Genomic DNA, 72,089 nt, shown 5'->3' on the forward strand with positions numbered 1-72,089 from the left:
GGCTGGTATGTTAGACATCGTCCTTATTTATATTATTATTTTTTATTATATGTTATTTTTAATTGGATTGCTATCGTATATTTTATTTAACTTGAATATCAAAACTAATTTTGTTGTCTGCTTATTTTCAGTGGTCTATACAGTTGAATTCCAAAAGCGTGGTTTGCCGCACGCTCATATTTTGTTGTTCATGCATCAGGGAGACAAATACCCTGTTGCTTCAGATATTGATAAGATTATTTGTGCTGAGTTGCCTGATAAATCTGAAGATCCAGAACTATATCAAGCAGTAAGCGAGTACATGATGCACGGTCCATGTGGCTCAGCAAATACAAATGCTCCGTGTATGATTGACAAGCAATGCAGTAAGCATTTTCCCAAGAGGTTTAATGAGCAACTAAGGTAGATGATGAAGGATATCCAGTGTACAGACGAAGAGATAATGGATCTACAGTTGAGAAGAGTGGGGTTCACCTTGATAATCGGTATGTTTTCCTATAATGCTGAATTGCTTCGTAAATATCAAGGACACATAAACGTTGAATGGTGTAACAATCTAGATCAATTAAATATTTGTTCAAATATATAAACAAGGGATATGATAGGGTTACGGCTGCGGCTTATCAAGATAAACAGAAAGAAGGTGAAGCTAAAGAAATAGATGAAATAAAGATGTACTATGATTGCCGATATATTTCGGCGTGTGAAGCAATTTGGAGGATTTTTGGATTCAACATACATTATCGAACCCCTGCTGTTGAAAGATTAAGTTTTCATCTACCGGGAGAACAAACCGTTTTGTTTAACGACCATGCGGATGTGGAATCCGTACTAGACAGACCTCATATTGACAATACGAAATTCCTATCTTGGATGCAATGTAACCAAAAATATGAAGAAGCTAGGGAGCTTACTTATGTGGAGTTCCCTACAAAATTTGTTTGGAAACAGGCACAGAGAGAGTGGACACCAAGATCTAGAGGTGTCACAATAGGACGAATCTACCATGTCTCACCAGGATCTGGAGAGAAGTTCTACCTTAGAACTTTATTAAATTTTGTAAAAGGCGCGACATGCTACGAAGACATTAGAACGGTTGATGGTGTAGTGTATCCTACATTCAAGGAAGCTTGCTATGCAAGGGGTTTACTTGATGATGACAAGGAATATGTCGATGCAATAACAGAAGCAAGTTTTAGAGAATCAGGGTATTATCTAAGACATTTGTTCTCTATGTTACTATTATCTGGTAGCATGTCGAAGCCGGAGGAAGTTTGGCATAAGACATGGCAGTTATTATCTGATGACATACTTTACAAGCAGCGTTGTCTTCAAAAAAATAAAGGTAAATAACTACGAAAAATTTTTTAGTCAAAAACCATACTTTTTAGCAATTTGCATTCTTAATATAGGTTACTTTTTGTTTTATATGTTTCACAGACCTGCATTTAACCGATGATCAAATCGAATCTTTTGCATTGGCTGAGATTGAAACCATGCTCCAAAGTAATGGTAGCAGCTTGCGTAGATTCAGTGAAATGCCGTTTCCTGATGAACTAATCATGTTTGAAGGACAAAACAAGCTTATAGCAGATGAGCTTTCATATGACATTGAGGAAATGACCGTGGAACACGACAAATTGTATAAAGGTTTAACTGATGAGCAGTCGATGATTTATCGAGAAGTATTGGATGCTGTCTCGAGTGAAGAAGGAGGTCTATTTTTCGTTTACGGCTATGGAGGGACGGGTAAAACATATGTTTGGAAAACATTATGTGCTGCAATAAGAAAGAAGGGCGAAATTGTATTGCCAGTAGCTTCGAGTGGAATTGCTTCTCTCCTCCTTCCACGTGGAAGAACAGCTCATTCTAGATTTGGTATCCCTTTGAATGTAAATGAAAATTCTACTTGCGCCGGAATTCGCCCTGGGTCGGAGTTAGCTGATCTTCTCATTAAGACAAAACTTATCATTTGGGATGAAGCTCCGATGATGCATAAGTATTGTTTTGAAGCACTTGATAGAAGTTTGAGGGACATAATGAGGTCTGTTGATAGGGATAACTTGCATCGACCATTTGGAGGTAAAGTGGTAGTATTCGGTGGTGATCTCAGGCAGATATTACCAGTTGTACCAAAGGGAAGTAGGCAGGATATCGTGTTCGCCACCGTTAATTCGTCTTACTTATGGGATTCGTGTAAGGTCCTTAGACTTACTCGCAATATGAGATTACAATCAGTTCCTCAAATCTTCTGTTGATGAATTGCGAGAATTCTCAGAGTGGATACTAAGCGTTGGAGATGGAAATGCTGGCGGTCCTAATGATGGTGAAGCCGTCATCGAGATTGCAAAAGATATCCTTATAGATCCCGGGGCCGATCCGATTTTAGCAATTGTTGAAAGCACGTATCCAGACCTACAGGAACATATTTGGGAAGCTAAATATTTCCAAGAAAGAGCTATTTTGGCCCAACAAATGAGATAGTGGAGATGTAAATGATAATGTTCTATCTACTATTCCAGGAGAAGAGAAAGTCTATTTGAGTTCGGATGCTATAAGCAAAGAGGAAGGAAATTTGGAGTCCACGAAATATACTCCACTGAATTCCTCAATACAATTAAATGCTCTGGTCTCCCAAATCATAGCATACGATTAAAGGTTGGTGCGCCCTTATGCTTCTACGTAATATTGATCAAACATCTGGATTATGTAATGGCACGAGGTTAGTCGTCAATCATTTAGGTAATCGTGTTATTGAAGCTACTGTTATTTCCGGAAGTAATGTGGGTGCAAAAGTTTTTACCCAAGAATGACATTGACGCCGTCGGACTCCACCAAGTTTCCTATCAGATTTCAGAGACGTCAATTTCCTTTAATGGTTTGTTTTGCTATGACTATAAATAAAAGTCAAGGACAATCTTTGTCTCATGTAGGCCTGTATCTCCCGAGACCTGTTTTTAGCCACGCCAATTTTATGTTGCTGTTTCCAGAGTTACGAGCAAAAAAGGTCTGAAGATACTTCCTTTTGGACAAAGAACACGGAGTGCGTACAAGTACAACAAACGTAGTTTACAAGGAAGTGTTTTCAAACATATAGATTGCGTTAAAAAATCATTTCTGTAAATAACATTTGATGCCTTCATATATGATTAGTTAAATATGTTTCTTATTTTGATTCTTTTTATTGATCATTAGTTATGCTATCAAGCAATTAATACTCCCGTGCATCATGCACGGGTCCTAAAACTAGTAATCTTATTATACTACTTCCGTATAAGGCTTAACGCAATCTTCATTCTCATTTATAGGAATTAGGATAGAGATTTTAACAAGGCATCATTCACTATTTTCAAGGGAAATATTAGCATATACTTTATAATTATTTCTTCCTTACAACAGTAATTGCCTTGCAAGATGAATTTTACCGTTATTTTTTAAAACAGTTTTTTCACCAGGTATCCATGTGGTTTTTCAAAATTCATGGGGTACCTCTAATTTTTTTTTAATGCACCAGATACCCTTATTATTTCAGTAAAATGCACGAAATGCCCTTAATGACTAACGGTGTCAAGTTTCCGTTAGTCATTAGGGTTAATTAATCCTTGTAACCCTAATTAAACCCTAATTAACTAACTAAACCCTAACCTTTAACCCTACCCTAACCCCATAACTTGAAACCCTAACCCCACAACGACCACCCAACGACCACCACCTCCCTTCCCTCCCCCCCTTGATTTCCCCAATCCACCGCCACCCCCAACCCCAACCCCACCCCACCCCCGGCAGCATCCCCCCTCCCCTAGCAGCAACCACCACCAGATTCTTGATTTCAAAAACTGATTTAAAAAATCAATTTTGAAAACATTTTCGAAATCAATTTCGAAAATCAATTTCGAAAACATTTTCGAAAATCAATTTCGAAAACATTTTCAAAATCAAGAACCATTTTCGATAAGGTTTTCGAAAACCTTTTGCGAAATCAATTTGCGAAAACCTTTTGAAATCAAGAAAATCAATGAAGAAAAAGGAGATAGAAATTAAGAATAACATCCACAGGGGTGGGGGAAATCGACGAAAATCGACGAGAGCGGGGGAGGGGAGGGGGCTGCGAGGGATGGGGGAGGGTGGCTGCCGCGGGGGTGGGGGAGGGGAGGGGTGGGGGAAGGGCTGCTGCTGCGATGGGAGGGTAGAGGAGGGGAGGGGTGTTGTAGGTGGTGGTGGGTGGGTGGGGTAAGGGAGGGGTACTGGTGGGTTATAAGTTAGGGTTTAGTTAGTTAATTAGGGTTAATTAGAGTTTAATTAGGGTTAGCGGGATGAGTTAGGGTTAACGACTAACGAAAACTTAACTTCGTTAGTCATTAAGGGCATTTCGTACATTTGTTTGAAACAGTAAGGGTACCTGATGCATAAAAAAAAATTAGGGGTACCCCATGAATTTTGAAAAACCACAGGGGTACCTGGTGAAAAAACACTTTTTAAAAATTGGTAAATTAAAGGATCTTACTAGATTAGCACCTCGCGTAAGTATAACAAGTCAGGTTTGCTAGTCAGACTCCTTGGAGGGAGGGGGATGGTAAGTGAAATCTCACCCCAAATAACCCATAGTGGAATTTGATCCTATGACCTTGAAGTCACGAGTTAGGCCAAATATTGACCACTAGATAAGCCTTGCTTGGTGATTGTTACACCCTTTTTATACACACCATGCATGTTATGGTAAGTATTGTGTTGGTGTCCACGGTGTTGAAAAGATTTATTGCTATAAATACAACTATCTAATGGTTATTTTCCCATAATGGAGTGGGAAAAGAGAGAGCCAATAATTCTATTTTCAAACTTAAGATTTTGATTTAAAGTGTGAGCATTAAATTGCCAAATAAGTTTGTCAAATCGGGGTCAAAAAATTTCAAGTTCGGGTTATTTTCAAATTATGTAACTTTCAGATTGGGTTGATGAGCACTGATTCGCAATCTAGAGTACTCTTATGGTTAACCCAATGGGTTAAAGGAAATTAAAATACCCATTTTAATTTATTTTCTTTTTGAGAGGAAAAGTCGCGAGGGGAATTAAATTAAGTCAATCTCACCCAAAGCACAAATGCTTTTAAGAAACACAAGTTTAGAGTTACAAGCACAATTCCAACGACCTAACAGGTGGGCAATAACGTTACCCGCTCGCTTTACATGAGATAAAAAGAAAGAATTTAAATCCCCAACCTACATAACACATCATGAATCACACGAGTTAGGGAGCGAGACCCACATCACCCTTCCTCACTCCATAAATCACTAGCACAACATCACCTTCGAGAACAAGGTATACAAAACTGAGCCTATGAGCCAAGTCCAAAGCAAAACGCGCAACAACTTCAGTAGTAGTTGGGTCCCATCTTGCTGCCACATGCTTCGAATCGAAAGCCACAATGCGCCCCACATCATATCGAAAGACCACGCACATACCTATCTCTCCAGCCGGGTTAACATGAGCATCAAAGTTAGCTTTGAACATAGAGGTATGGGGAGGCTTCCAACTTGACGCGACCAACTCAACTTGTTGCCTTGTTTGGGTAATATTCTTCGCATAAGAGCAATAGTGCTCGATTTGTTTAGCAAATCCAGCAACCACCACCGTTGGATCAAGGGTCTCCAACTTAAAAATTCGCTTATTCCTACAGAACCAAACAAACCACAACAAGGCACAAATAGTACTCAGCTCGTCCCTCGACAACTTATCAATTATCCATTCAAATCGGTCTGCAAAGGAAGAGGAGGGAGCATCCTCAATAAGCTGAACAAACTGACTAGTTTGCCACACTACTTGCGCCTGGGAGCATTCAAACAACGCGTGAATGATAGTCGCATTCGAGAGATTACAAAGAGAGCACAAGGGAGAGTAATCGACATGTCACGCATACAACCGCTCCTTAACCCTTAGGCTTCCTTTGCATCCACGCCATATGAAGTGTTGCATTTTTGGAGGCCCTTTAATTTTCCATACCTCTTTCCATAGATTGAGCTCATTCATCTCATGTTGGAGTTGCCAGGTACAAAGGTGACTAAGTCTTCACATCCAATAGCAAGACTTGTCCGCGAATACTCCGTCACAAGTGGGCCACCAAAATCTATGATCCGCGGGCCAATACCTCGACAATGGGATGCTAAGCACACTATCCCATTGACTTTCCTCAAAGGTTTGCTGTACCAACTCAATGTTCCGATCCCCACCATTTTTAATCCAATAGGTCACACACTCGCAATCTCCTATCACTATCAATGTGGGGCGTAGGGACAAAGTTCGAGCCATCCCCTAATAATCATGCTTCCTCACACATTTTAGGTTGCTCATTACATAATCTCCAAGCTTGTTTTGCAAATAGTGCTTGGTTGAAGCATTTTAGGTCCCGAAATTCGAGTACCCCCATTAACTTAGGGAGGCATTAAGAGTCCCAAATATGCCAATGAATTTTTCTCTCCACATCCTTAGCCCCCAACCAAAAGCGCGCAAGTAAAGAATGTACCTCATCAATAAGGCCACATGGAAGGCAGAATACACTCATCATAAATGTAGGGATTGCTTAGGCAACAACTTTAATTAAAGTTTCTTTTACTGGCTTGGATAACAAATTTTGTTTCTAAAACCTTGAAGCATTTTCCAAATTCTCACCTTGATATTGGCAAATGTTGCTTTTTTCGACCTCCCTAAAACAGTGGGCAACCCCAAATACTTTTCCTGCTTATCAATTTCTTTCACCCCTAGAATATCAATAATCTCTTGCCAAGGATTCCTCTCTACACTCTTGCTAAAGACAACTTCCGTTTTGCTTAGATTAACTTTTTGGCCAGTTGCTCTCTCATATTTACTGATGATATCAGCAACCATAGAACATTATTGCACGAATGCTTTAGGGAAGAGAATATTATCATCTGCTCAAAATAAGTGAGAAACCATGGGGGCACCTCTACATATCGAGGCACCATGAATCTTTTTCTCTCTTACTGCTTTCGAAATAAGAGTTGGAAAAAGCATCAGCACAAAAAAGAAAAAGATAGGGAGAAATAGGATCCCTTTGCCGAAGGCCTCTAGACGAAGACAAATCACCAAGCACGACCCTATTGATCTTGAAAGAAAAAGACACACTCAAAACACGAGCGATAATCTTATCAATCCAGTCCACACCAAAGCCCATCTTTTGCATCACCAACTCCGAGAAATACCATTCAACTCTATCGTAGGCCTTGCTCATATCCAGTTTTAGAGCACACAAACCCACCTTACAAGCATTCTTCTTTTTCATAGCACGGAAGATCTCAAAAGCAACCAAAGCAGTGTCTGTAATTAATCTCTTCGGGACAAAGCACTTTGGTTCAGAGAAATTATAGTGGGGAGAATAACTTTAATCCCCTATTAGCAAGAATTTTAGACGGAATCTTGTATAACACATTGCAGAGAGTAATAGGCCTAAATTATTTCATGGACTTGGGGTTTGCACATTTCGGAATCAACACCACACAAGTCTTGTTCAACATACTCAAATCAACCCCCCCTCCTCCAATAAGCTTAAATAAAAGAAATAGCATTCATCACAATAATATGCCAAAATTTCTGAAAAAATAATGCATGAAAACCATTGATACCTGGTGCTTTATTTGGGTGCATAGTAAACAAGGGCCCACGAATCTCCTCCCCCGATGGCAGCACGACAAACACTTCATTCATTTCCGGTGATATGCAACCCGACAACCCCCAACACCTTCTCCATCTCATTCGGGTGGTCAGACGCAAACAAATCAGCAAAATAATGTTGAACACTTTCCGCAATCTCATCTCTACCTTTCTTCCACACCCCATTCTCATCAAGTAGCCCTTGAATAGTGTTTCAGCGTTTTCTTTGCGAAGCCTTGTGATGGAAATATTTCTTATTCTTGTCTCCATCTCTAATCTCATTCAACCTAGACCTCACATGCCAATAAGACTCTTCAAGTTTGTGAATTTCATTCAGCTCACTAGAAATATTTTTGCATTGTTCTAGTGTCAAGGCATCGGGCACACATTTCTGTAACAAGTTCAGCTTCGCAAGAGCACTCTTTTTCCTTTTCTTCAGCACGCCAAAAGTGTCCATAGCCGCTGTTGTGCATGTATATGTTATGTTTTATGCACATGTTATGTTTTGATGATGAAAATTAATATAATATGTTGTAGCATGAAAGTATGTAACAGTTGCAACAGATGCATGAAGAAAGAAATTGATAAACGAAGACTTTGAAGAAAAGAAGAATCAAGAATGAAGTTCAAGTTTATATGTTCCTTAGAATAGTTACTTTGTGTAAAAATGTAATAGGCTTGAATTAGGTGATATACTATGTGCTAAATATAGAAATATAAAATTAGTATAATTATTATTTTCTTAGAGTTAAGAAAATAAATAATTGTATTAATATTATATGTCTATATAAAAAGGAAATTAGTTTATAAAATAAGATAAAAGATTTTCATAAAAAATGGTTTAGAAAAAGAATTTTATAAAAAACGTGGTTTTAGAAAAATATTTTTACAAACGTGTTTTATGAAAACGAGTTTTAGAAAAGAATTTTAGTAAACAACGTAATTTGGTTTTCAAAAAGGATTTGGAAAATATTTTTTGATAAAAACAGAATTTTAGTTGAAAAGAAAATCTAATAAGAAAAAACTTATCTTTTTGAGATTAAAGATAAAGATAGAAAAAGATAAAGTTTGTTTTTCTAAAAAGAGAGTTTTATCCCTTAATATAAGGATTAAAAGATAGAGATATTTTGAAGGAATTTCGTCCAAACCAAGTCTTATAAAAGGGATTTATAATTCACTTTTAGATCTCACGTTTTCAGAGAGAAAAATCGGAGATATTAAGAGCTGAAAACTATTTCCTTCGCACAGAGTATAGCACTGTTTGAGTCAGATTCAAGTAACGAACATACGAGTGTAATTGTCCTCGAAATTGCTTGACTAAGAAGCACACAATTGAGGGTCGTTTTCTTTCTGTAATTTCACCATTATAGAGAGTGTCAACACTTAGAGTTAAGTGTTGGGGGTCGCTACTAGAGTTAGTAGTGAGGGAAATCTTATTGTATCAAGAGGTTGATATTTTAGGATTTAAAGAAATAAAAGAGTTTTTGTTTCTTGTGGACGTAGATCTCAGATGTGAGATAGAACCACGTTATATCTTGAGTTTGAGTATTGATTTAATATAGTTTTAGTTTTAATTTTCGCAAAAACTCAAAACAGAAATTTTCGAGCGTTTCACACAGTGTCTGGCACTGTGCGATAACAAAAGTTTTGCGAAAATCGATCAAATTTCGTCACTCAATTCAACCCCCCCTTCTTGAGTGTCACCTTGTGTTCCAACAGCCGCCCACGAGGACAGCTTCGTGGAAACGCGCTGAATGCGCTACATAATCGACTCTCCACCCCCTCCTCGCCATGTTTCCTCAACTTTTTTCCACAGTCTTCTTCCCTTGACAACCTCGGAGCTTCAAATTTGAACAATTTATTTCCCCACCTATATGTGTCATTAACCCCCGTCTTTAGTAGTAGCGAGTTGTGGTTCGAACGATATCTCGGAAGGTGAAGCACCTCCTACGAAGGAAATAAGTTACACCAATCTTCATTTGCCATCATTCAATCCAATCATTCACGGAATTTTCTAGTGCAACATATATATATATATATATATATATATTATATATTATATATTATATATATAATTATATATATATATATATATATTATATATATATATATATATGTATATATATGTGTATATATATGTGTATATATATGTGTGTATATATGTATACATATATATGTATATGTATATGTATATGTATATGTATATGTATATGTATATGTATATGTATATGTATATATATGTATATATATATATATATGTATATATATATATATATGTATATATATATATATATATATGTATATATATATATATATGTATATATATATATATGTATATATATATATATATGTATATATATATGTATACATATGTATACATATGTATACGTATACATACATATATATCGATATACATATACACATACACATACACATACACATACACATACACACACACATATATATAGACAACATACTACTTCGTAATAACCATAGTCATCTATCATTCTAAGTATGAATAATCATGTTTGCCAAAAAAAAATCCTCTAATTCCATTTTGTTGCTTCGCATATAATGAAATTTGGGTCGGTCGAGTCATAGAAGGTGCGGTCAGTTTTAATTGACACGAGAATTTCGGAGTTGTTTGGATTGAAACTATTAAAAAATGGTGTTGATTATATTACGGAAAACGACCGATAGGAATAAACGAGTACACTTTTCTAAAGACTTATTCTTGCCCCTTGCTATTAGGGATTGAAAATACATCTTTGGGGTTGGATTCCGAAAGATGTTTAGCACTAACGATTAAGGGACACCAAGTAATTTGAGATATCACTTTGCAAAACTTAGTGGGAAACTACAAATGCAGTCTATTAAATATTAACGGAAAATGTTCACATGTAACCTTAAGGTTTGGAGTAATTCTCAAATTACCCCTCACATTTGGGGAATTCCTCAAATACCCCTGAATTTTTGACGTTGTGCTTAAAATACCCTTACTAAGGACGAAACCCTAACATCGTTAGGTTTCTTCTCTCTCTCTCTCCTCTCCCGCCATCCTCCATTAATGACATCCTAAACCTTCAATTTTCTCTCTCCTTCCACCTACATACCTTTATTTCTCCTTCCATCTTCATGTCCTTCATCTCTCTTCATACTCATGTCTCCTACCAATCCTTTTTCAACCCCTCTTAAACTCCTCTTCTCTATATTCTCCCCCCCCCCCTCTTTCTCTCTCTCTCTTAAACTTCACAACCCCTTAAACTTCATTCCTCGTTGTTCTCATAACACTATTCAAGCACAAACCCAGAAAACCCAACTCTCCGACATCGAGAAGAAGAAAATAAAACTAGGCCAATTTTCAATGACTAAATCCATGAAAAATGGTGTGTAAAACCCATTTCTAAAACCTAGAAATTCCCATGACAACTTCGACAATAAGAAGAACAACAACAACCATCATAATTTTTGGAGAAAATTCACAAGGTGAGCGAATTAACTTTACCATCATAAAAAATGGGGGAAATTCATAAGATAAAGATGGGGAGGAGAGATAGAGGCATGTAGGTGGAAGGAGAGAGAGAAAATTGAAGGTTTAAGGTGTCATTAATGGAGGATTGTGGGAGAAGAGATGAAGAAAATAAAGATGGAGAGGAGAAAGCGAAAAAAAACCTAACGGTGTTAGGATTCCGTTAATAATAGTAAGGATATTTTGAGCACAAAATCAAAGTTTAGGGGTATCTGGAGAATTTCCTAAATGTGAGGAGCAATTTGAGAATTACGTCAGACCTTAGGAGTACCTGAGAAAATTTTCCAAAATTAATTAAGAAGCAATAATTACCAATTGTCATTACCATGTAATTTATTAAATAATTAATAAGAAAAGTTATCCACTAGTCTTAATTTTACTTCTTAGCCAATTTAAGTCGCTTGCACACAAAAAAAGCTATTTAGGCCCATCTCATTAACCATATACAAGTGTTTGGTATTTATAAACACCTCAAGTCCTTATTCTTTCAATGTATAACAATGTGCAAATTAGATGGTAGACACGAGTTTACCATCTAAATGGTGCGCATCATTCAACACAATGAATAAAACAACATTCTCAATGAACAAACTAAGCAAAAGAACAAAAGAACAACACGCGAGATTCAATAAAAATCTAAATCAGCAATGAATAACAAGAAAAAAATGAACATAAGAGGAAATATCTAATGAACAACCACTCAACCTAATGAACAGACAAAGAAAACACAATGAACAAAGAAATATCTGCAATAAACAAACTAAGAAATATAAAGATAAAGGTTAACAAAGGAGAATCGTCGAGATCGATGTTCATTGAAGAACAGTTGGTGTACATTAGTTTCATATGTTCATTGAAGAGCGGTTGATCTACATTAGTTCACACGTTTTATATTTTTTGGCTGAGTTTTGGCCCATGTCTAGCTACCATTAGAATGATAGACACTAGTCCATCATCTACGAATTGGTATAAGTCATCCCACTATGTTGGATAAACTCCAAGAATCCCCTAAAGGTCGAGTTTTGGGTCACAACATTCAATTTAAGACCTAACTTTTTGAAAAAAATCTTAGAAAGAGATGATTGAGATTTCCCTGTGCATTGGGATGTGTCAATTCCTTTGTACTTCCTCTGCTCCTATTTACAGTTTCACGCTTACCAATATACAATTTAAATTATTAGGATTATTAGTTATTTTTTGGTTTAAATTATAAAAACTTGATATCAATAAAGTATATACTAAGACGAATCAAACAAGCTAAGATCTCACATAACTATATTTTTCGTGCATATGAAACACAAAAGCTAGTTATATGAGTGATTAAATAGTGCCAAAACTGAAAGTGTTGCAATGAAATGGGAAAATAACTTACAATTGCCCCCTCACGTAACTACATAAGCCACTTAAAGTACAACCTACTACAATGGAAAGCTACACCACTTGTAGCTTTGTGTACCACATCAAAATTTCAAGCTACAACCTCTCATAATAAAAAGTTACAACCACTTGTGGTTTTTGTAGGTTCCACATGTCATCATCATATCAACAATTTTTAATATACAATCATAATTCTTAATTAACTTATAAAAATAAAAAACACGAATATATTAGAATTTCGCAATTCAAATTAAATGCGCTTAATTATTAGGAAAAAATTGAATTTTATTCCAAATTTTAAATAACTCATTTTTTATTTATTTTAAAATAACATAATTAATACTAATTAAGATACAACATAATTAATGCATAAAAAAGAAAGCGAGATTACATTAAAAAAAGTACTACATATTGTCTTATTTTCAAAATGTGTCCAAATGTGCTCCACTAGATTCGTCTTGAGTTGATGATGCTTTTGTCTGTCTCGAATTGTCACATCTCTTGCCAGATACGATTCAAAATCCTGAACATGTCCTTGTCGGGCATCATCACAATCAATTGGTTGTGAAAGATCTCTAGCGTGAAAGTTTCCTGAATATGTTTGTCGCTCATCTTCAACAATCATATTATGCAATATGATGTAAGCTTCCATAATATCATGAAACTTGCTTTCATGCCAAGTTCATGATGGAGATGTTGCAATTTATTGTAACACTGTTATCGTTATTAAAACATGTTGAGGAAAGACAATTTGCAATTTTACTACTAATGGAAAGTAAGTTGAAAAGTGGGAAGCAAAAAGGTACAAGTAGAGCCCACAAAAAGTTAAACAAAGCAACAAGCTTTGTAAAGCTACTTGCTTTCTCCAAGCTACACCATCATTTCCACTCCAATGACAAAGCTAATTGCTTCAACTTTTAAGAAATTGCAAGCAGGGACCTTATATCACCCGCTACGGTTGCTCTAATGTCCCCAAACCCCCTTATGAGAATTGAACCACCATATGTGGGTGGACAATGGAAGCGGTTACCACCCTTTCAGTTTTTATTCTCACAGGGAATGTGCACTATGTGATGAGCTGACAACTTGTCTTTCCAAAAAGAATAACTTCTCGATAGTCCATAGTAAGGGCTGCAGAAGTGAGCCTTCAATGTTTTCCTCATGACGCACAAGTTGACAACACAAAGGACATGAATCTGATGACTTTTTCTACCTCATTAGCTCAACAAGCACTAAAAAAGCATGACAAAGTTTCAGCTTTGATAATGATGGTATTATCTATGTAACAAAATTTGATCTTAGAGGAGTTACAAATTGTCCTGAAAACAGATAACTGCAATTAAATTGTGCAAATCGCTTTGGGATATCAGTTAGGATGGTTCTTTTCAACTTGGAAAAGAAAAGTTTTCTGGGCTAATAAGTTCATAGTATAAGTAAGCTGAAGAGAATAGTTTTGTAGCACAATTTCTTTTACAGAGCGTACAAATTGTTACATAAAAATAAACAACCGCGATTTCAGGAAACCTATTTGTGACAGATAGTTTCAGAAATCTACTATACTCCTACTGCAACAGCAAAATGATGATGCTCAGGAAAAGAGTAATATTCAGTATTAGAGTTGGATAATATCACAATAAGTTTGTATGACAGTAAGAATAACCAAAACTACAGCAACAATTGTAGAAATCATCGACCACGGATTGTTGAAGTAATCTTGGCGAAGTATTGCCCTCCATCTGTTCCAAGGAGTGCCACAATAGTGATTGAGGCGTCTACAAACATCAGCATAATAAAAGCTTCCACGTGAATACGTAGTTCCTTTGGAGATATTGCTGAAGAGTCTATAAACATCCTCACTACTACCAGGGGAGTTCAATATGATCCCATGATTAACCAAGACATCCACATCTTTCCTGTCATAGATGAGACTGTCCAAGAATAGAACATAATCAACCACGAAGGACTCTCGAGGGTAATGGCATTGCTCAAAGGCAACCAAGTTTCTGAGTTGAGATTCTGAGTGATTTTCCAGCATTAGCTCTGGTATGTAAAGGACTCCATTCTCAAATTTGATGTTGAGAAGCTTGTCATCTTTATCAGCCTTTAATATCACACCAGACTCATAGAGCTCAGAAATCCCATCTGGGAATTCCCAATTTTGATTCACGTGGCAAATCTCTTTGTTATCCGGTGGTAGGTAGTAAGTTCTTAGGAAATCAACCAAATGCAATATCTTTGTCTTCTTGAAATGCTTCGGGACCTTGCCGAGCCCTATCATACATTCACAAGTGAGCTTCAAGAAGCTAGGGGCCTTTTCATTGTCTTCAAAAGCAATGTTATACAGAATTTCAAGAATGAAAAAGGGGACTTGATTCTCCAGCAATTGCAGATCCCGTAGAATAGCTTGGCTTAGAGCCGGCCTATGAAATATACGATCATTTGGATCAATAACTGCTCCATGCCATGTTAAGAAGAACTCAATAATAAAGCAGCCATCAAGGACTAGCATTTCTGTAAACTCTATGCTAGAGAAATTGATGGTTGCCAAGTAACAATCTCGGGCTTCCTTCTCCCATTTCATTAATGCACTTAGGTAGTCCTCCAAGTCCTTCTTACTATTGCGTTGAATGAACTTCTGAAGATATCTCAATTTCTGCTCCTCCATGGCTTGAAACTTTGTGTTACCATGATGGAAGGGGCCAATGGAGATAAGCGAAGGAGTATAGGAATTTTCATTTATTTTCCGGAGGTTTCTGGGGATTTTATAGATACAGCATTTTGAGGACAGAGGGGTCAATGACTCACACTTCCTCTTGATGGTAGTCGCTAACTCATCAAGTATGTCCTCCATTGAAAGTCTGCCCCCCTACAACAGTGAATTTCATCATTCGAAGACTCAGACATACAAGGTGCTAATGCTTGTCAAGGATTTTATTCATGCAAATTGTTGCGACAAAGACAAGACCCACAAGTGGAGGTGCGTGGTGGGCATTCTGGGTTTGAAAAAAATAAATCACTCCAACACCTTAAATAAAATGTTCCAACCTATTTCCCTTTACCAGATTGCAAAGAAACGGATACTCCAGCTATTTCTAATTGTAATTCATAGCCTTCACGAATGGAAAACTCAGGCTCCATTCCTATCACCATAAATAAAATGTTCGAAGAAAATTCAAATCAGCTAAGTTCCAATAAGAGCTGACCAAGTTCAATTCGCAACTAAAAAAAAGTTCAGAGAAAATCAGAATAGTTTCAACTTTCAACAAGTTCCAATAATTTAAGAAGATGAATTATAAGTGAATGACAAGTCAAAAGAACAACACCCTCCATGACATCAATAAGTTATTTGTTTGAGCAACACAAAATGCAATACTTTTTGTGCAGAACTAGAAGATTGCTAGCTACTTCTCTGGCTCTCCTTTCCTCTCAGGCAATCCCAATTCCCAGCCAAGCCCACCCACCCCCATCACCCCACTTATCGCCTTGCTCGATTATTGGATCCAAACTCGATACATTGACATCCGTACCTGATCCAAACTCGATCCATAGCTAAATATATACTTTCTACGTTCTGAAATTCTGAAATAAGTGAAACACTTCGGTCTTTATAGTTTTATATAAAAGCTTTTTGTAAGAAGTGTTTTACTCATTTCAGAATTATAGAAAAGAAATTAATCAAATTTATGTTAATCAAGCGTTCAAATAACACATGATCTTAAAGGCATGATTATATGCATATGAAAAAAATGACTTATCCTCTTCTTTCATTAATATCTACTGATCATCATCTGATCGCAATTTACTGTTTTATGGAATACTGATATTACTTTCTGAGTAAAGCAATAGAATTTTCAAGTAGAATCAGCTTCAGTTAAAAAATGAAACACCCAAAAACTCAATGATGATGGCAATCATAATTGATAGATCAAGTGCAATATATTACAAATTACTAGAGTTCAAAGTTCAAAGTAACGCTAGAATTGAACAATCATAATCAACAATATAAGTAAAAAGTAAAGAAAGGTGGGAGTACCTTGAAAGAGAATAAGAAGATGGATGTTACGAAGGAGTTTGATGGGTAACTGTTCAGAAGTCAAAACGAACAATGGAGATGAGTAGTCAGTCAGTCCATTGACAAAGTAGATGAGAGAGAAACACACTGATTAGGAATCATTATTCATTTGGAGGCAACTACACTCGCATTTTACATCGTGCGCACCCACCTACTTTTTTTTTTTTTTTTTTTTAAGAAAGAAAAGGAATTTCATTAATATTTCGCCAAACGGCACTTACAAGTCATTTCTGAAAAACATAAAATTCTAATAGAAATACATAGCACCCTAGAAATGTAAACATCGCAGATTTGACTCAATTTTGCCTTAATAAAAACTTCATCTGAAGCAATGCAATCTGTGAGTTCGCTCTGGTTCGGCATACGATCTGCAGATGCGGAAATTTTGGGATGAACGTACTCCAATAGTCTTCCATAATTTTACAGAAGTTGTGAAACCCTAATTCTTCAGGTTGAATCTCGAACTTCAACCAATGAGAATAATTTCTCATACCTAAAAACAAAAGAATCATACTCACAACTCCCATAGGGGAGAAGGAGATTTCCAAAACGGAAACTAAAAACCCCATAAAAGGGTTTGAGAAAATCTCATAAAGAGATACTAATTTATTGAACAAAATAAGAAAATGAACTAAAAACTGAAAATAAAAGGGAAAAAGGGGCTTACCATGGATGAAAACATCCATGGCAGCCCCCTAATTGATGAAGAAGGGGTAAGGGAGACTAGGGTTTTAGAGAGAGAAAAGGAGAGGGGAGGCTAGGTTTTATTTTATCGACGCGCACCCACCTACTTAATAGTGCATTAATGATGTCTTGATCTATTGATTAAAATTAAGGTTCACTAATTAAAATGCTGTGAACGATGTATTACATGTTTGAATCCCCCTTTCTTTTTTTATATTTTATACTGATTTCGTAATTTATATGGATAAAAAAAGACTTACTTAATAATGTGAAGTGAATCCTACACAAGGATTAAAACACACGCAATGCACGTTTCTAAAGGTTAAATAAAAAATATCGAGTTTATTTAAAAGTATGTAAGATAAGTTTTTTAATCCATCTAGCAAAAAAACAAAGATTGCATCTAAAAAAACACCAGAAATATAGAATATTCAATATAAGTAAAAAATGTGTATTTAAAATTAAAGAGACGTGTATTTTAAAAATAATATTGAATCATCCTAGTCAGTGATAAAATCCACCTATAACTTATTTATAGAAACGGGAGAACATATGTTTTTTTTAGATGCAACGGGAGAACATATGTAATATTGGCGATTGCACAAGGTCATTCAAATGTTTGGAGCCCTTTACAAAATATATTACTAGTAGTTGTTGTATTACATGTTTTTATTACTTGGTTGGACTATTTTATTTGCATTTTATTGCATACTGTTAGTTTGTGCTTAATTTGTTGCTCTATAAAAAATTGCACATTATATCTTTTAAGTTTTAACTTCTTTTTAAGTTTAAACTATTGATCAAGGGCCAATTTTTTCTTCATTGCACAGGATTTCTACCCTCTTTATTTTTTTTTTTTTTTGATCCATATGAGCCACGAAGGCAATACAAAGTATAAAGAAGGGGAGGGGGAATCGAACCTGTGACCTATCGTTCACAGCACCTCAATCTTAACCACTAGGCCAAGACATCCTTGGTTATTTCTACCCTCTTTATCACAATCCTAAAAAGGTGAGGTGACTTGATTTTTCAATCAATCACTAGTTGTTGAGTGCTTTTGTTGATGCATGTCTTTGACATGAAAGATCCCAACCACTTAACAAAAAAGAGAGTACAGACACAAGAACGAGCATGGACGGTCAAGTCTTGATGTCGATCTTGGAGCTAGCAGTTTAACTGATCAAATCAATTCCATTTACACACTCCTCTATGATGTTTCTAAGATGGTCTTTTTTAAAATATGATCATGGGGACAAATAAATGTGAGCCACCCATTTTTGTTTGTGGAGCCTCCATTCTCTTTCTTTTGCCTTGTCTTTTAAATGCCAAAATTATTTTCTTTTGATTTTTTTTATTTACCAAAATTATGAAATTAATTTCAGAATAATAGAAAATATAATTAAAAAAATAAAAAAAAATCAAAAAATCAGAATATTTTTATGAAATTAATTTCTAGAAATTGAAAAAATAAAAAATCATAAAAAAATCGAAAAAATTCAAAAAAAAAAAAAATCACCTTCCCAACCAAGATTTACCTTTGGAAAAAAAATTGGAGCCAATTTTTTCACCCATTTTCTCTCTCCTCCTTGTTCTTCAAGAACATACATTTCCACAATGAAATTTTTCCCAAATTCGACCCATTCTTGCACCTTCTCCCTCAATTTCGACCCTATCTTCCATCTTCTCCCTCATTTCTACCCATTCTTCATCTCCTTTTTCGCCCAAATTCTTGACCTCCATTGTTGAAGTTCGCGAAAATGTAATTTGATCTAAACTCTTCACCCGTACAAGAAATGGATGTAAGTTCACTTGATTATTTTTCTTATAATAACGAATTAATCATTTTCTATCTTTTTTTGTTCGTTTGAGTAGATTAAACTTGTAATTTATCAATATTTTCTCCAAAAATAACATAGGATTTTAGAGAAAATAAAATGACGATATTGATGATTAAATTGCTCTAAATCAATGCACTTCACATTTTTATGCGACAATTTGTAGTTACATTTGAGTAGTTCATACTTTAGTTTAGTTACTAAGTGGAAAAAAATCAGATTTTTCACGACCTCCATGGGAGGTTGAGCTGATTTTTAGCGTAAGGTACTGCAGTAGTTTGGTAATTACTAAACTATTTTTGAACATGACCAAACATAAAGAAGTTGTGATACTTACTAAACTTCTTTTGGACATGACTAAATATAAAATAAAGGTGTGTGTGAGATACTTGCAATATATTAATGCATTTGAACCAATGCATTTCACACTTTTATTGGGTTACACTTGTTGAGTAGTTTATCATTTCGTTTAGCAATTAAATGAAACAAATTTGCAGCATTCTCGGGACCTCCATTGTAGTGGAATGTCACTGTTTTTTTTCTTGCAGGGTTTAGGTAATTACTAAGATTTAGGATGTATTTTAGGTCCATTATGCCCAATAGCTCACCAAACCTCATAGACTTGAGTTTTGGTATCCTGTTGTCCCTCCTTGTACTAAAAAGCTCAAATTTACCTCAGATACATGCTTATAGGTAATTACCAAACAAAATTTGGGCATCAACAAACCTACCCAATCACAATCCATACCCATTACTCATCAAAGCGTCCTATGGGAATCGGACAATCATGCCACTGGGTCCATTATGCCTAAAACCTCACCATACCCATTGGACTTGAGTTATGGACCCTCATGTCCCTCCTTGTACTAAAAAACCCAAATTAACCCCAAACATATGCTTTTAGGTGGTTACCAAACATGATTCGGGCATTACTAAATCTATCCAGTCACAATCCATATACATTACTCATTAAAGTCATCCTATGGGGATTTTACAATCATGCCACTGGGTCCGTTAGGCTCAATAACTCACCAAACCTCATTGACTTGAGTTTTGGACCCTCATTGTCCCTCCTTGTAGTAAAAAACCCAAATCAAACCCAAATCATACGCTTTTAGGTAATTATCAAACAAGGTTTGGGCATTACCAAGTAAGGTTTGGGCATTACCAAACATATCCAATCATTATAGGGTATAACCTTAAATAATAATTGACTTTGGCAATGGCCTCAAATCATGTGACTATAATAAATATGATGATCGCATTGTATGCTTAAGTAGTATTGAAGAGGTTTGTACTAAGTATTGCTATGTATGCTTCTTTACGCGGTTTCATTTAAATTTTACTAAACGTTGCTTGTGACTTGCTTCTAGGTGTATATTCCTTTGCTTGATATGAAGCATGAGCATTGGTTCTTGGCGATCGTTGACTTATGTAAGAAAAATGTTTACATTATGAATTCTCCTACCAAAACAAACCATCTCCTTGTGATAGTCATGGACATGGTACTCAAATTCGTATTTATTACAGTTTTGGTTATTACCTAACTATCTTTAGGCTATTACCAAACACTAGACAGTAGTTGTTAGGTAATTACCTATATATGTTTAAGTTATTACCAAACTAGACAGAGCCCTATTAATGTTTGGTTAACACTTGTTTTGCCCTATTTTGTTTTGCATCAGATGCGACTTCCAAAAGTCTTGTAGGCCACCGTTTGGGCTTTGGCTCCCTTATTCGTGGACATGAAAGATTTCACTTATGAATATCCACCATGTGCACGACAACCGAATGCGTGCGTAAAGGAAAATTTCAAACTCTCTTATGTTTTAAATGTATATATAAGATATACTTACTTATGCAGTTGTTTAGGCATGTTTTTGGAATGTACGTGATGAAGTACATCCATTTCTTTAACCATTTCTTTTTATATTTGCAGACTATGGTAAAGTTTCATAGACTTATTGCTGGAAAATAGTTATTTAGCTGCAATTTGTTGAAAAAATAACTCATAAATGACTAAAATATGTGGTACAAAATTGTTGAAAACTCAATTCATGGTTCGCATAAAACTAGATAATAAGATACGGGTCCAAATGTCCAATATAAAATAAAAAAGTTCGTCTAGATAGTTTTTGCAGTTTAGGGTGCAATTTAGTTCTACAAAGCGGTTTTCTTGAAATCACAAACCAACCCACAATATTGAAATCGCAAACCAATTCAAACTACGAAAAAATAGATTAGATTGCGATTTGGGGTGATCTAGACCATATTTTGAACAATCCTATTTATATTAGGTGAATTATGTGAGGTGGCCGTTATTTTAACTTACCAAATTTATGAAAAGGAAATGACACATCCCAATGTCACAAGGAAATCTTAGTCATTTATTTCAATGACGAATAATAAGGATTTTAAGAAGTTCTAGAAAGCTCTATATCCGACTTGAAATCACAAATCTACCCATAATTTTGAAACCACAAACCAATCCAAATTACGAAAAAATGGATTAGATTGCGGTTTGAGGTGATCTACACCATATTATGAACAATCCTATTTATATTAGGTGAATTATGTGCGCGAGGTGGTCGTTATTTTAACTTACCAAATTTATGAAAAGAAAATGACAAATCCCAATGTCACAAGGAAATCTTAGTCATATATTTCAAAGATGAATAATAATAATTTTAAGAAGTTTTAGAAAGCTCTATACTATAACAGAAAAGTCACTTTAAAACTAACCTCTTTAGAAGCCCGATCTACCAATTATATGCCAATTAAACATGTTTAAATAGCTAGGTCTTATACGGAAAAAACTTTTCCCTCTACAATTTGAGAGCCCCTCTCTCTCTAAAAAAAACTTTCTTAAAGAAAAAGTCCTGGTAGGAAAAATCAAACAAAAAAAAAGATCCTAAGAGCATGAGTAATGGGGTTGGTTTTGGTTGGTCTAGCAAAAAGTAAAGCTAGCTTTACTTAGCTTTACCATTTGAGCAATTGGCCCTTGGAGTTGGTTGGTCTGGAATTCTAGACCAACCATGCCTTGGATGGTGTGCATAACAACAAATTAAATGGGGTGTTGCCATATGTATCAATATTGCTTTATTGTTGCTGTTTTTTTTTTTACAAGATTGTTTTTTTGTTTTAAAGTAAATAAAATCAGCTTATAATTTTTTTAAAAAAAATTACATTGCAACTATAAAAAAAATTATCTATAAATTGAGCCTAAATTTGATATATTTTATCATATTTTTTCACAACCTACTTTTCTTTCTAATAACTTTCTCCTACCTAAAATTATTCAAAATGTATATAAATTAATTAATATATCACTAATTAAAACATGAATAAAAATTATCTACTCTATATAAGAATAAGAACATTTTCAATAGGAAAGAGAGTATATGATGGAGTATACCCAAAGTAAGAGAGAGAATTAAAAAAGCCAAGTAGAACTAGAGATGTAAATGGATCGGGTTCGGGGCGGGTGATGCTTCACCCACATCCATCCGCCCCACCCGATCCATCCATCACCCGCTTTAATCTTCACCCGAATCCATCCATCCATTTTTAACGGGTGAAACGGATGGATCGGGTGGTTAACGGGTGAAATTAATAATATATTGGGAAATAAAAACTGCTCACTAATGCTACAACACTAAACTCGAAATCATTAAACTGTTCTAATTAACAAAATTACTTGTATGAACAAATAAAAAATTATGAACCCTAAACACCTCCGAAAACCACCAACAAAGAGCAATGATTTACAACACTTGAATTCACAAAATCAGCCTCCATAATTAGTAGTAATCAGCATCTCATCAATCTCAAGTCTCAACCTAGAAATTAACCCCATATACCCATAGTTCGAACAAAAAACCCAAAATCGATTTCGGATCTCAAAACCCTAGATTCAAATATAATAACATGAACACCAACATAAAAAAAAAACGACATCAAAAACATCAACAACACAACACTAGAACAACAATTACGAAAATAATAAATATAATTCAGCAAGAATACGTTATCAATATACAATAATTACAGTTATAAACATCAAAATAATTAATGCATAAATTGCGGCGAAATTCGAATTGAGAAAGAAGAAAGAGAAGAGAGAGAAATCGACAGACGCGTTGAGGAGATTAGGAATAACAGTGTGAATCCTAGTTAAAGCGACGTCGCCGGATTTGTTGGAAGGTTGCGATGATGAAGCTGCATCTTTCTCGAAGGTTGATCAATTTCAGCCATTAGTAGATCCTTTGAAATTTCAGCCATAGATGATAGGTGATAGATGATAGATTAGAGAGAGAGAATGAGTGAGATCTACATGGAAGAGTAAGAAATAGCGGCATAAGAGAGAGAAAGTGAGATTGTGAAATTAGATAGTGGGCTGTGGGCCTTTACCCTTTAGGCTGACCTAAAAAAAATAAAGTTTTTTTGAACTAAACGGGTGATGGGTCGGGTTAACGGGTCGGGTGACGGATGAAAATTGTCCACCCGAATCCGATAACCCGTCACCCGTCTAGCATCCGTTTAAACCGGGTTTTTCACCAGTCCATTAAGGCGGGTGGACCGGGTGGACGGGTGATCCACTGGATATTGCCATCTCTAAGTAGAACTAGTCTAGCCATTGTGAGAAAAAAAAGATAAGTTGGTGGGAAGTTAGTGGGATGTGAGGTGTAAGAAGGAGGAAAGGAGAGATAATGGAAAAACTATAAAGACCAACAAAAACCCACCCACCCATTGTAGATGCTCTAACTCTACAAAAATAGGAGGAGAGAGTAAAAATGACGTTAAATCAAGAGTTATCAAGTATGGATAAAAATCAAGCGTTAGTTAAGAGATGGTAGGGCACAAAAAAAACCGATGCCGACTATCATGAGAGCAGGCCAGTCATGGATTGAGTGAAACCATCTTCCAAGTATGTGGCCTGTGGGGGTACCTAGTGAAGTTCATGTAGATAACCTTAAGTCCTTAACTATCCACTCTACACATCGAAAATTCATGGGCTAGCTGGAAAACAGGTAAACAAGACTTTAATACTAGATTTTGTTTCAAATGTTGATGTTTTTGGCGACCTTAGGAGGAAGATTCATCTCAAACAAATTCGGGTGAATATCTGAGGGAAATAAGATAACCCACAATCCTGTTGGTGTGAAGAGGAAGAGGGAAGTAAAGAGCAAAAGAAAGATTACTCATTTATCTACACCTTCATACACGGAATCGAAGGAGAGCGGCTCATTTGACCAGGGCCTACCTGGCTACCCAAACTCCAGCGACTAATCTCAAACATTCCTCCAATGCATGGCTCTGATGAGAAGAGGAGGGGCCGGGGATGATGTCAACAACATTGAAATTCATCCCCACTACAAGTGATCTGAGGGGCTTAAAGCATTTGCGTTCTAAGGTCAGTCTAATCCCCACCTCCCTCACACAATCAAATAAAACATTAAACAAATAAATGTGTGTATTTTAAGACTCAAATTTGTAACCTCTCACTTCAAATAAATAACCAACTACTCTACAATCTCATATTGATTATTGAGATAAAAAATTATTTAAAGACAAGAAAATATTTCTATATTTCAAATAATTAAATACAAATGTATATATTTATACACATTAAGGTAATGTTAATAATAACACCTTTCAATACTCTTATATTAAAATAAGAAAATTATTTAAATTTTTATAGCATCCTTAATCAACACTACAACGCCATTTAATTACTTCGATTATATTCTTACACATTAACCTAGATTTCAAAAACAAGACTATTGTATCATATTCTTCACATATATGTGTATATATATGTATATATGTATACATATGTATACATGTATACAAATATACATATATATACATATATACATATATATATATATACATATATATATATATATATACATATATATATATACACATACATATATATACATACATATATATATATATACATATATGTTATTATGTATACATATATATGTATACATATATACATATATATAGATACATATATATACATATACATACATACATATATACATATATATATACATATACATATATATACATATACATACATATATATATATATATATATACATATATATATACACATACATATATATACATACATATATATATATATATATATATATATATATATATATATCATACATATATATATATATACATACATATATAATATATATATACATACATATATTATATATTACATACATATATATATATATATATATACATATATATATATATATATATATATACATACATATATAAATGTCTGAGGATCCGCATAGCCCTCGATTTATGTGTTATTTATCCATTCTTACTTTTTTTATGCCAATGTTGGTAGGCGAAGGGTCCAAAAAGGATGAGCGAGTTTGGTTCGAGTCTTGATCGATCGGGTAGATCTATATGCTTCGGAGGGTGAAACGAGGTGTAGCGCAGTCTGGTCAGCGCATCTGTTTTGGGTACAGAGGGCCATAGGTTCGAATCCTGTCACCTTGATGTGATGGGCTGATGTGCACAGACCCGTAGGCTATAAAGCTGACAAAAAAAGCAAGCACATTTTTTTATAAATTATTATGAATAAAATTTAAAAGGAATTGAAAAATCATTTCTTGAGCACAGTCTAATACCTATTTCTCCACCTATGTTGTGTCCTTTCTCCCAGCTGGCTGGAGGCATTCAGAGATAACCTCCTCTAGCCGTGTTTAACTAGTATTTTGGCCCAGACAATGTCCCGGGTCAGTTACTATTATCAAATAGTATATTATTATTCACAAATTTTATAATTAATTTTATTGGCCTTTCATAATATTTTGTCTTGTGCGAAATTGAAAAATGGACGTTATGGCGTAATAAGTTGTTTTGAAAAAATATTCTAACGAATTGGGAAAAAAACAATTTCAATAGAATTTGGGTAAAAGAATGTTATTACTTAATGAAAGGGTTAAAGATCAAAAAAGCTTATTATCTACATGTTTTTATAATGGGTTATGCTATATGCAGCCCTTAGGGCTGCATGAAAATAAATTGGGGAGAACATACCCTAAAAGTTGGCTTCAAAATATAGGCTTGCAAGCTTAATTAAGCAACGGTATACATACTCACTGTCTTCTATTGACAATAATAGTCTCATTTTATATTTAAAGACATTGACTATTGACAAGGAAAATAACTCAATTTATATTTAAAGACACTGAATATTGACATTAATAAATAAAGGTTTTGGTTTGGTTATTATAACATTAGGATGTGATTTTTTTTTTAGCCATGAAAGATGGCTAATTAGTTCAAGTTAATCTATTTTTTCAAAAGTAGTGCTTCATGTCTACTCTTATGTTTAGATTAAGTAGTGGAATTAGAAATTTGATGGGTATGTTGTATGTATCACTTTTGACGAAGTAGTGGAATTAGATATTAGATAAGTATGTATCACTTTTGACAAAGTAATGGAATTATACAGTGAGAGAAAATGATCTGATGAGAAAAACATGAACTTTCTCGAGAAAGAAAAAGGTTATGATCCCCTCAAAAAAAAAAAAAACGTTATGAAACAAGGGACAAAATTATAAATATAAACTATTGCAAAGTTTCAAATAAAATTTGTATATCTCGAAGGAGAAAAGGAGATTAGTGTTAAAATTTAGCAAAAGATTAAATTTTAAAAAGAAAAATGATATATGTAGCCCTTAGGGCTACGTATAAGAAACTTAAAATGAAAATAAAAACTTGAATCAAGCATTTATTATCTCAAATTATGTGTAATTTTGTCTTGAATTCTTAAATTGTTTCCATTTTAAGAAATGTATTTAATGCTTATTGTTATGGCTCTATTTCCTAAGCACTCAATACAGCTTCAGTAGGCAACACCAGCTTATAAGCAGCTATGGTTAATCAGATTCTTTAAGCAGGAACAACTAGCCAAGATGCGCCCAGCTATAGCAGTAGTATGCAGCTAGCAGCTACCAGCTACCAGCTACCAGGTGACGACAATAGTACAGCAGTAGAAGGTAAAATATCTCAGCTAAAGTCAAGGAAATCGGTTCCTAAAATCAAGGAGACTAAGTCTAAAGAGAAGTATGCTCAAGCATCACTCTTTACGTGCCTAAAAAGTAGGAAGACCAATTCACATAGCCAGTAACTGCTGCCAGAAGTGGAGTCCAAGATTCCAGCAACTAATTCCTCATTTTTAGGGGTTGTTTAAGGCTATCTCCACCAGCCCTACTATTATAAATAGTGGCTCGTAAGCAAGACCAAAGGAGGAGATTGACCTATGTTATTTACTTACACTTTCATAGTCATACTTAGATAAATTCAGCTATCTTTCATTCATATGCTAAAAATATTATACTTGTATTCAAAGGCTTTAACGCCCAAATTATAGTGGATTGGTGGACTCATTGCCACCCGCGGTTTTATCCCTTTTCATGGGTTTTCCGCGTCACCATTTTCTTGTGTCTCTTCTCTCTTTACTTTTTCCCTTTAAATTATGCCATCTATTTTTTCTTATCTAATCTAGTCGTCGTCCCGACCAAAGATTGTCACCTTGGCGATTTTTGGCATAAACAGTTTGGCGCCCACCGTGGGGCCGATGGCTAGATCTTCCATCTAAACACATATCCACAAAATCCCCCCTTTGACACAAAAAATCAATCCACCCTCATGTGGTCTGTTATTGCAGCCTTTTCGGTTGTTGGAGCAGCTTGCAAGGTGTCCACACCTTTGGATTGTCAGGTAAGAACCTGGGCTATCTAGTAATCAGCGAGGAGTAGAAGAATACCCAAATCAGGTTACGGGTGTCACCAGCATCCAAGCATCCAATCTGTAAACCTGAAGGAGGTTTAAAAGCTGACAGGAAATGGCAGCTGCTTCAAACTGTTTCACTTCGACATCATCAGATAAGTGTCATCTTTTTATGATGTTTTAAGTATAATTAAATGAATGTACTGATGATCATGAAGTTGCTCTTCAAGAGCTGAACTATTATCGACACCTTCCCTCCTGTCGAAGTCGAGACCAAGTAAGATTTTATATTTATCTTAGCTGTAAGCAACAAGTTTTTAGTTTTATATTAGCTATGGAAGCTGAAAGCTCACAGGTACCTACTTATAAGACCAAGAAGTCCTTCCTAGTTATTGAAACTAGATACATTTCTTTTTAAAAACTTGTTGTAGCACTAGTTACAAGTTTACAACATCTAAAAAGTCGAGACATTACCTTGAAATAAGTCTTACTACTCTTATGACTAACTATTTTATTAAGTTTGTTCTAAGGGAACTAGGAATTTCAGGACGAATTGAAAAATGATAATTTTCCACAGCAACTATGGCATAAGAAGGAGAAATTCAACAGGTAAACCGTGTAACAGGTAAGGGTGTATGAAAGATGTACGTTCACGACTCTTCTAATTTCAGGGGAGCTTATCTCAGTATAGCGCCAAAGTCACCACAGAGAACATGATAATACGGTTCTTTATTACTTGTAATTCTGAAATTACTAACAATGAAGCAAAGTGTGAGACTTTGATTGTAGGTACGGCCAAAGCATACTTGGCACAAGGTGTAGATAGTGCTGGCTAACAAATTGATGAAATAAAATCCTACAAACTGAAACAGAAGATGGAGATACGTAAATGATTTATCAGCTACGACAAACATGCGGCAGTGTCTTTAAGTTTTTAAATCTAAACTATTCTGTTCAGTTTCGTGGAAGATGTTTCAGGTACAAATCTCAATGCCGTCACAGCTAAAGCAAACACTTACAGTAGCAGAATCACCTCAGCGTCTCAGACGCCATCTAGAACCTGTCGACACCATCAGCAACTTGTAGACGCTTTCAGCAAGCTGTAGACGTCTTCTGTAACCTGTAGACACCGCCAGTAACCCATCAACACCTTCCGGAACCTGTCAACGCCTTCATTAACCCGTCAAGTGCTACCAGCGTCGCCTATGTGTTAGCCACCTCACATTACTAGCAATCTTCACACATATACTACGTAAGTCTTTTAGTAGACGCAAATAACCAGGTAACCTTCTTTAAGATTACTTGAGTTAGCTTACTAGTTACAATCGACTTTCTCTTGTCATTTCAAAATTTTAGCAACTGATAATGGTTAACAACACTCTCAACTTTGTTTTGAGATAACTTGAGTGTAGTGTGTATAGATTAAGCTATCATGCAGCATCCGTTTTTATCAAAGGGCAACATTAAAGTCACAAATTCATCGATTTTTGTGGCTAACTTCAGTCAAAAGTCTAAGATGTCAATATGACAAGAATTGGCACACAACCCAGCTGCTTCTAGTAGCTAAAGGAGTCGACATCTTATGGAAGAAAAGCATCCAGTCAGATAAGTGAACTCTAACTTTTTTTTCCTGAAGTAGCCACAAGGGGGCAAGAGTATATGGCTTATATATTGTGACTTTAATAATGCGACTCCTGTTATGATTACACAAGGCTTTTTATTGTTGTATTTTCAAAAATACATAACAAGTATGTAGCATGTGAATACAGGAACAATGCTAGTCAAAACTAAAGCATCCTGGGGCTTAATGTCAACACAATCTGAAAGGAGTTGGAGATCTCAAGGGGCTTAAAAAATTATACAAACCTCGGTGCTACTAGCAACCTTTAAAGTGAAGAAGTTGACTATACATGAAGATAAGTGGAAGATATCACCAGTTGAAATTCTCAGCAACATGAATATGTCTAAGTAAAAAGGCAAAGAAGGTAACCTTAGTATCAGCTACATTACTTGTCTTTGGTAACATCTTGCTTTCTAAGTCATTTGCAGGAATTTATATGAGACGTATAAAATAAATCAAAAGAAACAAGTTTATTGTCATACACGTTAAAACCAACAATAAAAAGCGGAGACAGCATGAGAAGCTGACACCAGCTTATCTGGTTTGCACAATGAGTTATCTTCAACCACAAGTCATGGCAAGTAAGCTCTAGATTATTGTTGTCAATATGATTCATAGGTACGCTCTAATACTCTTTCGAAGATTCATTTCTCTAACTATTATCGCAGTTAACATGACGTAGAGTATACACTTAGTAGCTAAATTTTTTACACTTGACTTCGAATAATATACACTAGTAGTCATCGCTATTTCCATAAAGCTAATTATCAACTTCCATGTCAATGAGAAGCAAATCATTTATTATTATTTGTTTACACTAACTGACGTACACATGAAAACAAAGATTGATACCAATGTTGTGTAGCTGAAGATACATGCACAACGAAGCTAATCAGTTCAACGTTCTTACAAACACAAAGGGTAGCTGACAACAGTTGTCAAGTTCCTAACACCATAAGACCAGAGTGGAAGCCAAGGAGTTACTAAAATGCTAAGTGACTTCTAACCTATATTGTTTATTCAACTTCTCATCCACATAGCCAGCATAGCTAACAATTATTACTATCTATTCGTTCAAAATATGCGCTTATGCATAATGACTTTCTTATCAAGTCCAACATATACATTGCAAACATCAAACTTTGTTTCATGCTTTTTCTTCACAAGTCAATCATACAACAATTGCATTCGTGATGTTTGGGCTTATAAGAATTATTCTAACAAAATTAAGTTGTACGCATGCATGTTCTTTTGTGTAAGGTGTAAGCTGTTACATGTTCAATGCAAGCTGACAAGTGCGAAAGCAAGCTGCCGAGTGTCTAGCACAAGCTGTCCAGAACATAGGTAACCTATTGACCACTAGCGCAAGCCGTAGAACATCACAAGTAAGCTGCTGAGCATCGAATACACGAGCTATCCATCAAATGTCCATCATAAGGCGTAACATTGGCGAATATGACCGTTATCTTGCTAATTGGAGAAGTCGCAAGTGCACAGTGCTCACAACATCTTAAGTTCGCAAAGATCAGGAATACAAAGCTTCGTAATGATGAGCAACACGTCAAGTAAGTAACACTAGTTGGCGTTGATAGGCATTGTTTACTATTGTAACATATCAACGTACAAAGGTATATACTCCCAAATTTAAAAATACATCATTTACAAGACTTCTAAGCTTAATGTGCACATCAATGTTCACTTATGTTTATCTATTCATTCACCTAAGTTAGGACACACATGATCAAACTCTCGAAGTGTCTACTTGTACAAAGATATGCATACTTGCTTTATATTCTATGACATTATATCTTCACCAAGTTATAACAAGGTGAAATCGCTAATGGTAACTTACAATATGGTCTAGCGTCAGCTTGCAAATGCGGCCCTGACGCCAGCTTACATACGTGCCCCTGACGCCAGCTTACATACGTGCCCCTGACGCCAGCTTACAAAAGGGTCCTGTCTGTCGCCAGCTACTCAAAGGTGGTCCTAACACTAAGTTCAAATTGACAAATAACTAAAGGCCCACATGCCAGAAGCACAAGGCAAATCCGAAACAAATCAAAGCAAAAACGAAATGGCTCAAGCGCCAGCCTATGAAATGGTCTAGGTGCCAGCTTACGAATTATATGGCCTAGGTGCCGGCTTTGAAAAAACCAATTCAATTGCCAAGTTAATTAAATCACCAGAATCTCATTATCTAAGTGACCTACACATCAAAATGTAAGTGCCAACGCTAAACCATCAAATAGTGGCCCGCAACTTCAACAAAAATGTAAAAGCCAAAGTGTTTAAGGTAAGAGACTAGGTTATTAGGAAGGTATTCCAGAGCACCCAAGAGCTGAATGCTGGCAAGCTAGAGAGTAGCTGGGAGGGTCCTTGTCTAATTGAACGAGTGGTTGGACAAGGTGCGTATTGCCTAGTTACCAAGGAAGGAAAAGTCGTACCTAGAAGCTAGAACGCTTCGCATCTCAAGTTGTATTATTTTTAACCTAGGTTAAGAACCATGTTGTCTACCGGGTGCAAACGCCAGAATACCAAACAAAGGTAACCACATTGGTTCACCAGGTAACGCAAGAGGGTCGCAGCACCTAGTCGCGAGCTAAAGGTCGAAGCGCCTAGTCACAAGCTAAAGGTCGAAGCACCTGAGTTTAGCTATATGGTCGTAGCACCAAGGAAACGGGCCCAACCAAAGGAAAACTCGAGTACACCAAGTAAGAACATCACCAAAGCTAGCAAATATAAGCGTGCATACAAAAGAGATGTTTCTTAAAATCAAAAGTCAAAAGTTCAAAAGATCCAAAGATCAAAAGTCAAAAGTTCAAAAGATCCAAAGATCAAAAGCAAAGTTCAAAGAGTCAGAGCAACTTAAGCAAACAAAGTAAGCTAAGGACAATGTGCAAAGACGCAAGACAGCATAAACGTGAATGATTGGCTGCATGAAACTAACACACAAGTCCTCTTGAGTTATAGATACAAAGTTACTTCTAAAGGACCAAAGCGTCAGAACCTAAGCGTTGGTGCTAGCTAGCCAGCCAGCTAGATAGTCATCTAACTAGCTACAATCGTATGAATTGTCTAAAGTTTCAAATGTTAATGGCTACCCGCAACCTGTTGCGAGCCAACCAAGCTATGAGAAGCGCTGAAAAAGCACAAAAGCAAAGCAATGAGCTGTTGAAGTGCGTAGCTACCATAGTATTGTATATCTTAAGTTTATTGTACATCCTAAGTTTTCAAAGTACTATCTCAAGTTGTCAAAGTATTATCATAAGTTTTCAAAGAATTACTCGAAATTGTTCTCAAGCTGTGTGTTACATATTGAATGTTTTCGAAGCCACCTAAGCTAAGTGCAGGTTTATCAAAGACAATCAAGGTGTCAGCACGGAGGTGATAGCTAAGCTATCTAGAGACAAAGCCATGTATAGCGACCAAGCAAGACACTAGTTGCAAAGCAAGCGGGCATGAAAAGAGCAATTGACATGATGCGAAGCTGTAGTTCATTTTCCTAGTCTACGACAAGCTTCGATTAGAAAAATGGGGGCTATTGTTATGGCTCTATTTCCTAAGCACTCAATACAGCTTCAGTAGGCAACACCAGCTTATAAGCAGCTATGGTTAATCAGATTCTTTAAGCAGGAACAACTAGCCAAGATGCGCCCAGCTATAGCAGTAGTATGCAGCTAGCAGCTACCAGCTACCAGCTACCAGGTGACGACAATAGTACAGCAGTAGAAGGTAAAATATCTCAGCTAAAGTCAAGGAAATCGGTTCCTAAAATCAAGGAGACTAAGTCTAAAGAGAAGTATGCTCAAGCATCACTCTTTACGTGCCTAAAAAGTAGGAAGACCAATTCACATAGCCAGTAACTGCTGCCAGAAGTGGAGTCCAAGATTCCAGCAACTAATTCCTCATTTTTAGGGAGTTGTTTAAGGCTATCTCCACCAGCCCTACTATTATAAATAGTGGCTCGTAAGCAAGACCAAAAGGAGGAGATGTGACCTATGTTATTTACTTACACTTTCATAGTCATACTTAGATAAATTCAGCTATCTTTCATTCATATGCTAAAAATATTATACTTGTATTCAAAGGCTTTAACGCCCAAATTATAGTGGATTGGTGGACTCATTGCCACCCGCGGTTTTATCCCTTTTTCATGGGTTTTCCGCGTCACCATTTTCTTGTGTCTCTTCTCTCTTTACTTTTTCCCTTTAAATTATGCCATCTATTTTTTCTTATCTAATCTAGTCGTCGTCCCGACCAAAGATTGTCACCTTGGCGATTTTTGGCATAAACACTTATCCTTAACCCTAAGGGCTACATATAACATTATCCTTTTAAAAAATAAAGGTAAAAATCATCTTGCAAGGCAATTACTGCTGTAAGGAAGAAATAATTACAAAGTATATGCTAATATTTCCTTGGAAATAGTGAGTGATGCCTTGGAAAAATCTCTATCCTGTAAATGAGAATGAAGATTGCGTTAAGCCTTATACGGAAGTAGTATAATAAGATTATTGAAAAAGTTTCGTAAGGGTCGCCAAAATATTTATCAGAATTACATGGACTTATTAAGGAAAGAGTATCAAAATTTAAATCATTTTAGTATCTTGATAATTCACTTTTGTTAACTGAATATTATAACAATAATTTCTTCCATAGAAAATCTTAACTATCCAAATTTACAAACTAATTGCAACTATAAATTCAATATCAAAACCATTCATCATTCACATTGAACTTTGAGAAAAAAACCTATTAACAAAATATCAAATAGCAATGACACGTTTTGGGTGTAGCATCTTGTGTCTTCTCATCCTTGTCTCTCTCCTAACCTTGACAAACTGTGAGTGCAATTTCTCATATAACATTTCTTTCTTTCAATTTTGTTATTATTATTATTATTCAATAGGGAGTCATGCATGTATATATAGTGATTAAACTAAACTATTAATATATATATATGTTTTCTATAATCCATAGAGTTATGTGTATATTGTACACTTTCTCTCGTAAGAGTCAAGTCATTTAATATGTTCTCCATAATTCATATAATTCTATAAAATGAATTAAGGCTTTCAACAAATTTAATTTCATAATGTTTTAAACAAATTGATGTTCACTATATATGTTTTGTTACCGTTGATGTATATAAGTAGCTAGCAAAATATTTTTTCTATCGTATTAGTAATGTTAAGTTAGATAATAGAACTATACTTTTTTTTTTTTATATTCATATCAGCCACGATGAAGGTAGTACAAAGTACAAAGAATAGGAGGGGGACTCGAACTTGTGATCTGTCGTTTATAGTACCTTATTCCTAACTAATAGGCCAAGACATCATTGGAGATAATAGAACTATAGTCGTAGTTCCTAAAGTAACTGTAATGTTGTAACTTAACGTACTTATTATCAATGTTGATACACTTGCAGGTGAGAATTCGAATTACGATGGCGAAATAAGCAATTGCAAAGTGAAGATGATGGAAGAAAGCAAGGAAACGAGTAATAATATTGTAGAACATAGAGTGGAAAAGATGAGCAGGAAATTAATAAGTTTAGATGTTTGCAAGAAGAGCTCTTGTGCTGGAGGCGATTGTTGGTGTTGTTGGAAAACTATTGACGTTCCTTGTTATAAAACTGAACAAACTTGTCTCAACAATTGTCACTAGATACTTGATTCTAAGTTAGATTATATGTACTACTGCTTAAAAAGAAAACTATCTCTAATAAATCAATAAAATAGCGAGTCTTCTATCTGATTGTATGACTTATTTTTCTAAATATTTCAATTTTCAATATTTAGAAATTTGATAAACCATGTTTGTCAATTGCACTTTGTCACTTGTCAGCCCAAAGTGTTGCACTGTTGCTCCGTAGATCAGCGGATCAGCCTCAAAAGGCCCAATTTTTTTTAAACAGTCAAAAGCCTCAATCTACTACTTTCTTCGTAACAAATTAAATGTAACAATTGAATATTTTATAACTCACAAATAATACCTAATTATTGCATTCTTTTTGTTACGGATAAAGTAGATGATGTCACGAAATATAAGAGAACTAGAATTTTTTGCACGCGATGCGTGCTTGAATATTTTTCGAAACAGAAACCCAATTTTCTTCGGCATAAGAGTCAAAATTTGTGAGTTCTTGAGAACAATGATTTGTAAATGAATTTTGTGAATGTTTTTTTTATGTATTGATGCCCTACTATATTAGTTTTGGTTTGTAAGTTAATTTTTAGTTTTATGTAGAGTTTAGTGATTTGCGTGATTTCTTGAACGTGATTTAGAAAGGAATTTGTAAAGTTTCCTAAGATAAGTGATTTGGGAGTGATGTTGAAATGTAAATTTCGTTAGCTTTGTTTGAATCCCCATTTTGGTATTGATATTATTTTTGTAATTTAGTAAGGGAAATGGGGGCAAAATAGTCAGTTCAAAAGAGGACACCATAGGTCCCCCCTTCACTTATATAATAGAGATATACAAGTAGATAAACAAACTTCGTGTAATATATTATTTTTATATTGCTAGCATTTTAACAATCCGTCTTGTATGGACCCGGTTCACAGTAAAAATAGTGTGGACCAGGCCCAGGCACGTAACCGGTTAAGAAGTATTCACTTAATTATACACTATATCAAAAATAGATACACTATATGATACATAGGTACACTATATCAAAAATAGATACACTTATATCATAACTACGTACACTATATCATACAGAGGTACACTATATCATAACTAGGTACACTATATCCTATAGAAAAATATTTACTTAAACGCATTACAAAAACATACAATATATCAAAAATAGATACACTATATCAAAAATAGATACACTATATCAAAAATAGATATACTATATTATACATAGGTACACTATATCATTTTAACATACACTATATCATTTTAACATACACTATATCATATCAATATACAATATCCTAAACTCACGTGTTATGGATCGGGTGCACACTAATTAGTGTGCACTGGGTTCATATTAGTTTTTTTAGCATTTTAAATCAAATTATCACTCATTATTACATGTACATGCATCTGAGGAGGATCTATACTATTTTATATAATAGACTTTCTTATCTTTTATTCCATAAACCTTTATATAAAATACTATATTTTATTACATGTTATTTCATTAGTTTCTTATGGAAAGATTCTATCTTATTAATTGTACTAAGGCTAAATATGGAACCTAATTCAGATTAATAAGTTTCCATGGGATCTATTTTTGTGAAGATATAGAAATGCAAAACACCGTAGGAAAAAAGAGAGTTCTAGGATATGCTGTTTCTCTAAAGAACTAATATTACAACTTAAATCATTCACTTTAAAGTGCAACCATGTTGCCTTTTTATCATGTTGAAGTTTAAACATCATATATATCTTGTTTCACTTTTTATCTATTTTTTTCCCTCCGTCGAGATTTAATTAGTTGTCATAATTACCAAGAACTTTTGGCAAAACTTTGAATGCGAGTAAAAAAAAAATTGGTAAAGTGGATTCTAACATTTGAAAAAAAAAACTACAGATTAGAGAAAAAGAGATTTATATATGATAGGTGCTAATCAGAATAACAGAGTTTAGTACTTAATCTTTACAAATTTCAAAAATCACCCTTGTTTCATTAAGAGGCCTAGATTTAGTTTCTGAGATAGAGTAGACGATAATTCTATTTAATCCTGATGACTGAATTTTTTTTGATTGCGGTTAATCTTTTTGCATGTGAACTTACACCTAGAAAGAGACAAGGAACAAGTGTTGAAGCTATGATATATAGCGCACACCACATGTGAGTGTCCTACATTGATTAAATAAGAGAGATGAGTTCACTTCATAATGCAAAGGGGTTACTCCTCTTATTGCCATATGGTTTTAAAGTGGAACCTCCTTTGTGTTGTGAAGTGGACTCTCTCTCCTTGTGATGGGTGCGGCCCATGCCCATATTTAACATGGTATCAGAGCCAGGCCCACGACTGGGACCGTTAATTACTCTGGGCCAAACCCTTATTGCCATATGGTTTTAAGGTGGAACCTCCTTTAAAACACTATTTATTGTCTCTTAATAGATTTTTTATTTTTAATTTGACGCTGTTTATAGGTAAAGAAAGACGTCAAAAGAAATCTCAATATATAAGATAAAACATAGTCATATAAGATCTTGTTTGATTCGTCCTACATTGTCTACATTTGGAAAATCAAAATTCTATAATTTTGTATGTATGTAATTAAAAACATTGACAATACAAAACATGCATTGGAGAAATGAGAAATCTATTAAGGGACGAAGAGAGTATTAGCTAGTAGTCTGCCCGATAATCTTGTAATTGCAGCATATTTACACACATAAATAGGTATTGATCATAAATAACAAGTGTCTTTACTACGCAAATAAAACATTCATAAATTATAATATTATCCGACTAGGGGAAAAAATGGAAGGGCTACGGTACAAAGGCTGCATTTTTTCTAAAATCGCAGTCCTTAATAGTGAAAACGCCGACGAGGCCATAGGTGAAAGTGTTTTATATATCACTCCTCATGATATGGTCGAATGTCGATGTATTTAGTGAATCCGTGAATGCTATAGATGCTTGTTTTCATCAATAGGTCAAGCATATATGGTGGGAGGTTGAACTCACGGTTTCTTAGAAGAAAAAATTGTTGGTTTTGAAGAAGTGCTATCTGTTATGGGAAAGCTACTGATTTGTTAGGACTTAGGAGAGATGGGTAAAGTATAGGTGAGTAGTTACATTTTGGTACGATTATTCATTATGAACGTCTAAGTGTGCTCTTTGTGAACCACTATCATGACTAACTATATTTGGAGAAAGTAACTGGGTTGGAAAGCTTGAGAAATAAAAACCTTTTGTTGTGAGTAAATTAGAAGAATGCACGGTTTTTGTACAGCTTGAGCTTTAAAAAAAAAGGTGTGTTGTATAATTAGGATAATAAGCAAATTTTTGGAATTATGATGGAGAGATAATGTAAAATTTAGCTCCAAAGTTTTTTTTACAGGATTTTATATCCGTTATACAATCAAATATACCATATATATGGTATACCGAAGACTAATTATTGATCATTCAGAACTCTTTTTTTAGTACATTTTGCTTATTTGGATGATATCAAATGAACAATGAGCAAAAAATAGTCTTGATTGTACGGACCCTGCTCAAGACTCGGATGTATGATAAAAATTGTATTTGTACTGTGGTTACATAATTACATTATGAGGTAATTAATGCAATTTTTATAACTTTTGAAAAATAGAAGAATATTGCCGAATAAAATTAAATAAAAAGCATTCTATTTTTTTGGATTGGTCATACATGATTGAGGACAACACAAACTGATTAACAGTTGCATATTATATTTTCCAATTACCTTTGTGGATGTGGTACATGATGCCGAAGCTTGAATTAAATTTTGTGTACAATACTGCTTTTGTGATTATAATTCCAAAAATGTGAGAGAGATCAAGATTCAAGAGAAGATTTATAATGATCACCCCCCACATTTTCATTTACCATTTCCTCTACTAGATACAATTAGACAAACTTAAAATTTTTTTTTTTTGGGTGAGCAACCAAGGTATCCACCGCCGATAGCAGTGACTAATCCTCTCGTCCGGGTGCTCCACTTAAAGGTAAAGGGCTGACCAAGAATCTCTTTCCATTCCCAAAGATTGAGGATCGAACCCCGGCCCCGACCAATTGGTTAAGGGACAAAGTGAGCAACCACTGTGCCAAGACCACTTGGTTAACTTAAAAATACTTAAAATACGAAAATTTAGGTTATTAATAAAATCATGAACATAATAATTAAGCTCATAAAAACCATAACTATAATCAATCCACAGGTACAATACAAGTGCTACATTACTTGCCTATATCATCTATATATATAATTAAAGTAAAAACATTCTACTACTATATTATGTTATATAGTTATTTATAAGGTAAAAGAAGAACAAAACTTAAATATAAGTAGGAGCGCAAGCAATACAAGCAAGGAAGAAAATAGCAGAAGAAGCACCATCTTCTTCAAGATTGGAAGTACTTCTCTTAAACTTCTTAACTTTGCTTTTGTTGCATTGCATTATTTGCATAATTTGCTTTTGTTGCTGATGACCTGTTGTTACTTCTCTTTGTTGAAGTTGTTTCCTTCCTTTAATGGCTTCTTCAACTCTTGACACCATTTCTTTTCTTAGCTTGTTTCTTTTTGTGATGTTTTATACTTTTGTTTATGAAAGATGTTCACTACTTTGAATTAACTTCTTCCCTTTATATAGCCTGTAGCCAAACAAGATGAGTTTTGAATTATAAATAATTCTACTTATTTGCCAACTAGGGGTGGGGCATACACTGGATTGAGACTTGAGAATGTTTAATTTATTTATTGATGCTCCCAACCTTAGCCCTTGACCAAATATATCTAATTATCTACCATATATTGATTAGATTGAGGTGGATTTTGGGTGGGCTTGGTCGGGTCGAAAGGTGCAGTGCATTGGGTTGTGAAGACCAAATACGGGTCGTCGCACTAAATTAGGTTCTCATGGATAAATAAATGAAATACTTTGCTCTTTCGATAAATTTGGAATTAGATATAACAGAATTAAACAAGGTGGCTGGGTCAAGGTAGGCTAAGATGATGACATTGTTGGGTTAAAAGCTCTACCCCACGTCCATCGATCTACTATGTAGGATAGATTCGGACTAGCTATGGCTCGCAATCCCTGACACGACACGAATTCGACCTGAAGAACTGAGAGAGAACCAAACACGAACACGAACTGCGAATGACATGAAGTCAACCCAATTAGTTAAAATTGACCTCAACACTCTTAATTATAGAGCAGGTGCACCCAACACCACCAACTAAGACTTATAGCCAAAACAACACTAAGTACGGACTACGCCCGACCTAAGTTACCTAAATTTTTGATGAGTTGGCTGAGCTAGGGTCTACCAACCTAGTAGCACCCTTTAGTTATAAATAAGTAACAAATAAAAATTTAGATTACAATTTCAATCATCTTAGCAATTTTATAACTTATTTTTTAACAATTTTGTTTTTTTCATCTCGTCTTCATTTTCATTATTTATTTGCATAAATGAATTGTGCTGAAACTGGCAAAAGACAATATTCTAAAAAGATATTTATGGTGCTAGACTGTTTCAAACCCTATATATTCTCAACTCAATTAAATTTTTAAATATAACTATTTATTGGAAAGAGCGACTGTTCGGTCCTTCTATCTTCATATGCTTCATAAGTGAAATGGGAGGAGAGATGGTCAATGAGTGTGCACGACCAAACCAATAAGACTACCTTGAACCAGCCTGAATTGGATAGGTCATTGGATGGATTGGAGTTAAATGGGTGGGCTTTCATGAGCCTTGCTCTAAATATTTCTGAAGTGTGGCTTGGTTAATATTCACAATCAAAAACCGAGCCAGGGCAGGCTAAGTCGGACTGCATGGGCCCGATTGGCTCGAACGACAGATGGTTCATGTTACTCTAGGTTAACTTGTTGTTTTAATTTATTTTTCTATTTTCCTCTTAAAGGTAATGATCCAACTATATATTTGTCATTTTTGGATTCCGATAAAATAAAGACATATAAAGATGTGAGTAGATTTTGTTGGGAAAAAAGTGACACATGAAACTCTCTTAACATGTTATCACTTATAGGACAATGAATAATTGTAAAGCCTTACTTGATGCACAATGCAAGAAAACAACATGATCTAATGACTAGGTACTAAGGATTTACAAAGCTGTTCAATTATATGGGTATTAATTTATCTCAAATTTATGTTCCCCACAAAAAAGTTGTATTTTGCTCCAAAAAAACAAAAAACAAAGTTGTATTCATGATTAGAAAGAAAGACACAAAAATATATTACTCGTATATGGTAGAGGCAGATAAACGTTCAAATGCATGAACATGAAGTAAATTAGATAGCAGGAGTATGTTATATCTTTAGAGGGTGATTTTAGTACTTTAAGATTTTATAAGTATCCCACTCTTGTTTGTGAGAGAGCCTTTTTAGATTGTGTTTTTTTAATTAATTTATTTAAATTAGGTGCATATGAACCTCCTTATTTTGATGATCCTAACTCCTAAGAGTGGAAGTGGGTGTTCCACGATAGCTCCCTTATGGCCTTATTACTAAGGTGTTAAAATCCTCTACTCCACTTTTTATGTATCGCATACGTATTACTAATTTCTATTAATTGTTATAATTATTATAGTCCACCACTTGATAATTTAACTATTTATTAGGTCCGGATTATGCCCCGGGTAAGAAAAATTTTCATTTATTAATATTGTACTTTGATATGATAACACTAAATACAACTTGGTCTAGTGGTTAAAACTTTAGTACATGAACTTGAGGTCATGGGATCAAAAACTATACTATGCAATTTCAATTTTTTTTATTGTACATGGATTACATGAACTAAAACTCTTTAGGGAGAGCGTCGTGTGGCACCGTTCCTTCTTTACGCACGCCTTTTAATATATTAGTATAGATGGCATCTCTCTTATGTTTCTAGATTCCACCATAGCATATCGGTTTTCTCCATCCAGAATTTACATATCAAAACTAATTTTTAGGCCCGGGGTATGCTCCGGGTAAGAAAAAAATCTCATTTATTTATAAATATAATACTTTATGATAATAACACTAAATACAATTTAGCCTAATGGTTAAGACTTTAGTATATGTAGTGGAGGTCTTGGGATCAAACCCTATACTATGCAATATTTAAATTTTTTATCGTACATGGATTACATGAACTAAAACTCCCTAGGGAGAGCGCCACGTGGCACATTTTCCTGTTTATGCACGCCTTTTAATATATTTATATAGATTTGTAAAACACTTTCAATAGGATACAGTGGCACATAAATGGTGTACAAAATGTAAGACAAACAATATTAACTCATCGACAATAAGGATATTGACTTAATATGTTAGGTTTAAGACACCTATGTAAGGGTAGTAACTTTAGAAATCTTTAGAACATAAATGTAATTTTTTTTCTTTCATACTTAAACCTCTAATATCAAAAAACTCATCTCCCCAGCTTTTTCAAAAAGAGCTTTTTGGTCCTAAAAAGCTATTTCAAACCTCTCTTACCAAACACCTAAATTAGAGGATTGACTAGTCCAAATCCTCTAATATGACCTCAAACCTCTAATTTTGTCTCAAACCTCTCTTTACCAAACAAGGCCTTAATATTTCATAATTTGACTATCATACAATAAAATATACTAATGGTCAAAATAAGCAAGTGCATTAAAGACCGGATAAGCAAGTGGAAAGATCTTTAAATATCATTGACAACTAACTTTCCAATCTATATGCATGGTAAAAATACCATTTTGGATAAATTTAAGTTAAGTTCATATTAAAAGTAAATAAAAAATTGTAAAAGTGAACAAAATTGGTCCAAAAGTAAATGAAACTTCAATAAAAGTAAAGAAACTAGGAACTAGTTTGAAAAGTTGCATAATCACGAAAATGTCATTAATGACACAGGATTGACGTAAACGGTAAACCATCCGATTTTCATGATCTAACCCATATTGGTTCTTACTTCTTAGTTCTCATTTTAGAGGGTGTTTCTCAACGGATCTTGAGAGAGGTAGAGAGTAAAAAGAAAAGTGACCCATGTGAGAAGAGAGAGATAAAGAGAGTATTACCCAAAAAGGAAGTGTAGCAAGTAATGTGAACTTAATTTCTACAATGAAAAATGTAGCGAGTATTATGAAAGGGAGGAAATATGTGTTTTTAGTTTGGTGTAATATTGGTCACTTTCATAAATATGCTCTTAGATTCTTAATGATTGTCATACCAAAAACAGTTGAATTAAGAATTGGTATGAAATTTTTTGAAAGATTATATATAAAAGCACATGACAAACTTGGAAAACATATACCCCAAGCTATGATTTGTGCTCTCTCAACAACCTAGCTAACATTGAAATATTCCCTTGTTCAGCTGGATGTTTTGCCATCTACTATAACAATATAGTTCCTATCTTAAGGGGCCACAATGCAGGAATTTGATCATATATTCGTCCAATTAAATTGAAGGAAAATAAGATTTTTTTGATATTCTTAGCTAAAATTATCATATAAAAATGAATTGATCTTCCAATTTCATTGATATGTATTTTATTTAACATCATGATTAGTAGTCGTATAATTTTTTGTTTTACATAGAATGATAAAAGAGTACAGCTAGCTAGTAAGTTACTTATGGAGTATGTGATATGAATATAATCTTAGTTGAAATAATAACAAGAATAATAATTATAGTGTTACATCCCTACTGAATTCTCATGTGCAAACCCATGTGAGCATGTGTTTGTTGGTCATGTCTTCTTGCGGCAGGCGGCTCTCTTCCTTGTCCCAAACATATTTTACCCCTTTCTCTTTTGTCATTTCCTAACTAGGGTTATAGAACTGTCAAAGAAGTATATCTCTAACACTAACAGTTAATTTAAGCTAAAGGTAATTATTTTAATGCCAATGTTAATTATATGTTGAGATGGTTACAAACTACATACAACATGTTTTGCATACGAGAGTTCATTTGTCATACACCCAGATGTAAAACTAATTTCCTCATTTGAAACTTTTTTTTCTAGTATATTTTTCTCATTTGGATGATTTCAAATGAGCGAGTAAAATAATAACCTTAGATGTATCATTCTCATGATACACCCGTATATATGATAACATGTGTATGCGTACGAATAATAGGGGATTTGTGAACTCACACATAAATGATGATATGAGAAATTGCTTTGAAGCCTAAGTACGTATGGATGTACATAAAATATAGCATAATGTGTTTAGAATCAATGCATTAGTTGACTGTATCTTAAAAAAGAACTTACCAAGCTAAGAGTATCTATAGCCACTTTTTAAGGTAATGAAACGTTATGAGTGATAATCAAAACTCCAACTTGGACATGAGTATAAAATGAGCATAACCTATAGGCTGAGATGATGACCACTTGACCAGTGTGGTTGGTTAACGCTTGATATAGGGGTTGTTTGGTTAACATTATTTAACATAGAAAGTTAGAAATCCTAGGAATTGGAATTGTTTGGTGTTGTTTGGTTGATAAATTTATGGGAAGTAGAAATTCCTAGGAAATTTCACTTCCCACAAAATGGAGGAAGTTACTTACCTAGGGGGGGCTTAGGTAAGTGGAAATTCCCATGGGAATTTTCATTTCCCTTGAATCACCAAACAACATCTAATAATTCCTAGAAATACAATACATGGGAAGATAATATTCCAAGGAATTTGCACTTCCTACATCCAACCAAACGAGCACATAGTATTGGCTATATTAGATGGACGATGTGTATGTGACGTTGTTGTTTACTCCCTCCGTTTCACAATATAAGGCACGCGCGATATTCGAGGTCGAACTTTGACCGTTAATTACTCTCAATTTATGTTGATATAAAATTTTAAAAAATAATATTATTATAGTATTTTTCAAGACGAATCCGACGGTATAATTTTTATAATTTTTACTTATCGTATTTGAAAAATATTTGTGGTCAAAGTAAATTTTCGTAAAGCGTAAATGCCTTATATTTTGAAACAGAGGGAGTAGCCCTTAATGACATGGCTTCGTTAGGCCAATGTTGATTATGTTCCCGAACAACATATGCTTAGAAGTTGGATTATATTTAAACAAGCTTATGCAAATGTTACTCCCTCCGTTCCAAAATATAGTTCTCATTTCTATTTTGGGTGTCCCAAAATATAGTTTCCATTTTCATATTTAGTTCCACATTTTTTCGTAATTTGTTTAGAAAAACCATGTTCCATCATTTATTTACTTCTTGAATTTTGTTTTTTCCCTTTGTTTATTAAACCAAAATGTTACAATTAATGCTCTTTCACCAATTATTCTCCATTCTCTCTCCTAAAATCATCTTTTTCCATACAACATTTATTTAAATAAACAAAAAATCTTTACTATTCTTCTTAAATTTTACTTGCATAAATTACCGTGAAAAAAGAAAATGAAAACTATATTTTGAAACGGATGAAGTAATTAGTAAATCACTTCAATCTTTGATTCCAGCTTGAAATATGGACATATTGTGATATACCACACATTCATTTTCTGTCCATAGAAATTCCACACATCCATTTTCTGTACATAGAATGTGACAAGTCTATCACAATTATTATTATTATTATTATTATTATTATTATTATTATTATTATTATTATTATTATTATTATTATTACTATTATTATTAGGGAAAAGCTATATGCAGCCCTAAGGGCTGTATATAAGAAGCTAAAAATGGAAATAAGTTGCATTAATTGATCATTTATTACATTGGTTGATGCAAAATTTTTCCATAAATTCACAACTTTTTTCCATTTTAAGTAGTGTATTTATGTCTCATATGCAACCCTAAGGGATGCATATAGCATAATCCTTATTATTATTATTGTTATTGTTATTATTATTATTATTATTATTATTATTATTATTATTATTATTATTATTATTATTATTATTATTATTATTATTATTATTATTATTATTATTATTATTATTATTATTATTATTATTATTATTATTCGCAATATCAATTTAATAAGCATTACAAACATGAGACTTCTGAGTAAAAGAAACCAGCATTTATGATTTATCACACCGAAAATGAGAGAACGACTCAACTATATACAGTACCCAACAGATTGAGAACATGAAGGGACGAGATAGGGAGCTCAGCAGTACTATATAATTTGTCAGATAGAGAAACTGACAAAAAATTGAAGAGAAGGTGCAAAGCATCAGATATTCAGATTGAGAGCCCATAATTCTGAGCACCAGAAGTTAAGAAGATGCTGCCATCCCATAGATATCTCTAGTTAATGGACTGTTGCCTTCTCTTGTGACATTCCATTTATCATACTTTTGACTGTTCCTAAAGTCTTCTTAGATTTTGGAACCATACTTGTTCATTTATCTTAATCCCTTGTCACTACACTACCAATATTATCAGAGCTTCTTGGTCACAAATCCAGATGCACTTATTTGCCACGCGTGTGAAGGTGCTTCATTACGAGTCTGTTCTCTTTGACATAAAACAATTGAATTGAACTGAATTGAACTAAACTGAACTGAAATGAATAGTGATACGTGAGTTAAAGTATTGTCCAGAGCTAAATTAAACTGAATTGAACTGAAAATAAGCCGGGGAGAACAGACCCGTAACCCATTGGACATGGAAGTGAATGTGCTTCATGCATTTACCCACAAGGAACATTATCCATAATGTCATTTATAAAGGAAATATGGATCAATATTAAAGATTAGATTGAGCTGAGAAATCCATTCTGAGCGCAAATTTGTTCAATAATTCATATTATTATAATAAGTTTGAATAGAAATAAGTCAAGTTTAACATTACCAATAATAAGATTAGCAGAAACAAGACTTAAGCTGAAATTGACTCCAATTAAGCAGAAACAATTTAATTTCACTTAAGCAAATAAGTTGGAGGAAAACATAGGTTAATTTAGATGAGAAAGTTCCAAAAGACCTTTGCATGTATTTGTCTATGCGTGAAGCACAAGCCTTGACGAGACACATGCTCTCAAAAGCATGTAATAATTCAGCAATGTTTTAATCGTCTTGGAAGTACCCAAGCCTACTACAGTCTTACAAGTTGGTTTTATATACATTGAACATTACACACTTGATGGAATACATAAGGTTCACATACACAAGATAATGGTTTCAGATTTTTTTGCTTGTTATTGATGCTATTCATAGAACACGCAAGTCAGTAGAACCAATATGTATTCCATTATTGATGCAATCAATGATTTCAAGTTCTTGTTTTCATCTTTGGTTTGTAGAAAGTGTCCTATCATCTAGTACCCCATACAGGTCGACCGCGCCCAGCTACACAAGTATAAACCCTTTAGAGTAGCATAAAGGGTAAATCCCCACCTTCAATGGAGTATAATTCCCCAACCACATATGACTCATAGCAAAAGTATACGATCCATTTGTCATAATTATAATTGCCTCCTATTGCTCTAGCAACATTGCTAATTGCTATAGATACAATGTTCGCCTGGCCTACCAAGGACCCTTGGGGATTCCAATCTGGAAAAAGAATTGATAGCTTAATGGTATGGTTTCCTATCTCGCACATGGAAGACCAAGGTTCATATCTTGATGGAAGCATAAGTTTCAATAATGTTGGGTGAAGGGGGTTTGGAACTTGTTGGGCCTTTGGATAAGTGGACCTTGTGCGAGTGCAGCTCAATTTTAAAATTCATGTTACCACGGTTACCGAGAGGGACCCAAAAGAAAAAAAAAAAAAAAAAAAAAAGTTCCCCTCGCCCATTTCCCTACCGAAATACAAGGGACTTCACAAAAAAGTTGAAAAAAAGGGAGAATTTTCATGGTTCGAAGTTGGAACTCCCAAGGTAAACCATATTAATGATTATGTTAATAATATGCAGGAAAAAGAAGATTCACTTGAGATTGGAAAATCACCTTCAGCTTCTTGACGGCGATCACAAAGAAGCTGTGGGAGAATGGATAAGTTGCCCAATGAAATGTTGAGTGGATCTCCATAGATTAAATTGTTAGGCTAAAGAACCTAGTTAACGTTTATATTGATTAATGCACTTTGCTACAACTAGCAAAAATTTACAGCAAAAAGTTGCAGTAATACAAATTAATCCCTGTAATCCAAAAGTATAACATTTCCTTCAGCTTCAGCCTTTGTTACTCTATGGTCTTCGCTATATGTACCAAATCAAAATGAACTCGAGCAAGTACAAGAGGATTTTTGTACGCGATCTCGGCAGCACCATGATTGTACAATTAAGATATCTGAGTATGAGTTTACAGTAACCGGGATTCAGGAGCTAAACGTTGGATAGAAAGAAGTAGGAAATACTTACAACAGGCGACATATCCAACTACAAATTAATGATATTAAATTCACTTTACCTGAACGGTCACAGTGAGACTGCCAGCAGGTTTCAAGACGCCAAAAAAAGATGGATCTATCAAAAACAGCGGGAAGAAAATCATACATCCGACTTGCAAACTGGACATGATCGTTTCCTTCTCAGCCATGGATCAATACACTGCCATGAGACCAAAAAACAATCAGAAATCCAAAATGGTTGTCCATATAAGACAGTCAACATTTTTCTAATGGTAAGGAGGACCTTGACCAGACCTCAACCATCACGATTTCTTACTCCCTCATTCACTGGCTAGACATTTGAGAGTAAAGGGGATGGTAAGGGGATCGCCACCCCAAGCACCCTTACTTGGCAGGACCGAAACCAAACCACAAACCTCTAGGGTCTGAGCTAAGTGCCTTGCTAAGTGAGCCAAGCCTTGTTTGCTAATAAGCTGATAACTTAAGTGAAAAATAGCAATCATACGTGTCAAAACTTACATCTTTGTGAAATTTGTGCAAGCAAGGCAAATGGCGCATAGTATCCCCAATAACCGGGGTTTCAAGACAAATTGAACAAACTTCGCAGTCATCATTCTGTACATAAACAACAATGCCATTAAGTATAATGCTAAGAGTTTCAGATGTTGTCTTCAAAATTTATTCATCTTTTAAGTTTTAAACAACCAGCATGATACCCACATGTACTGTAGACTCCGGGAGATTGGCTATTTGAGCACGTGATGCACCAAGATGTGTATGGTTGTTGTCATCAAGAGCCAATAACATTTCGTAATCGTTTCTGCACAAATAATTGCAGGATTTAAAGGCTTGTTGTATAACCATCTAACCCAGTCTGACTACTGCGGAAAACTGGACATAATAATAAACTTAAAAAGCATAATGAAATCCCATTAAGAGATTGGCTATTTGACCAACTGATGCACCAAGATGCATATGCTTGTTGTCATCAAGAGCCAATAACATTTCATAATTGTTTCTGCACAAATAACTGCAGAATTTAAAGGCATGTTGTATAACCACAATTCAACCCTGACTGGGGAAAACTAAACATAACAATAAACTTAAAAAGCATAATGAAAGCCTATTAAGGATCAAATTGTATACTCCTTTCATCCCTCGTAATACTTAAGTTTCAGTGCACATGACTAAGGTATACATAGTAACCTATTCAAGCATTATCCAGAAGATGAGGGTGAGTAAAGATAGATATATAAGTATTATGAGAAGAATATAATTAATGCATTAAGTATTTGACAGGATAAGACAAGAAAGTCTTCAAAAATTATATCGGCATTGTGGAGTCACACTTAGAAAACTTCTAAAGCAATACTTAAAAGGGATAAAGGGAGCAAGTGTAGTATATTTTGTCAAGAAAAATTACAAACACCACAACTCAAAATCCCTCCTATGGGACTAAAGGAGAGAAACGTATTAGTTTCAAGCATTAAATTTATGAGTGTGCCAAATTTTCAATTCAATTTTGTGCTTGTGGCCCTTACATGAGAAATCTTTTATTGCATCTACTTCCGTTAGTGGCATACTACAAGATTGTTCATGCAAGGGTTGCAAGCAAACATTTAACTTCATGATTTTCAACATGATTCATGATTACAAGAAATTGAACACCGCTTAAAAGGACAATCGCCACCTACCCTCTTGCAGAACTTCAAAATTTAGTACATTCAGAACCACTAAGAAAAGTAGACAAGATGCACAAAGTCGATTATGTACACTTTCCAGAAAAAAGAGCCAGTTATGCACCATAAGCACATAAACAAATCAAATTATCAATAAGCAATCATAACTACATGCCCCTGAACCCTCTGTGAAAAGAAAACACTTATCACCCAAGAAAACTAGTACGAATACCCATAAAAAATGTATAGACTGATAAAGAAACACTTCAAAAGGAGACCTGCATGCTGTATGGTAAAATTAAACACAAGTAGAGAAAATGTGATTAAGAGAACAAAGAGGATGTTCTAACAACACATCTTGCAAAACAGGAAAAACTGAAGAGTAAAAGATGCCAACTTACTCGCCAAATTCACGATCAGAATCAAGGAGTTGATTAACCATTCTGATATCATCATTGACCACAGCTTCCAATGTTTCTAGTAAATCAATTCTCTATAACAAAAGAAAGGTTTTTGTCAGGACAAATGAGAGGAGACAAGAAACTCCAAAACATGACAAGAGGTAATCATCAAAAAGACAAGAGGTGATCAACATTTTGAAAAATACACCATGCATGCTAGTGACACAAAATATGTACCAAGCTACTCAGGACTTTGTAAGTTCTGCAGTAAGAATGTAGGATTAAACACATTCCTCCAAAACAGAATAAAGATTGTAATGGAAAGTCACACAGAAAAGATAAGAACAATGATGGAAGAGTGTGTAGCAATAGGTAATTATTGCAAAACTATGGAAGGCAAGTATGGAAAGACTTAAATATGCTAAGTTCTTTGCTTGGGAAGAAGGAAGCTGAAGAATGAAAACATCAATGGTTTGGTATGGGTTGTAAGAACTAAGAAGCCACTGCTAAAGGTGAGCACAAGCAAGGACTTATAGATCATTAATGATAGAGATATCAAAACAAATAGCAAATAACTAAGACATGTATCAGCAGGTAATACCATGTCGAGATCCATATCTGAAGGGAACAATCTATCCCTCTGCCTAGGATAGCGATGAACCTGATTCCGTAGCCTAGTTATATTCGATCTAGGAAGCCGCGCTTGAGCTCCTCGACGGAAGAGGCGATTGCGCAAAGACTGAGATTGAGAAGATCGTAGTCGATTTGACGGTGGGACGCCAACCTACAAATTAACCAATCAAAATCATCTTAATGAATTTCTTTCAAAAAGTTACAGCAGAAAAGTGTTGCAAAATAAAAGAGTCACACACAAGAGGTGACAATCATACATTACTAGAAATGGAATCAAGAAGCTCTACAATTAATGTGATGTGCACACATACCTCTCACTCCTAAACATATCACGAAGAAAGACTACAAGTTTTATGGAGAAAAGGAGCTTTGAATCAACCCCCCCCCCCCCCTTTTTTTTTGGGGGGGGGGGGGGGGGAGGGGGTGAGAAGCCGTCTGTTGACGATGGATCTAGTTGTTCAATTTATCACAAGAATTGTACTACATAGCAAAATGAATAATAATTTATGAAAGACAAGCATCCAAGAGAAGTGCAATTCATAGTAATAAAGTCCTTAGTGACCAAATCCATTTTCCTTACTCAAATTCACATTGTCTTACATACGATAATTATTATAATGTGATGTTGGATATATCTATCATACTCGGACTTGTCTAGGAGTGTCGGATTGAGTCGAGATCGGAGGGTCTAACAGAGTCTTGAAAATTTGGCAACATGGGAATACGGTCAAACAAGTGTCTTGATCAATTTTCAAGACACGGGTACAACTCATCTCAAGTCGGAAAAGATTTCTTGACACTTTACGCAAATTATCAGATGAATCATGTACAATAGAATACGAAATAAAAAATTATATAATCTTTTTCTACGTGTACTTTAATAGCTAGTTCCAAGAAAAAAAATTAAAGAAAAGTTAAGAGTTAATGGGTAATTGGTAAAGGTTAAGACTTTTTGACATGGTTTGGTGGAAGGATAAGACTCTAGAATGGATTAAAAAAAGAAAAGAAATACAAATAGAAACAAACATATATAAATAAGATAAACAAAGAAATTGTGCTTGGATGTGATCGTGGAATAATAATGTCGACACTCTAACAAAGAGCTCTTTCTGTTCTTTCTCTCTCCCTCAACTCAATCCTTCTCTCTCCTCTCCCTCTCTCAACTCTTTCTCTCTCATCTCCCTTTCTCTCCTTCTGCTCTTTTACCTATCCCTCTCCCTCTACGCTCTCTTTCTCTCTCCTCTCTCTTGATTCGCTACAATCCTAGATCTGAAATAATGGACGGCCACCTTATCACCAACCACATACTCTTCCAAGGTGAGCGTAGAAGTCCTGTTGGTCGACAAAGATATGAGGTGCTCGATACATGCGGTATAGTTGCATGTCAGAATAACACAGTTTTATATTATTTAATTTCACCTTTACAGGACATATGTTTGGTAAGGTGTTACAATTACATAGAGATGCTCATTTGAAAAAGTACCATACCCTTTCTGAACCCACCTGAATAAAATTAAGATCAGCGTTTACGTTGTACTAACGGGTTACGGGCCCAAGCCCAACCAATATTGCATTATATGATGATATGAGATTATGAAAACCTTACTGAGCAGAATACCTTTAGCCATTAATACCATTAGACAGGTTATTAGCTCGGTTTTTGTTAGACTCAAATATCATTTGTATGGTTAAATTTGGTTCTGAATGATTGTATTTATTATGGCTTAGCTTGTCATTTGAGAGATATTATGGATAGTTTATTGAGACAGGGTTATAAAGCATTGCATTCTGAAATGGAAATAGAAAAGGTATTCAAATCCCTTAGGGTCAACCACAGTTCGGTCTTAAACAAACTTTTGTTCGACCCACCTCCCAGAGACTCTATCCGAAATAACTCAAAAAATAATCTGACCAGAACAAAACCCCTTTGAAAGGTCTAAATCCAACTCATTAAGTGGAAGAAAGCGCTTTTACATTCACTAGTTTATATTTTAGAGAATTCAATACTGATTTTTGTACTCATGAATGTTATTTGTCGTTCACAATAGATGTTGCACAACTGTTGATGTGAAATGTCTCTCACCATGATTGTGAAAGAAACCATAGTGTTTTCCTCAATGGTTCAACCATAGGCATGATATAACCCTAAAGTTTCATCCATCGTATCCTTAATTTAAGACTTTCCTAAGTGTTTCAGCGCTAGGAGCCACTACCAGAATGCACAGCACTATTTACTTCCAACGAAGATTTTTAGTGTGACCTACAACTTTTACATAATAACCCCCCCCCCCAAAAAAAAAAAATGAACGTGTAAGTTTTCTGTAGAATGATAGCTGATCTCCAGAAAAAACCCTCAACAGGATAGATCCTGATAACTTACCTACCAGTTCAATACACGGCATATAGATAGTAGAATGGAGCTCAAGAGTAGATGCACAAAAACTCAAGATTGGTGGAACAAGACCTAGCATAATCTAGTTACAAGTTTGGGGAGGTTATCTTATAAAACGATCGAGTGGTAGATGATATAACTTACAAAACCATGCGTGTGATGACTTTCTCTTGGAATAGCAGGCTGCACAATGTCTTCCTGGTTCTCTAACCATCTCGATGATGAAATTCCCTGTAGCAATTTCACAAAGCATGGAAGTTATAAACCATGATAGCCATACACCCACCCCCAAAATATATATATTTGACCAGAGCACATGTAAGGCAGAGACAGCCTCAAGGGGGAAAACAAAAAAGAGACAAACCTCGCCACCAGTAGATTCTGTCTCATTATATAATTGTTCCTGCAGCTCAAGAGCCAACATTTCATCAGCTTGAAGTTGTATTGCCCTAGTCTCCGAGTCATTATCAGTTTGTGAGATACTATCTCCCACTTCAGGAGAACATTCATCGACAGCCAACGGAGAACCTAGTTCCCTGTGAGGAAAGCGACCATGGTCCCTTACTGACCTCATGGTTGACGATTCCCCACCGGAACTCAAACAGATAACCTCTTTGCTCTTTTCAAGGCAACCTGAGCTCAAGCCATGCTTCTTAGGCCTTTTGAAAGATGTGCTTGGCGTACAAAGCTGATCTTCACTAAGCATAGGTTTTTGCTCTGACACTCTTGAAGGAATTGATGAAGTGCATTTGCCCAAAATTAATTTATTTGAGTTGTCACTGGTCTTTTGTACACGAACACAATCATTTCCAGAAAACTTTCCCTTTTGACATCCATCAGCCAGATTCCCAACATCACTTCTCCTGCAAAGATAGTGTTCAAAATGAAACAAAAAATAGAAGGGGAGATTGACCATTCAGAAATAAACAAGCAATAGAATGGTACAACTATAACTGCCCTCATATATTCCCAAAAAGTTCACTCCAAAGAGAGAATAGCTAAATGCCTTCACAGCTCAATAAGTTCTTGCAGTTTGGACCTAAAAAATGGTTTCCAACAGAAACAGCAGTAAAAGCGTCAATATTCTTGAAAATTCCAGTGTAGACTAAAGCTGCTCGGGTTTAAAATGTACTGGTCATAGTGAAACTACTTGAGATCGAAAATCTCTCACATGTATCTCTCTAGCTTTCTCTTTATTGAGAAATCGTATTTCTTAATAAATTATAAAGGATTATATCACGGAGATGTCACCCATATAAAGAAGTGATAATGACAATAAAACTCATGCTCTCAAGCCATCATTAGTTTATCTACAAAGTCAAGAAGAGTCCAGCAGTGCTCAAAATTCTCTTATACGTAAAACTATAAGGAATATTCTTAAACATCTAACAATCAAAAAGATGATGAACAAAACAGGATCACTAAGCCCAAGAAATTAATGTTCACGATTCATAATTTTCCTTCAGGCGATCTATTGAATCTAGAACAAACATATGAGAGGTAAAAACAATTGAAGGACAGACAAAAATATATACAACCACTCTTTTTTCCTATCTTTCTGGGCATGATAGGTCTTAATTCCTATCTTTCAGGGAAAAACAGGTCTTGAAAATGGAACTAATTACACAGGCCATTTTACCTGCCAGCATGGCCCTTTGAAGGAGAGTCATGAATTAACAATCCTTTTCCTTTAGCCCGAAAAGCAGCATTATGTTTGGAATTCACCTCATTAACATCGATTACAGGACGAGAACCACCAGATACTACAGCACACTCAACATTCTCAGAAACATTACCAGATGTCGCTGCAACCCTTTTGGCCTTTTCTACATTATGTGGGGATATACACCCATTGCGTACCAACCTTTTCCGCACAGTTGTACTAGGTACTCTGAGAGAATGTGATGACACAGAGAGACCGTTCCCAGCATCATGATCTGATGTAATCAGGCCAAACTCATCATTCCCTTTCACAGGATGAGCTTGACAGTGGACAAGGTTACCAAGACCAACTTTCACCTTTCCCTTATTGTCATTTCTAGTAGATTTTGAAGAAGCTCCAGCAGAATGTAATGAAACAATATTACTGGGAGGCAGATGACCTTTGTTTATCTTTTGAGCCCCTAAGTCTTCTTTTGTAAATTTACAAGAAGACTTTGTAATGTCACCATGTTCAACCGATACTGAGTCCTCCCTATTACTGTTATGCGACGATAACCCCGAAAAGCTAGAATGTGAAACTTTTTCATCCTCCATGTGATGTGGGTAACACTGATGTCTGTCCTTGTATCTAAAGGTCCTGTCAGCAGCCATACTGGACATTGAAGCATTCTTGGAACTAGAAGAATGAACAGTGGTATCGCTTGAACCTTGAATTTGACCAGGGTGACCTTTGTTCATCCTTTGACCCCCTAAATCATCTCTTGTGGATTTAGAAGAAGACTTTGCGATTTCCCCATGTTCAACAAAAACTGGGTCCTCCCTTCTGTTGTTATGCGATGATATCCCCAGAAAACTAGATTGTAAAATTTTATCATCCTCCATGTGCTGCTGGTTATAGTGCTGCTTGTCCTTGTGTTTAAAGGTCCTGCCACCTACTACACTGGAGATTGGAGCATTCCTGAAACTAGAAGAAGGAACAGCAGTATCTCTTGCACCTTGACTTCGGGCTATATCACCAAGATTACCCCCACGATGCGGATACACTCCTGCAGCACGGATACTATCACCAAAAAGCCGATTCCTACTACCCATAGTGAATATATTTCCCAACCCAGAACTTCTCGAACTTGAATCAGCAGATTTCAAGATCTTACAAGTATTATTAGGCTGTTTAGATATCCTATCAGGAGTGTCAGGAATAACCATGACCTGGTCTGTATCCATGAGATCTGTATCCGCACGAGCCCCTGTACACAAAGGCAGTCACATACATCAATACTCACTCATGAAAAACAATCTAAGAAGCAAAATCGTATCTGATGCAACCTAAAGGCTTTGAACAAATATTTCAAGAGGCAGTCAACTATAGACGGGAAAAAGAACCCTCCTCAAAAATTACAACTAATAGAGCCTCCAAATCCATGAGTTGCCAACTTTTAACCAAAAAGAAAAGAAATCAAATCTTACCAAATAACATAGATATCTGTTGAAAATCATTTTCTCAATATTCTGAGGATAATAACAATTATGATATTAAGAGAATGTTAAATCAGAGAGAGAATGGACACAACAAAGACAAATTTTATGCTTACTCAGCAGTGAAGTAGATGGACACAGAAAGCAGGACATTTTCACTTTCCAGTAAGATAAACTAATAGAACTCGGATAAAGTATCCTGGCAAGCTTCACAGAGGAGATCATTTGCAGGTTGAGGACTGAAATACTCAAGAAGACTAAGTATAGCTAAGTAATCATCCTCGTCTTCACAAAAGAACACCAAGAACCTATGCACCTCGACAATTCATTTTCTCTTATGTACCAGAGGGAAAGAGTAAGAGAAATGTAAAGCTGACAAATGCCTTGAAATCATAATCTTAATACAAGCAAGCAAACAAGCCAACCAAAAATGCACATATGTATATTTTAATGTGATAGACACGTGCAAAATTCTTTAAATTATTCAAAATATCTAATGAATATCCTGGTCCTCCAACCATGTCCAACTTTAAAATAGTGTCCCCGGTGTCCAACATTCGGAATCTTGACAATTTTGGGACATGTAACTGTACAGCGGACATTCATATTCATCTCCAAGTTCATGGTTGACAGTCTTGAGACCCAACATTTAAAAACAAAATCCCCTCAAGATATAATATTAAGATCAATAAGGATCACAAAGTAAGCTCAACATTAGCTACCACCTTTACATCTATCATATCTAACTTACATCTGCAAAGCCCTCCAAGAGCTTGCACGTTAATATTTTGTTCTTGACTATCAATAATATATCCTGCTTAGTCAGTCGATTGTTTAGCAAGTGTTATACTCATCTCCCATTGTGTCTCAAACACCTGATCTTGTGAATCAAAGGGTTTCCAAAAGTGATCCATATTATGAAAAGAAGCTTAGTTCTCAATCAGAATACTTTTCTTGTTTATTAATTTTATGTCCTTGTTTTTCTCTCTTGAGTGTCAGTTGTAAGTATGTAACATTGAAAAAGATGGGATACTTGACCAAGTGCTGGTCACTGGTAAGCGTCTTGAAGTTTTGCGTTTTTCCAATTACTTCAAAAAGGCCAAAAACTTAGGAACATAGACAAAATCCCCCCTCAAGCATTGGAGAAAACCTTGTAATGGTAATGATTGTATATGTAACCTTGTAAAGAATTTCTCGTGCAAATGTTCACTATCAAACAAGCCAGAACCAAGCATCTCAAATATATCGCTTCCACTAGATAGTAGATACCCACACCCCCCCTCCCCAAACCTTCCCGTCTCTGCCTCTTTCTATTGAAAAAGCCAGGAGATATACTACATGGTATGATCACTTGTACCACGATGATACTGGAATAAATAACTACAACCAATGTTAGAGCCTATGTTGCTCAGACTCGGGTACCCATGTCCGACATGGGTACGTGTCCAGGTGTCCGACTCGGCTATTTTTTGGAATTTTTTCTATTTTTGAGCCCAAAACAAAGTGTCCAAGTGTCCCACCCATATCCGAGTGTCGAGGATCCGACACGGGTACTTGAGGTGAAATGAAGAGTCCGAGCAACATAGGTTAGAGCAATAGCTTGATTGCATCAAGAATGTTTAACAAGTTGTTATGCAAGGCCAATTGATCTGATCTCACGAGTAAAGCCCTAAGGCCCATTAATCTAGCACTATGTAACACATTAGTCAATAAACTCTGTAACCAAAGTAATTACACCAAACAGATAGTGCTGCACTTCATACGTGGAAAAATTGTGGAATAATATTCAAGCCTTTAAGAAAGCTCAAAGCCTTCTAAGTAAACAATAAGAGATGGGTTAAAAAGTAGCAAAATTTCCATATAGCTTACAAAAATTACTTAGTATCACTTCAATTGCAAAACTGAAGCTGAAGCTTCCAATGCCAGTTCACAATGAGGCGACCATGACAATTGATGGAACGCTCATAAGATGTTGCTTCCACTGCTGTTGAATCAGTCGTGACCAGACCATGCACTGTATGGCCTGGATGCACGCATAATTCTTCGTAAGATTATAGAATGATCAAAAACATAAGAATATGCTCCCAGTGAAATTAAAGTAATTAAAGTTGACAGCACTTGATTCCAGAAAGATCAAAAGAGGTGATCTCAAAAACAAAACCAGAGGCTATATATGCTCATCAATAAGCTACTCCACTGATCCAAAATATTCAAGTTATTGTAGCCATTTTGATAAGCATTACGTTTTCAGTTCAATTTAGTCAACATTCCATTGAAATTACCAATAAATATTAAATGAAGTATTCATATTTTCAAAAGGACAAATAATTTTATATTGTATCTTAAATTGACATCCAAATTAGCATTGATACCATAGAATGCCTTCTGTTTTCAATCAAAAGAACTTGATATAACAACTCACGTTTTTGGATCAGAGGAAGTATGATCATGAGAATCATGGTCTCAAATATGCTAAAGGCCGGGTACTAACAAGATAAATTCCCACACGAATACAAAACCAAAATACAACCCAAACAAATAAAATTTTAACCTTTGCACAACTTGATCGAACATTTAAGCAATGCCTCTTCCTCTTGAACCCCAAAATACCTAAAAACATTTTCCCTCAAATCCTTAAAATAAAATAGTCAATCTTATGGAAAATAAAACTTAATCCTACGGGAATATCATACCATCATCACTCTTTTCTTCAATCTAGTTAATCAAAACGGTAACTTTCTTTCCCCCAACAAAACAAGCTTCAACAATGCCCTTGATATCACACCAAATTAGACCAAAAAATCCTCAACAAAGATAAAAACCACCACAAAATTTACAAAATCGATCATGCAAATTGCAACCCAAATGATATAAGCATGAAAACATCTAAAATCAGGATCCAACAAAAACCCAGATCAGAAAATAAGACATTGAAGCAGAAAAATTGATGAAAAACGTCAAGTACTTACAATTTGTATAAAGGCATAAAAGAGCATAAAATTCAAAAAAAAAAAAACGCCACATTTAAATTAAAAAAATAAAATAGAAATATAAGAAAGAAGATGAAGAAGTAGGTTTACCAGAAGTGGAGGGTTTGTGGTGGTGATGCTCCGCCATATCACCAAAACCAATGAAAGCCCAGAGATTGCAAGAGAAGGAAAGCGGTGAAAAAACAGAATTTTGCAATATATGTTCGCAGTTCGATTTGTGCGTTTGTATTTGTATATGTACTTTGTACAGTACAGGTGGGGCCGTAGAGTATTAAGCACGGTAAAAAAAATTCTACTTGCGTTGAATTTTACCTACAAAAATTATTAAAAGAAGCGGTCTAATTTTATTATAAAAATAGACTTAGTCATTAAATAAATTAAACTAGTCATCGAAAAAATTAACCTAATTACTACTGGGCTTATTCTCTTTTTTATATTGGGTTTGTCATTGCCTAATTTTAATTTAAAAGTAGACGGTCTCTTACAAGACAAATTCTACCTACCTAAAAGATAAGTATTGTCAAATGTCAATTCCTAATTTATCGTGTTTGGATTCTCTAGACTCTAGAGTTGTAAATAACTCTACAAGATAAGTATTGTCATTTCCTAATCTATCGTGTTTGGAACCTTTAGAGTTGTAAAATAACTCTACAAGATAGAATTTGAGCAATATCAATCATTGAATAAAATATCGATAGCTCATATATTCTCTTTTAAAATCTCGTATTTTTTCTCATCAAAATTCACCCCCTATTTTTTTTCCTCCCACCAATATGAGCCCTTGATTTTAAAAATGTATGGTTCATTCTGGTAAAAAAAAAAAAAAATGTATAGTTCACATACAACTTTACAGGTAGAGCTTCACTAAAACAGTAGAGAATTCATACTCCAATTTATCATATCTTCCTCCTTTTTTTTCATATCTTCCTAAACCTGGACATGGGTCGGGTTGTGCATTTTCATGGCCGGCCTGCAATGGCTGGTCGGGCCTGAAATTTTTAGATTTTGTCCATGAGCATACGGGTCAGATCCGTGTTTCCTGCCGACCTGGCCCGTATTTTATGTTTTTTTTTTTAGGTAATATGTTGTTTTTTTATTCTTAGTAGTTTTAGATTAAAAAATAAATATAAGGGTGTTTGGCCAGCAGTCGGGTCACGGGCCATATAGGCTGGCTCGGGGCTTGACCGGCCCTGAAATGAAATTTCTTGACTGTGGCAGGATCACGGCCCACGTAGAGGTCAATGGACTACTCGAGGAAAAACTGTGTCGGACCTTAAACGGACTCAGGCCATGTCCACCTTTTTATCTTTTACTTGAAAACTTATAGGAAAATTATCACGAAATTTTTTTAAACTAATATTAAATTTGATTTAGTTATGAATACCTAAATCAAAAGATGCATTTATATCACTTAAGGGTTTTTTTGTCTTCAAAAGTTTGATAAACAATTAAAGTTTTAAGTAAAGATCCATAACAGTAAAAAAGATATCTCCTTGCTTATTTAATTTCTCTCTAAACACTCAAAGGTCAAAATGTCTAAATTAATTTTTCTCTTTATAAAGTCTAGCACAGACACGAGTGTACTAAAAACGGTGACAACAACACTATATTCAATTCTTTTGCTTATTTCAGATCATATCAAATCAAACTTATACATGAAAGGTGCACTATTATTATTATTATTATTATTATTATTATTATTATTATTATTATTATTATTATTATTATTATTATTATTATTATTATTATTATTATTATTATTATTATTATTATTATTATTATTATTATTATTATTATTTTGAGATGATTAGTATATTTAGCGTTATTGTTATTTATTATTATTATTATCATTAATTCATCACATCAACAAGATAAATAAGATATTAAATTTCTTTATTTTATATAGGGAGTCTCCAAAAAGAAAACTATACTAGTTCAGAGCATGTATAAAAGATATAACGAGCTGATAAAATAAGTTCATATCAGATAAGTAGTTTAATATTAGCTAAACATAACCTAAATAAAATATTCGATAAGTATTATGTCTAAAAATCCATATCTAGAACGGATTAGTTGTCGAACTTTGAATTTCACCCTAATTTAATCTATGGGTTTTTCACCAAGTATCCCTGAGATGTCTTAATATTCACCTGGTACCCTCACGTTTTTCAATATTCACCATTTACCCCTGAGGCTTGGTAGAAATTCCTAAACTGTCCCTACCGTTAAGTTTCCGTCGACTTCGTTGTACTTCCGTCCAAATTATTCATATTAACCCAAATTAATTCTAATTAAGCCTAATTTAAAAAAACTATAATTAACTCTAACTAAACTTTAATTTTCCCTAATTACTTTAAACCTCCACCCACCATCACCCAGCCACCCTACCCTCCTTGAAAACCACCTCCCGTCCCGAAAAGTACCCACCCATCTTTCGTCGACCGACGTCTGTGGTAGCAGTTCCACCGAGTTTCGTTCTTCGTCGACGTTTAGCGGTTGTTCGTTTAAAGTTCCATATTACTCTTCTTTCTAGTTTTTCGTTTTAGATCTTCACTTATTCTTGAAGGTTCCCTATTTAATTTTCTTTTGTTGTTGTTATTTAATTTGCTCTTCTCTTATTCTGTCAGTATTATCAAGTTTGGCCAAATTTGAAGACTCCCGACGAAGAAAGAACCAAGTGCAGCGCATGTAATTTTATTTTGTCTTCAATTTGTAAACGTTTGCAAGTTTCAATTTTTTTTTTGACATCAAGAAAACGTACATGAATGAAAAAGAAAGAAGGAACATGAAGGAAAACATAAACAGAACGAACTTACTAAGCTACTAAGACTAAGGAAAAGACCTATTGGAGTGGCACCACCATTTAGCTAGTCGATGGGCTCCCTCAATCTGCTGCCTTGGAACTCGAATGACCTGGTATGTTGTAAACGATTTGGCCGTTCGTAAAATATTCGCAATTGTCCATTTAGTTTCAAAATTGGTGATGAATAAAGAACCAATTCAATTTCCACAATCTAGGAGTGAAGGTGTAATTTTTTTTTTATCTTTTTATGTAACTTTTGGATTCGATGTATCAATTTTTGTAATGGGTCAATGTGAATATTATTTTACCATATGTTCTTTTGTGAATTTTAATTGTGTGCAATTTTGTTTACTTTAGCAAATGAGTTTTTGCTTGATTTATCCTCCTTCAAATTCTTGAAATTGATTTAGATTTCAAATGGAATTATAAAATTAGTGGCATCTCTCAAAATTGAAGTGATGGCACTGATTTTTTTTTTAAAAAAAATTGTCTTCTGTAATTAGCAGTTGGTGGTTAAGGTGAGGTGTGTGTGGTGTAAGATAGACTCAAAATGTAGTGTTGGTTAAGATAAGGGAATAAAAACTAAAAAATTATTAAGAGAGAATAAAATTAGAAAATTATTTACAAAAACTAAACTAAAAAAAGTGATAAAACAAAGAAAATAAATGAATGACGAAATGAGAACTAAAAACTAACAAAAACCACCCATTATATTAATTAAGCTAAAAGAAAAACTAAAAACTAATAAAAATCATTAATTCAGCTATTGTTAGACATTTTAGCAAATTTATCAAAACCTAATGGGTATTGGTGAACTAAAAATGTGACGAAAACTTAACAACAGGAGCATTTCAGAAATTTTTACCAAATTTCAAAAATACCTGGTGAATACTGAAAAACGCGAAAGTACCTGGTGAATATTAAGAAACCTCAGGAAAAAAAACCGTTTAATCTAAAATCTCAATCAACAATCATTTTAAGTATAGAGTCCGAATCCATTGAGTCCAAATCCTCTATGCATCTCAAACCCATGCTATTAAAGGTAATTATTTTAGACAAAATCCGAATAAAACGGTTATATTTTAAAAAATCATGTAACCAAATCAAATCAACAAGTTTACTCTTTTAATGTATCCATAGCTCAGTATTTTCTCCTCATTGCTGCAATCTAACAGCACATTATAGGCACTCACTGCAGAGATACAAATAGCGTATTTATTGCAACTTTTATTTCGAAAATATATGAATAATATATAAATGACAAATACTAAATTAACGGCCATATATAGAGTATCAGAACAGCGAAACGACACAGATATATAAAATCCTCTATTCTATGGTAAACCAGCTGGTAACAGAGCAGTCTTAGGGATATAAATGTAGTTGTACACTTCTTGAATGATCAACGATGATTTTTATCCTTCTTGAGACCTTTTCACCAGTTGCTTGGTGTTCCAAAGTATCACTTAGCATCTTTGGAGAGGAAACCATGGGACTCAACCTTACGGGCGTTGCATAGGTCATCTGCCGCATCCCCCCTCTCAAAAACAGCTGCAGCTCCCATGCCAGTGCCTAAAGTTGCAGGTGAATCGTTAGCATCAAATACGATAGAGATCTATCAATGAGTGTGTTTACAAGTATGCTTTCAACAAGCAGTGAAATGAGGAGAGTCCATACCTATACACATGGATATAACTCCAAAACGACAGTCTTTACCACGGCGTTTCATCTCATGCAACAAGGTAGCAACACAACGGGCACCTGAAACAGAACAAAGAGCACGGTAAAACCTGACTACATAAAATACTACAACATCTAGAGAGTACTACTAAGATTATTTTGCACGGGAATTAAGCGTAATAAGAGATCGATCTCCAGGATAAGGAATATAATCATTTTAGACTGTCCACATCTGGACCACTTCCTAAAATTAAAAAGTTCAATTAAACAAGCGGATAGGTAAAAGTTACATTAGTGAAAAATGACTGAAAGCCTTGAAAGGCCCTCAGGCCTTAACCAAATGTCGCCTATTATTAAAGGATAGAGGGAATACTATATATTGGCATATTACTGATCATTACAACAACGCTTTTCTCTTAACCTATGTTAGCTGGACATGGTTTACGTGTCCAACTCGGCTTTATATAAGAGATTTTCCATAATTTTGGCCCAAAGATGTGTCTAAATATCCACACCAGGAATTCCAACATCATATATAGGTACTTGAGGTAATTTGATGCGTCCAGGTAGCATAGTGTAATGAATCAGCCTAAAGAGAGGAATTCTTGGTATTGCATAATTAGTTAGTCTTGATAGCAGCTTGAGGAATAAGTTAGGGAGAGGAAGGAAATTCTATAAATAGAGGGGAGTAAGAAAGAGAAAGGGATGCTGAAATTTGATGAGAATATTGGTAAGCTTTTACGAGTTCTTTTGGGAGTAAATCAAGCCTCTCAAAAGCTTGAATATCTTTACGTTTTGCTGTATTTTTAGTTAATCAAATATTCTTCTTGCGTACTTTTTACCATTAGCTTAAGCTATGTTAATTCATAGCACATAGCTCTTAACAGTCAGGCGCCAGCTAACATCTTCATATTATGACCCCTTAAAAAATTGTAAAAACAAGCAATGGAGGTTTAAGCCATAAACATTTACTTAGATTGTGTTTCTAAAAAATGAAAAACAGGAACTCCCCAGGTTCAAGCTCATTTCAAACACAATCATATCTCGTTTAAAGTTAAACAGCATCAGCTAAGATTTTGTGAACAGACTCGAAAATATGACAAGTAAAGTGAAAGGTAGGTAACTAGAGCAATATATCATGAAAGTACCTGTTGCTCCCAAAGGATGCCCTATGGCCATAGCCCCTCCATTTACATTGATCTTTTCTGGATCAAGATCTAACTTCTTACGGCAGTACAGAAACTGAGAGGCGAATGCCTGTAAAACCGAGATGTGAGAGAAATAAATATCATTTACATGTAATGTAAAAGCAAAATATCATCAATATGATCTGAAGACCAGCATGAATCGGCTTCAGAATGGCCCAACTCAATTATCACCTCATTTATTTCAAAAAGATCAATGTCATCAAGTTCTAAGCCAGCAGCCTTGACAGCAGCTGGAATTGCGACAGCTGGGCCAATACCCATGATAGCAGGGTCAACTCCAACAGCAGCAAAAGTCCTGCACAAGAAGAAAGTTTAACACTCTAAAATGCAGAGTTCCAGAAAGTAGCGTATGCTGCAATCATAAATGCATAAAAATACTGGAACCTCAGACCAAGAAGAATATCATCACACTAAGATCACATTGATCATGGATATTCTTTAACAGATCAAACACTAGTAGCTTTTTTTAGCATCTACTGACCTAGTCCAACGTATAGTACCCAGCAAGGCATTATAACAATGAAAATACATACAACTTCACAACTCTCAAGCTAACTTAGGCTATATAACAAAAGTCAAAGATTCCAACCTCATCCCTCCCCACTCCCCTCTTTCACGACACAAAATAAACAGGAGAAAAGTATGGAGGAAATGTTGCCCTTGGTTACAAGAGGTAACAGCCTTATTCTTGATTTGCGATGCTACCTCCATTTCAGGTTCTTTTTCCTGGGATTTTACGGACTAGACACATTAATTAGGACTAGGCAAAAGCTCATAAACTTGAAAATTTGCTTGATACAGGTTCTTAAATATCTTTCCATAGCCTCCACTAACAATCCCTGCAAGGATATAACTCCAGGACATGGACTGCTAGACATTGTACAGGAATTTTAAAAGACAGATATGGCTAATTGCAGGGGACATGCTCTACAAGTGCATGTGATCCTATCATATCCAATCCAAGTGTCCAAGAATGCAGGGTTTGAGCATCATGCATATCAAGTTGGATTAAGACAAACCCAATTCCACAATAAACAAGCCATAAGCCACACTTCTTTTCATTCTTCTCCTTTCACACCAACCACAAGAAAATTATATAAACTTAATAAGAAAACAGCTAACAACAACCAATAGAAAATATACTCACAAACATAGCTCATGGCTTCTACAGGCTAAGAAATAAAATGATGTACCACTTCATGCAAGTTTATCACCAGTGCAACAGAGAGAGAGAGAGAGAGAATAGATAAAAAGTTCACAGTTCAGTCAAGTAGCATGGTATTCAAAGTTAAGAATCTTAGTTTGAACAAATGCACAAATAGAAGAATTGCCTCTATTACCGTGAACCTAATGGAACTGATGATGCAATGGTTAAAGCTTCAATTTTAAGTGACATCACATGTGTGAAATGCCTTAACTGACTGATCATATCTCACATGCTCCTATCATGGTCCAAAAAAATGACAAACAAACAGCAACAATCTGACATTGACACAACAGGTAATGACAGAACCCCAACAAACGAAAAGGAAGGCAAAAAGGATTATTCAATATTATACCTAAACACACCCAGAATAGGCAGCCCTTTACTCATGGCGACACTTCTCTTCATCAGCAAAACAGCTCCAGCACCATCCGTCACCTGACTAGAATTTCCTGCAGCAAGGATGACAAAGAAGTAATATTACATTATCATATATGAAACTGACCCACAAGTATGAGAAATAAAATTAAGGATCTGCAGTGCCCTATACCAGCAGTAGTTGTCCCACTCTTCTTGAAAACAGGCTTCAACTTGGCCAGATCTGCGAGACTTGCGTTCGGCCGGATGCCATCATCCACAGTGATAGTAACAGGCCTCTCATCTCCAGTTTTGGGATCAACAATCTTAAAGGTGGAAGGGAAAAAATAAATGAGGAACAGGAATGTCGAAAAGATAACTTGCCAAATCAGAGACAGTTATCATAAATAATCAAGGATGGACATTACCTTTGTGTGTACAGGTATTATTTCATCTTTAAATTTACCAGCAGCAGTGGCAGCAGCAGCCTTCCTGTGAGATTCCACCTAACAGGACAAAGCTCAAAGGAATTACTAGTCCACTCTATGAAAGGAACTAACAAGTACAACACATCTGGAATATCATGCAACTCACCGCTGCTTGGTCCTGTTCTTCCCTTGTCACACCGAAGCGATGGGCAACATTCTCTGAAGTGATACCCATAGGAAGAAGACAATCTTGAGCTTGAGCGAGTTCTTTTACCTACCACAAGAGAAAAAATATATTAAAGAACAACACACCAGAAGACCAGCAAACTACTCTGTACCACATGCAAACAGACCACATCCACATCTGTGAGATACAGGAGAACCGAGATCTTACTCTTGGATTCACTGATCCTTCCCATGCCATAGGGTTTGTTGTCATCGACTCCAATCCAGCACCAATTCCTGCAATATGAAAATTGTGAAAGCATGATTCTCTTTATCTAGTAAAGAGTAGAATTGCAAATAACCAGTCCCCTTCACCAGCCTCCTTCCCTTCCCTTGCATCAGTGTTAGCTCTTCACTCTCTCTTTTTCCAGAGGAAGCTAGGAGCTAGTTAATTGCACTTTACACTGCATTAAGTAGGGGCAATTACCAATATCATAAAATCCAGCCTTGATGGCTGCAGCTACATCAGCAACTGCCTGAAGTCCTGAAGAACATTGCCTATTCACAGTTCTTACAGGAACAATTTCTGTTGAGAATTAACAAGTTAAGTTAGCAAGAAAATACTAATACATTACTAATAATCATGTCCTCTTAACATGAAAATATCACACATTTGACCCAATGAGAGCCATATAACAACAGGAACAAGAAGTATCTTAAAAAAAGGGATCAAGTTCCATTGATATGGTTGCATGTAATCATATATCCGAAAAGGGATAAGAGCTATGTCATTACAAAGCTATTGATAATAAATAAAATATGTAAATATTATTCATGTGATCCTTCCATATATTTACTACTGCAGTTACCCATCTCTATTTCGTTGCAGGGATACACAACACAAGCTATATCACAATAATTGCCAAGTAATAGGATACTTTTGAATCAATGACCAAACTTGTCTTGGTACAAAGGGAAGAGACATACCTGGGAAACCAGCATAAAATGCTGCCATCCTACACTCACTGGCTCTCTGAGAACCTGGAGCCAAAACAGTTCCCACAACAATGTCACCAACTTCGGCAGGGTTCACGTTTGTTTTCTCTATCAGTGCCTACAATAAATTTACAAGATGAGGTCATTTAAACAGGGAATATGTATGTTACAGAAAACATAAGGTTTACAGCTTTGAGCATAAGAGACACGTAGGAAGAGAAATATCTAAGTATAATTAAGGGGAATTCGGACAAGAAGCAAACATGTTATCCATCGTACAGAAAATTGGTATCGGAAATTTCATTACTTTGTCAAACAAACAAGTATTACTAAAGTAAATTGCTAAACGTGAGCAAGTTCCTCTTCAACAAGGCAAATCTGGTTACATCACTTTCTGCATGATCAAACTTTCTGAAAATGATTTTAAATAATTGCTCACGCTCTTCAATCTCTTTCATGCCAATAATTTTTACAAGCCCCTATCGGGAGGATAAATCATTTAATAGTACAATGCATAAGTGTACCTTCAAAACTGGTGCAAGAAGATCATCGGGATATGTGTCCTTGAAAGAGCCTCGTTTTGCCTTGCAAAGTGCAGTGCGGTGTGCTCTGTAGAATGTTATATCCATCATAGTTAATCCCTAGTATCTAAATATGAGTATTAGTATAACCACACTGACAACTTACGCTACTATGACAACATCATCACCAAAAGCGGTGGTCCTGTGATAAGCAGAAGAATCCCCAGCCGCGCAATTAGATGCCTGCAATAATCACCACAACCAAGGCAACTGTGAGAGTGTAATAAAAAAGAGAAGCTGATACAACATGTATAGATGATGCCTATTAGATACTTTACATGTACATACTTCTCACAAGGAAATTAACAAAGTGCTTTTCACAGGGTAGGTTCTAATAGGAGCTTTCCCCAAATCATAATTGTTCTATACCTTTTTTCTTCTAATCATCCACAAAAGTAGTATATCTAGTAAACTACATTGTATCAGCAAAGTAGTATATTGGAACCAAAAACACTACCAAGATAATATACCTATAAACTAGTCATAGGTTGGTTTTTTATATACTACTTTCTTTTAATATAAAATACTACCGTTTGTAATATATATACTACTTCCTTCGTTCTGAAATAAGTGAAACACTTCATTGTTTCATTGTTTTATGTGAGCTTTTTGAGAGAAGTGTTTTACTTATTTTAGGACAGAGGAAGTATCATTTTTACCAAATATACTACAAAAGATGGTTCTAAACAAAAAAATGTTCAGAACCGTTCTGATTCAGGCATTTCTCGTTCTAATAGTGCATACCTATAGGTATTTTTTGTAACCTTATATTGTTAATATAAATAGAGCGTCAGGGCTACTTAAAAGGGTGAGCCATTATCATAATTAAACAGGTTCAATTCAATAACTGCAAAAAAAATCCATCACAGATATCCTACAATACTATAAAATCAAATTTCAGCTACAGCTAGAAAGGTAGGATCATTATTTCAGTTTTCCAATCTAAATAGCATTCATGTCACATCCATGCATGTGCTAACTAAACAGATCCCTAACTAAATCTGTCATTACAAAAACCCCAAATTTGATCCATCACATTAACCCTACCAAATTAAAAAGCCAATTTCAGCTTCACAAAATATCCAAAAGCTTCAATCGTATCATCAAATCTCACATTCCTCGAATTGAAAACCACAATTAACAACAACAAGAAGCTTATGCAGCTTACTACATCAATTACACATAAAAAGTTTCAAAAAAAAAGTAAAAATTGAGTTATTTTCCACTGAAATCTTCGTCTTACTAAACTCAGAGATCATTCGATTTTTCGCTTCACTTAAAATATTAGACAAACATCAAGAAAAATTTGACAGATTTCATATATTATACAACAATTTGAAGAAAAATGTAATAAAAATATGGAAAATGAATTGGAACATACAGAGAGAAAGGCCTCATAATTGTGATCGGAAGAGGAAGGAGGACGAAGATGATCGAGAAGAATTTTCTGCCTGTTGATTGCTTTCTCCATTTCTGTAGAACTGTAGAAAAATCGCGATTTTTTTTAGGGTTGTAATCTGGAAAAGTTGAGATTGAGTAAATCTTTATCCAAAGTGTAGAGAAGATAATTATATAAACAAGGCAAAAACGATGATGATGATGATGATGATGATGATGATGATGACGACGACTTTATATTATACAAGTAATAGTTCTATTTAGCATTTCGAGGCGAAATGGAAATGTGTGAATTATGGAAAATGTGTGAACGCCTATTTTTATTATTATCTTTCTACCATGCTTGTCCAATTTGGATATAGTTTGGTGTGTCCATGCCCATCCATGTCGTGACGAATTACTAACATGACTACATGAGAAGTTAGACATGAACACATGATGAAGTACCCAAATTCTTTGGTGCAACACCTACGAGTTAGTATTGAATCGACCTGATTCACAATAATATTATTATGAATCAAAATCACTAATTTAATATAATAATTACTTTTTTATATACTTCATCCGTTTCATAATATAGTGCCTACTTCATTTTTGGTGGGTCAAACTTTAAAATCTGACCGAATATTTTCATTTGTATATATAAAAAAAAATATTTATGAAGGTGTTTGGTTCACTAGTTTTAGGTATGAGGTATGGGTTTTGAATGAACGAAACCCATACCTAGTGTTTGTTTAACTTATTTCTAAATTTTAAACCCATACCTCAAACCCATAAGGTATGGGGTTTAGAAACCCATGGGGGGAAGGTGGGTATGGCTCATACCTTACCTCTAGGTATCAAATAAAAGAAGATTTTTCATTCCTAAATGAAACCAAACACAAGGTATTAAGTATCAAGTTCCAAACTCATACCACCTTGGTTTCATTCCTAATTCCAAACCCATACCATAATATGAACCAAACGCCCCTATGTGAGATTTTGTAGATTCGTCTCAATGTGTAGTTTCATAATCTCAACTTTTTATATTTATTATTAATACGAAATTAAAGATATTAAAGGTCAAAGTTACGTCTTGGAGACCGTGTAAAGAATAAACTATATTATGCGACGAAGGGAGTAATAATCTTTTAAATTTCTAAGTTACAATATTAAGTTACTATCTATCATAATGAATAGTTTTTTTCAAATAGAGTATGTCTTGTAGGAGACCGCCTACTTTTAAAATAAATTTAGGCAATAATAAGTCCAATATTAAAAAGAGAATTAGCCCAATAATGACTAGGTTAATTTATTTCGGTGATTAGTTTAATCCATTTAGTGACTATGTCTACTTTTATATTAAAAAAAAAGACCGTCTTTTTTACTAATTTTTGTTTTTTAATATAATCACTCCTTCTCACATTAGTTTATTATAATGAAATTTTCACTTTGTGACATAGTAACCTTTTTTCATATAGTCAAAC

General features: G+C 34.9%; 3 protein-coding genes across 7 annotated transcripts; all 3 read right to left on the reverse strand.

Moving 5' to 3' along the window:
* Window positions 1-14,002: 14,002 nt before the first annotated feature.
* Window positions 14,003-16,899, reverse strand: LOC104908716 (UPF0481 protein At3g47200). Of its 2 annotated transcripts, none has more exons than XM_048648400.2 (2): window positions 16,602-16,899; window positions 14,003-15,708 (listed from the first exon to the last, which is right to left on the reverse strand). In XM_048648400.2, the coding sequence occupies exon 2, from the start codon at window positions 15,417-15,419 to the stop codon at window positions 14,181-14,183; it is 1,239 nt and encodes a 412-aa protein (XP_048504357.1). In that variant the 5' UTR covers window positions 15,420-15,708; window positions 16,602-16,899; the 3' UTR covers window positions 14,003-14,180. The 2 variants fall into 2 exon arrangements, with proteins under 2 accessions (XP_048504357.1, XP_010696165.2); XM_010697863.4 differs by having other exon boundaries at window positions 14,003-15,434; window positions 16,602-16,896.
* A 30,275-nt stretch (window positions 16,900-47,174) lies between these two features.
* Window positions 47,175-60,039, reverse strand: LOC104908712 (uncharacterized). Of its 4 annotated transcripts, none has more exons than XM_048647750.2 (11): window positions 59,894-60,016; window positions 58,692-58,836; window positions 55,315-56,584; window positions 54,040-54,538; window positions 53,820-53,906; window positions 51,252-51,434; window positions 50,651-50,742; window positions 49,291-49,390; window positions 49,090-49,185; window positions 48,630-48,769; window positions 48,257-48,509 (listed from the first exon to the last, which is right to left on the reverse strand). In XM_048647750.2, exons 3-10 carry the CDS (start codon window positions 56,559-56,561, stop codon window positions 48,710-48,712), a joined length of 2,364 nt encoding a protein of 787 aa, XP_048503707.1. In that variant the 5' UTR covers window positions 56,562-56,584; window positions 58,692-58,836; window positions 59,894-60,016; the 3' UTR covers window positions 48,257-48,509; window positions 48,630-48,709. The 4 variants fall into 4 exon arrangements, with proteins under 4 accessions (XP_048503705.1, XP_048503707.1, XP_048503706.1 ...); XM_048647749.2 differs by having other exon boundaries at window positions 58,683-58,836; XM_048647748.1 differs by lacking the exons at window positions 48,257-48,509; window positions 58,692-58,836 and adding an exon at window positions 47,175-47,564 and having other exon boundaries at window positions 59,894-60,039.
* A 3,766-nt stretch (window positions 60,040-63,805) lies between these two features.
* Window positions 63,806-70,839, reverse strand: LOC104908711 (3-ketoacyl-CoA thiolase 2, peroxisomal). Its single transcript, XM_010697856.4, has 14 exons — window positions 70,607-70,839; window positions 69,332-69,408; window positions 69,169-69,253; window positions 68,636-68,762; window positions 68,136-68,234; window positions 67,878-67,945; window positions 67,650-67,757; window positions 67,484-67,561; window positions 67,249-67,381; window positions 67,054-67,150; window positions 65,666-65,789; window positions 65,435-65,543; window positions 64,284-64,367; window positions 63,806-64,178 (listed from the first exon to the last, which is right to left on the reverse strand). Exons 1-14 carry the CDS (start codon window positions 70,694-70,696, stop codon window positions 64,069-64,071), a joined length of 1,389 nt encoding a protein of 462 aa, XP_010696158.2. The 5' UTR covers window positions 70,697-70,839; the 3' UTR covers window positions 63,806-64,068.
* Window positions 70,840-72,089: the final 1,250 nt, after the last annotated feature.

The sequence above is a fragment of the Beta vulgaris genome, chromosome 7 (genome assembly GCF_026745355.1).
Source record: "Beta vulgaris subsp. vulgaris cultivar EL10 chromosome 7, EL10.2, whole genome shotgun sequence".
In the NCBI taxonomy this organism is placed as follows: Eukaryota; Viridiplantae; Streptophyta; class Magnoliopsida; order Caryophyllales; family Amaranthaceae; genus Beta; species Beta vulgaris.

Coding starts and splice junctions, on each gene's coding strand:
- LOC104908716 (XM_048648400.2), bottom strand. CDS start 15,419: ATGGAGGACATACTTGATGAGTTAGCGACTACCATCAAGAGGAAGTGT.
- LOC104908712 (XM_048647748.1), bottom strand. CDS start 59,930: ATGGCGGAGCATCACCACCACAAACCCTCCACTTCTG. Junction 53,907..54,039: donor CAGAATCTACTGGTGGCGAG/GTTTGTCTCTTT, acceptor AAATTGCTACAG/GGAATTTCATCATCGAGATG. Junction 51,435..53,819: donor GTCATCACACGCATGGTTTT/GTAAGTTATATC, acceptor GTTAATTTGTAG/GTTGGCGTCCCACCGTCAAA.
- LOC104908711 (XM_010697856.4), bottom strand. CDS start 70,696: ATGGAGAAAGCAATCAACAGGCAGAAAATTCTTCTCGATCATCTTCGT. Junction 68,235..68,635: donor ATTTTATGCTGGTTTCCCAG/GTATGTCTCTTC, acceptor AATTCTCAACAG/AAATTGTTCCTGTAAGAACT. Junction 64,179..64,283: donor AGTTATATCCATGTGTATAG/GTATGGACTCTC, acceptor CTGCAACTTTAG/GCACTGGCATGGGAGCTGCA.